General features: G+C 41.2%; 1 protein-coding gene across 1 annotated transcript; it reads right to left on the minus strand.

Moving 5' to 3' along the window:
* Window positions 1-15,615: 15,615 nt before the first annotated feature.
* Window positions 15,616-45,615, minus strand: Nuf2 (NUF2 component of NDC80 kinetochore complex). The gene is made up of 14 exons (XM_021654752.2): window positions 45,477-45,615; window positions 41,206-41,343; window positions 39,889-39,963; window positions 38,863-38,939; window positions 38,310-38,371; window positions 32,999-33,096; window positions 31,428-31,501; window positions 29,742-29,838; window positions 28,573-28,635; window positions 26,792-26,929; window positions 23,893-24,033; window positions 22,894-23,069; window positions 21,784-21,919; window positions 15,616-16,090 (listed from the first exon to the last, which is right to left on the minus strand). The coding sequence occupies exons 2-14, from the start codon at window positions 41,326-41,328 to the stop codon at window positions 15,956-15,958; spliced, it is 1,395 nt and encodes a 464-aa protein (XP_021510427.2). The 5' UTR covers window positions 41,329-41,343; window positions 45,477-45,615; the 3' UTR covers window positions 15,616-15,955.
* Between the last annotated feature and the right edge of the window lie 26,474 nt (window positions 45,616-72,089).

Consider the following 72,089-nt stretch of genomic DNA (forward strand, 5'->3'; position numbering starts at 1 on the left):
ATTTGTGAATGTGTGTGGTATGTTTATGCATGTGTGAGTATGTGCGTATATGTGTGTATGATTATGTGTGTATTTGTGATATACAAATGTGTGTATGGTGTATATATGTGAACATACGTGCATATGTGGAATGTGTGTATGTGTGTGTATGTATTATTTGTGAATACGTACATGTATTTGTGTGTGCATACATATGTGATGTATATACGTGCGTGTTTATGTGTGGTATGTGTGTTTATATATACAGATGTATATGTGCATGTACCTGTGCATATGTGGTGTATGTATGTGTACATGTTTGTATATGTGATTATACATATGTGTGTGTTGGGTATTGTGGATGCATGTGTGTTTATATATGATTATATGTGCATATGTGTGTGGTGCATGCATGTGTGTATAAATATGTGCATATATGTAGGGACACGTGTATGGATGCGAATGTGGTGTGTATGAATCTGTGTGTCTATGTTTATATATGCATGTATATTATGTGTGTGTGCGTGCGTGTGTGTGATGTGTATGTATGTGTGTCAGTAAATTCTGCTGTGAAGGTCCAAAGTCTGGCACTTCTGGATAGACTCTGAGCTGGGTATAAAATGACAGCACCCTTTGCCAGCAGGGTTCCCTGTTCTCTTCCTGATCTGGGGAGCCCAAACCCCCACACCCATCCTCTACCTGAGGAATGTCACATAGTCCTTAGGAAGAAAACAGGTTCAACTCCCTGTCTTCCAGTAGAAACTGTTCAGCAAGCACCTGGGGACATACAAGTAAGCTGTCCCTGGCCCTTCTAGCCCCATGAAATCAAACATTCACCTCCTGAAACCCCTCCCGGTGCCCTATAAATGTCCCTGATTCACGAAATAACAAGACCATTTATTCTAGGGAATAAATGGGCTCCTCCTCTCCCTGAAGACTTATTGCTGGACCTCCAGACCTGACTTCCGGACCTGACTTCCGGACCTGCGGACCTGACTTCCGGACCTCCGGACCTGACTTCCGGACCTCCGGACCTGACTTGTGGCCCAGTAGTTGCAGCAGACCCTCCGAGGTCAGGCAGCCACTTCCACCACTCATGGGTTCGAGTGTCAGTGAAGATAGCTGCCGCCTCGCTCCACCAGCCGCAGCGCCCATCTACGAAGGCCAGCGGTTGGATGCTCTTGAAGCAGCCATTCTGTCCACCAAACCGGGCTTTTGCCACAGCCTCTTGGTTTTGAAACAGCCACGGTTCGTCTGGGTAGGCGGGGGCCTTCACTGTTGCCTGACTCCGGGTTCAAAACCCCGAGCCCCTGGCTGCCATCTGGCCTGGTGCTGGCAGCCTAGTCTAAAAGAGCGTAACACTTATTTTCGGGAAATCTTTTTTCTCTTCCTCCACTCCTCCACCCCGCTCCTCGCTTCCCGGCTTATCCAGAGATCTTCTACAGCAGAATCTCCATTCAGGGTTTCATCCGTCCCTACCCTGAAGCCCATAGGCGATCAGGCCTTCCAGCCCTGAAGCATGCACTTCCGGCCCTGTGTGTCTGGGCCTTCCATCTTGGTGAAACACTGAACCGTGTGTGTGTACATGGGTATATGTGTGTATCCGTATACAGCTCAAACAACACGTGCAAAAGCCTTAAAGAAGCAAAAACATAATATGTTTCTGAAAATGTGCATAGCATAGAAGAGGCTTCAGCTGATTCACTTATACACTGGGGTGCCTGTTCCATGCCAGGAAAGCTCTCTTGAATTATGACACACATGGCGGTGGGGGTCATAGCGCTAGTGGAGAAAGATGAAGGAATAGAAGCAGTAAGGTAAGCTAAAGTGTGCACAGACATGTTGGAACAGAGACTGAGCGGTTTAAGATCAGCGACGCGCTCTTAAGGCGTCTAGTCAAGGAGCTTGATTCCAAGGTAACATTTGGGCTGAGGTCTCCAGACTGAGGAGCCGGAGCCATGTGAAGGTTTGGCAGAGCAAGGATATCGTAGTACAAGGATGTCGCCATGAGCTTTGAAAGTGCTTAGGAGTTCAGGCCACGGCCACAGTGGTGGGGGACAGTAGAGACTTCAGGGAGCTGGGTCCCTGTTTGTTTCGTTGTAAAGATGATGTTCCCATTTTGCTACAAGACACAGTGTACTGGGCGGGTCGGAGTGATAGGGAAGAGTTTGGTTCTGGAAGCACTTGGAAAGACATGCTGACATGCTTGTTGGTTGGAATATGACAGGGATAAGGAAGAGAGGGGACAGAGGGAAGGCTTGTTCTTTCCTCCCTTTCTAGAAAAAAAGCCACTGGCAGAAGACTGAATCTCAGGAGAGAGGTCTGGTTTGGGCATTTGGATTCGGAAATTCTCAGTACGGATAACTTAAGCCCAGGGAAGATGAGACTCATAAACAAGCTGTAGGGTAAGGCCCTAAGGGATGGCAGGCTGCAGTTACCTGGGGGAAGATGGTTCCCCATGCCCAATGTTGTGCCTACCAGGCATCCTCCAAACCAGTGGTTCTCCACCTTCTTAACGCTGCCACCCTTTAATACAGTTCTTCATGATGTGCTGACCCCCAACCATAAATTATTTTGTTGCTACTTCATAACTGTAATGTTGCTACTCTTGTGAATCATAATCTAAATATCTGATAGAAAGGATTTCAGATATGCCACCCCTACGTGGCCATGAACTTCATGTTGGCAACCGCTGCTCTAAACTCTCCTGTCACAAGGTGTGATGACTTTCATCCTGCTTAATTGACTGTAAGCGCACACATGTCCTCTGATAGACAGGGTAAAATGCATACACATACTTTTTGATGTGTGTTTTGTGTAAGAGCCAAAGGTGTGAAGGGTGTCAGAGAAGCCAAGGATGTTGTGTTTTCCTCACACAGCGGTTAAATAATAGAGTCTTTGTGGTAGGTACTGGCTAGGTGTTAAGGAGCAAATCGTGATTGAGCTTTCTTTCCTGAGTCTCAGAAGCTCACAGATGATGGTAATATCTGATAATTATCTATCAATATCTGATGGGAAATAATAATAAAATGTGGATACATGGCTAGGTATTTAAGGAGACTGTGGAGTTCTAAGACTGCATTAGACTTTTGTCCCTCAACAGGTACTTGGGAGAAATAACTAAAAAGGCAGACCATCTATTCTGGCTCCAGTTTCAGTATGTGATCAGTGGCTGGGTGGCTGTTTCTTTGGGGACGCAGCAAGCTGACCCCTGCTGAACCAGTGCCAGCCAAGACAGCCCCTCTACCTATTGTCCAACAGAACCTAAAGCCTTCCACTGACTTCTGTGAAGCCCGGAGCCATCTTTCCTTCCTAGGGAGTGTGTTCAGGGGGGGGGGGAGTATCTGTCTTCAGTGCTGGCTCATATCCTTTGATGAGAGATCCGAACTGAGCGATGCAAATCCCTTCAGTTCCTTCCCAGTCTTAGGCTAAATCTTTAAGCGGCCCTGTGAGGAAGCACAGGAACACACAAAACTGGTGTCATACAGTTCTTGTTCTAAGTGAGACCATAAGCAACAGCCCAACTGCACAATTTATCTGCTGCAAAAATGACTCTGAACATTTCGCTGTTTCCTTCATAAAACGGAGTGGGGGTGGGTTCCACCAGCCCCTCCGAGGGTCATACATTGTGTAAGTGCTGCAGCCATACTCCCTGGGGGCAGGATTTTCCCTGGGCCCAGGCCTTTTGAAAGCTGGCACGATCACTGTACAAATCCCTGTTACCAAGTAATGCCAATGAACTTCAAAACTCTGGAGCAAGCAAGTGTGGCTTAGTATTTTTTTTTTTTTTAAATTCAACTTCATTAACATAAAAACGAGCCTCCCCTCTGTCACCGCCTGCAATTCTCCCTGACACTCAACTGACGCATCAGCAGACCTGTGCTTTGTAGCGGGAGACGTTCGCATCCCTCTTTGATCTGATTTCCCCCTATTTAATAGACAATTATAGGCTCTTTAAATCCCAAAGGTTCAGAGACAGCAAATAATTACTAGTAGCAATTTTAGGATAAAGCCAATCTAAATGAGTTCAGTTAAATTATGCAACACCAAATAGTGGCTTTTTTTATTATTATTATTTTAAATAAGGACAGCTAACCAAAACCCCAAACAATCGTTAAGCTTCCTCAGATTTCTCATGACAGCTGCCTGTTAAACTTCTGACCTGTTTGTGAGAATCCACACAACCATCTACCAAAGGGGATGTTCACATGATTGCAAACTTCTGTTCAAAGGACACTAAATAAATTATTTCCTTAAGATCATATGGCAGATCTATAATTAATTAAACTCACCATGATATTATCACAAAATAATTTAGCTTTTTCTAAAAAAGGTAAATGTAATTTGCCAATCTGGTATTTAGAAGAATGCTTTGCCCAAAATCAATTCCTTTAGCTTCCAGAGAATAGAAACTAGAGGCAATCTCATTTTAATTATATCTCTTTATTGCTAACAAAGGAATGATTTATGCAATTAAATTAACTGGCTAGAAAATTATTCTCAGCTGGGCTGTCCTAATTCTTTGCTTTCTGAATTGCAGGCTCTTACACTTTCCTGTGTAGATTAATTTTTCCGATATGCAAACAATGCCTCTTGTGTTCATCTTTTCCATTTTTCTATTCAAAAAATCTCCTTTTCTTTTTGCCAACGACATGAGTAATATTTGTTGAACTGCTAGGCTTTTTGACTAGCTGCTGCTTTTTTTTTTCTTCCTCCTAATGTTAAAAAGATGGAAAAGATCTTTTCTTTTCCAATCTCATTATTCCAGAACAGAGCGAGATTTGAAGGTTTCTTATCTATGTGCTGGGACAGCAGCAGGAACATGAAAAAATTGCAGAAATGTCAGAGTGCAAAACTGGAAAGCCATTTCAGCAGCCCCAGAAGTTATAAATTAGCCAGCGAGCGGGGTCGTCTTATTACTTCCTCCTCTTCCTTTGCCTCCACCACAGTCCCTTCCCACACCTAGTCCCTCTCTATTTGCCCCAAATATTTCCTACCAAGTATCCGAAGCCCTAAGTCAAAGCTTACAAAGTGACTCACTGGGTCAGAAAGGTGGCTGGCGGGGGGGGGGGGGGGTCAGGCAGGAATTCAGAGACGGTCAAGTGCTTGAAGATCCAGGAGACTATCTTGAATAGGAAAATCTTATAAAATTAGTTCCATTTCTCTATTTGTGAATTAAAGAAAGAATGATGACAGTGTTTAGGGACTGGGCAGTATGTGTAGCCTAAATTAATTCAAGTTGTTTTTTTAATTGTCCTGCATATTTTGTGGCTTTTTTTTTTTCTCTTTAGATGGAATTAGGCAAGGGGCTGCAAAATGAATGGCAAAGGTTAAGAAAATGGCTAAAGAGAAATTAGGTGAATTTTTTCATATGTGCACATGGTGTGTATCTTGGTTAGGGTTTTTATTGCTGGGAAGAGACACAATGACCACAGCGAGTCTTATAAAGGAAAACATTTAATTGGACCTGGCTTACAGTTCAGAGGTTTAGTCCATTGTCATCATGGTGGGAAGCATGGCGGCACACAGGCAGACATGGCGCTGGCGAGGTAGCTGAGAGTTCTACATCTGGGTCCGAAGGCAGCAGGAAGTGAACGGTGAGCTACGAAGGCCCAGTTTGAGCTTCTGAAAGCTCAAGGCCCACTCCAGAGCGATGGACTTCCTCCACCAAAGCCACACCCATTCCAACAAGGCCACACCTAATAGTGCTACTCCCTCAGGACCTATGGGGTGGGCATTTTTATTCAAGCACACCACAGTGTGCTTCCTACTAGCCTTGCTTTATCTCCTAGGCCACAAATTAGAGCCTCCCTCTATAAAAATCACAGAAAATACTTCCCAAACTGTAGACCATGAGTTTCTGTCACACCTACTCAACATTGCCGTTGTGGTGCAATCACTGCCACAGATGAAAGCATAAGCAAATGAGTATGTGTCGGTGTGCAAATAAAACTTTATTTGTAAAGCAGCTACCAGATTGTTTGGCAGTGGGATGTAGTTTGTCTGCTTCTGTTCTTGCCTCTAGCAGCTGTCATGTTGCCTGAAGAGAGACTCGGAAGTAGAAGGTAAAAGTAGACAGAGGAGCTCAAAGGCCCAGGAAGTGCAGTACATGGCATGAGGCCCTCAGTGACAAATGAAAAATAGTTTGCCTGATGGAGTTCACAATCCAATGAACGTTTTAACAATGCATGTCTTCCCTCCCCTTTGTGTGTGTGTGTGTGTGTGTGTGTGTGTGTGTGTGTGTGTGTATGGCTGTGCACATGTGTTTGTTTGTATGTGTGTAGGCACAAGTGTGTCACATTGTGTGTGTGGACTGACGCTGAGTCTCCCTTCCACCATGTGGATCCTGGGAACTAAACCCAAGTCGTTAGGGTTTACCACAAGTGCTGTTGTCTGCTGAGCCATCGTGTTGGCTCCATGTTTTCTTTCATAAGTAAAGTAATCGCATGAGAATACATCACTATATTTGTAGTGGAAATTTGCATCTTTAAAAGAAAATAGAAAATATCTTAATTCAATCATCCTGTAAAGATTTTGATCACTATGTCAACCAAATTTAAGAAAATCAAACTAAAGAGTCTGTTTGACATTCTGAATATTTAGTTCCAGGAGAAATATTCAACTAGCCAACCTCAGGTTAAATATATCACACAGGTTTTTATTGCACTCAAGCTAGTACTGGTGACAGTAGTGTGCTCAAATACCAGTCCAAGGCCAGCTTATGGTTAGATTGCTGGGATTTCTGGACCAGAATGCTATGTCCCATGCTTAAAATTCTCTAGAAGGTTCGCCTTTAACCAGAAGGAATATGAAAAAGATGCTACCCACTAGAAAAATAGACAGTAAGGAGCTATGCTAGCTGGGTGAGCTTGGAAAAACCTCACAGTAAGTAGTTAGAAATCTGGGCTGTGATCATCAGCCCTCTTCCACTACAACCACAATACAACGAGGTCCAGCCTCACAGGACAATGAGTTGCTCTAAAGACTGAGGCTGTGAGTCTCCTGTGTTGATGAAAGCAGGACTCTTGCAGGGTCAACCTCTTTATGACTGCAGTCACTTCTGAGAGGAAAGTCAACAGTTTGGGTACAGTCCACAGATTTAAATCATTGGAACTACTGTTTATTAGTCTTGATTCCTTGAAGAAAAACTGCAGAGAGCCAAGATATATTGGGCAAGAAGATTGGTAGTAATTCCCAGAAAGCCACAATAGAAATGAGAGTGGGAAGGAACCACATTTGTTCTCCTGCAGGAACCAAAGTTCAGCAGTCAAACTGGACTTTCTAAAAATTTCAGATTTATATTTCTGGAACTGCACTGGGTTCAGTGTTCAGGCAATGGGCTCCTAAATTCTGGAAATGTGGTCAGCAAATGTTTGCTTTTTATTAAGAATCAAGGGAAAGATCCTGTTTGCAAGCAACTCAGAGGATCCTAAGAAATACTTGAACCAATGATAAAACTATCCTATCAAAGATGATAAGGTCCAGTTTTAAGAAGGCTTGAAGGCCAGCTAAGTAGTTCAGAGTGGGACTAACAAGGACACTGGCAGTTGTCTTAGTTTTCAGGCAAAGTAAATCAACTAGTTACCACTAAGAGACTCATGGAGCCAAAGTTTCCCATCTGTTCCACATGAGCTAATGAGTCTTCTACCACGCCCCACTGTGATTGCAGCACACAGGTATACATTGCAATCCAGAAGGAGGCAGGATGCAAGGGATACAGGGTGCCTTGAGATGAGCAGGATACACAGTGGCTTGGGGTGCTCATCAGTGTAAGTAGCCAATCAAAGGAGCAAAACTCCTGACTCACCATGGCCAAGCTGTGCTCATCTGAACCTCCAATACAAGGACTGGGATGGTGGCAGCCAATCCCACAGTCATCTTCCTAAGGGATTTAACCTCTTAATAACTGCCATGGTTAAGATATGGCTTGATTGTTTCCCTCCAAGGAATCAAGCTGGAACTGTGGTCCCCAGTATGGCAATGTTGACAGGTCATTAGGTCATTTGGGGTGCCACCTCTGGAAGGAATTAGTGCAGTTCTTAATTGAGGGACAGGTCTTAGTTTCCGAGTGTGCTGTTAAAAAGCAGCAACATGCAGAGGCAGGCAGATCACTGTGAGGTCAGCCTGGTCGACAAAGTGAGTCCAGGACAGCCAAGGCTACATAGAGGGACCCTATCTCAAAACAAAGAAACGAACAAACAAACAAACAAAAAAACCCAAACCAGAAAAATAAACAAATAAACAAATAGCAGCAATCTGTTTGACTGGTTCCCTCCACTATCAGGTTTCCTAACTTACCATGTGCTTTCTTATGCATGTGCTTCTGCCACTGTGATGTAATCTAGCATGAGGCCTTCAGCTAAAGCCAAGCAAATGATGGTGCTACGCTATTAGAACTTCCAGGACTGTGAGCAAAAGTAAACCTCTTTTCATTATAATTTACCTACCCTCAAATATTTTGTTATGGCAACGATAACAAAAATAGAGCAGTGCAGAAACACATGCCTTTTCATGGTTTCCTCCTACATTGCATGAGGGGTCGGTATGTACGTGATCAGCAAGGCACCACGGAAGGTGTATCACTTCTAAGTTCAGGTCACACAAGAGCTAGCTTCATTTTGCCACCCCTACCACTCTCAGTCCTGCCCTTCTGCTCTTTTGTATCTCTCTATCTCATCTATATCCAGTCATTTTCTCTAGCAGCAGACAGCTGCCATGTCCAACTCCCCTAGGAAGCCTGGATGATAGGAAGCAAGGCTTTCCAGTAATGCTCAGAAACAGAGACCTCTTGCCAAAAGCTGCTCGATTGAGTCATCTTGGAAGCAGAGCCCCCAGCCCTCAGCAAGCTGCCAGGGGCTTGTAGGCCTGGTAGACAGACTGGCTACCATCTCATGGAAGCCCCTACGCCAGCACTCACCCCACTAAACTGCCTCTGGATTCTTTTTCCCTTGAGAGCTCTGTGCAATAATAAATACACTTTTGTTGAAGCAGCTAAGAATTGGAATGGTTTGTTATACAGAAATGGATCACTAATACAGGGATTTGGACAGAAATGAAGATCAGTGATATTTAGATTCCTAGTCTTTGAAGTGTTAATAGTGTCATAGATACTGCTTGAAAGCAGGGATTACATCTATCTCTTCGATATCTATCTACTATCTATGTAGTTTGCAAGTTTATATCCTCATGGATACATGTATGCATGGTGTATGTTCGCATAGGCATATACGTGAGCTGAGACCAATGAGGGGCTACATGTATCTTCTTCTATCATGTCTCCCCTTATCTCTTTGTTGAAATGTCTCTCTCCAAATCTGGAGGATTTTTTTTTTTTTTAAATCTGGCAACCAGCAAACTCCAACAATCCTCCCATCTCTATCCTGCCCGGTGCTGGGGTTACAGGCCCATGTGGGATCTTGCACAGATAGTCACATGGTGATGAGATTCAAACTGCATTCTTAATGGTGGGCCCACCTCTCCAGTCCCAGCAATCGGCTTTGGCCTCAACTTCTAATGACATGGCCCCGTGGATACTAGAGTCTTAGTAAATGTTCCCTGAGTTGTTGAGTGAAGAACAGGTCTAGATCCGAGAGAGGAGTGAAGGAAGCCCAACTGTGGGCATGGGAAGATGAGGCAAAATGGAGCCAACCATAAGGTATAAAGAACTGTGGTTCTGGTTTGCACTGACTGAAGGGAAGGGTGCCCGAAAAGGGGAACATTCAGGGCCAACGTCTGGGCAGCGAGGAAAAGAAAAAAACAGAGAAAAGAACAGGAGAACCCAGAGAACTTTCTTCTCTTATTACCTGGCTTGTGTTTTGCCTCTTTACATGCTAAGTCCCACCACCATAAGAGTGGTGATATGAAGTTGCCTTGATGACACAAGGAAGAATCTGACCTCCTGATAAAACTCAACTGTTCTCTGAGAGCTTTTGTAAAGATACTGTCTCTGTAGCTTTCTCTACAGCAAAAGCTTTGAGATGACTGTGAGCATTGCTGTGTCTCCGGAGTCCTTCTTTGCCTGGTGATACCCCAGGCAGCAATAAATGAGCACTGGGGCCCCTATAGATAGGTCGTGATCACGAATGCCATGGGTTTTTGTTTGTTTGTTTGTTTTTGTTTCTAGTTAGATTCTATTTCTTGCAGGCTGCAAGAACTCAGGAAACAGCTTCCACAGCTGTTCTTGTCACCTGTTTCTTGGGTTTTACTAGCAATAGCAGCCTTGGAGAGTGCTGAGTAGTTACTTTATGTTCTGATTTAACCTCTGCCAGAGCCTTGCTATGGAAAGACTACCCACACTGCCGCTGAAGAAAGAAGCCCTGAGTATCGTTCTGTTTGGGCCTCAGTTCATGAAGCTGATCTGTTGGAGGTCTGGTCTTGTACATTATGTGTTCAGATGCTGATCTTTGTGCCCTGAGATCAGGTTGCAGTCTGGACATGGGCATGTTCATTGATTGTTGAAGAATTTTCTGTACCAGAGTTGTGTAAGGGATACTTTACAATCATATCTGATTGGTTAATAAAGAAGCTGAAGAGCCAATGACTGGGCAGAGCAAACAGTGGGAGGGGCTTCAGTTCTCAGTCTGGGGTCTCAGGTGGAGAGGGAGAGTGAGATGGACATGGAGAGGGAGAGGGTGATGGGGACAGAGAGGAGGAGAGAAAAAGAAGGAAAAGGGGGAGAGGAAGGTTGCAAGGAGTCACCATGAGGACAAAGTTGGAGCAGGAGCAGGAGCAGCGAAGGTGAGACTCGAGGACAGGTAACAGGGCACATGGTTGGGAAGTAGTCCAGGCTAGCATAGTCAGGCTAGAAGAGATGAGAATCTGCCCGCTATATTGCTTTAAAGCTTATTGTAAATGTAACAGGTCTCCATCTCATTTTGGGAGAGCTAGAGTGGGCAAAGGAAAAAAAAAAAACAAAACCTTTATTTCAATACTAATCAGCTGTAACGGAAATGCAAGAGTGCCTCTCAAAAGTCCACTCTCCACTGCTGTACTAAACATCTCATGATAATTGCTCTTGTTAAAGTTCAGAGGGCTGTGTGGCACATTTAACTATGGGCATCTTTCATCTCGTAGGGCAAAGACCAATGGAGGGGGATAATGAGGACCACTCCTTGCTACTGCAAGACCCAGCTGTCCTCTAGCAGCATCAGGAACGTTTTGGAAATGGGGGCTCCCATTGCCAGTTTCCAGGTTGGCAAGATCATCGGCTGAATTGGAGGTGCATCAGAGTGTGAGGAGTCCTGCCATAAATCTGTGAAGAAAGCTCCATCCCAGCCAGTGTGCCTCTCTAGCTTAGTGCTACTTTCATGTGGATCCCTGAGCCAGCCGCTACACCCGGGGAACAACTTAATTAAAATGCAAACTCTGGAGCCCGCCCAAACATACTGACTTCCAAAACCCTGGCTCCATCTTCAAGTGATTCTAATGAATCCTAAAGTTTGAAGGTTCTGATTGTAAGGGCCATGCATTCCTCACCTCGGCTCCCCTGGGAAGGAGACCGAAGTGACATCCTGTGGAGCCAAGCAAAGTTCACCCTCCCCTGAGCTTACCTGCCCTGGTGGAATAAAACCACCTGTCCTCTTTGTTTTTTGTAGTAAAAAGTCAAAGCTACTCCCCCTGCCTGCCCCAAGAATTGGCTGCTTTAGGGTCTTGTGTCTGTGTGGGTCATGAATACTAGATTCTTTAAGTCAGCACATATTTGTTCATTACCCTAGGGCCAGGTGTGAGAGGATCATGATGGAGGTAAGGAAATACATACAAAGATGAAACCGGCTCTCACAGATACCCAGTGTGATCCTAACGGAAGTGGCTGTTGGCTGGGTGTTATCGTGTGACAGCTGTGTCCCTAAAGCTACTCAATCCTTACATGCTTGAGTCAGGTCAGCTATTACTGTCTCATTAAAAAGGAGTGTGGAGACTATAGTTTATGCCCATAACCACATCGGAGTTTCCTCTTAAAAGCAATCACTGAGGATAACTATTAAAACCACTCTAGGGTTGGAGGTAATGCCTTAGTCAGGAAAGTGTTCCCAGGGGGAATCTGGGTTTGGATGGATTTTGTTATTGTTGTTTGTTTGTTTGTTTTTTATTTTTTAAAGGCAGGTACATGTTCTGGGGTGACGGAGTCATGGTCACCTCCTGAGGCATGAGGCTTGATGAACACCTCTGCACATATGTGAACACGCACCCGCACAAACATACAGATGTGCATGCACACAGACCTGCCTCAACATGAACACCCACCACAAACACACACACACTAAAGAAAAAAAGAATCACTTTGACTTAGCTGTGGGATAAACATGATTTTTCAAGGGGGAGCTAGACCCCACAGGACACAGAAACCCGCACCGGACAGTGTGGGGAGTTTAACAACTGCTTCAAACAGATTTTGCACACACTCAGTCTGGGGACTGTGGCAATACCATACTCTGCTGCCACCAACTACTGTTCCTTAAGTGATTATAGCTCAGGTCCTAAACGGCTTTGCATCAAAGATTTGTGGAGAGAGCTATACGGACAGGATCAGGTATTTTAGAGACTTTGTGTATATGTATGTGTGTTGGCAGAAAGAGTGGATTTGAAGAAAGCTCTTGGTGGCAGAGGTTGATAGTATTAGTAAAAAAAAAAAAAAAAAGAAAAAAAAAAGAAAAAAAGAAAGAAGAGAGAAAGATACCATGCTGAGCTATAGATGCCAGGTCTCTATTCAGTCTCCGAGTGACTTGCTCATCGCATGGATCTCAAGCACTCCTCTCAGGAAAATTCAGTTTTTTGAGTTGTGTGAAATCTGAACTAGAAATTCTGAACCACTTATGATCATTTAGGTAACTTTAGAGATAAATGCGGGGCCATAATTAACACCTCGCAGTAAGAGCAAAACCTTCAGACACTTCAGCTATTATTTGAAAACTATTTCGGACAGGCGGATTCTAAGTCCTCCCTGCTACTTTTAGCTTTCAAGTTGTCACTGTCACTTTAAGACTTTTGGCTTTTCCATTTCCAACCTGAAAATCCACAGCTATTTTTTTATTTTTTTTTTTTGCCTTGGTTATGCAAGCCGTGTTGTGCCCCCTGGTGGCAATCTGGATAGGAAGATGAAAAACATATTTCAATCAGGGGGAGAGTGCCGACTTAATTGAAAAAGGTGGCAGGCCTGAATTTGAAATGGAATTTCATATCAAACTTTTCTGTTCTTACTAAAAATAGGAAACATCCAGTTAAACTAAAATCCGATGTATTAACTTCAGCCTGCGAGGTGCATATTTCAACTCCCCTGGCTTTGTCACAAAATGGATTAGCTTCTTGAAATATGTCAGTTCCACGTGAAATTAAATATTTGCTCTCCATCTAGCTAAGAAGCTGAGCTCACAAAGGAGGACTGCAGCCTGGCAGTACAGCCTTTCCTCCGCCATCGGGGCACACACGCCATACACACGTGATGGTAGCTGCTTCTTCGGGGTATGCAATTTCCCGCATTACAAAACCAGTTGGGCACCAACAATGGCATTTCCAAGAAGGCTCCAGGAAAATCTCTAAATTTTAGAAGTTATTCTTCAATCAGAAGAGCCAAATGGATTTGAGTAGATTATGCCTGAGGGCCTTTGATTAAATTTTAACTGTTTGGAGGCAGAAGGGAATGATTGAAGACAGTCACCAGAAAATGTAGTTGGTAGGAGGAAATGTCAGAGTGCTTCCTGCTAGGCTGAGACGCCTGCTTCTGTGGCTGTATTTAGTCCCAAAAAAGAAAAATGGTTCTTCCTTAAGTACACACTCCAGTGATGAGCAAGTCTATAACTGGGGTGGTGGTAAAGGTGAAATGCTAAAACGGGAGTCACAAGCCTCCAGAACAGTGTAGCCAGGTTGAAAAATGTGTCTAAGAAATGACACAAAATAATACAAATGGCAGCAGGAAAAGAACTTAAAAGTTACAAAACCCAAAGTGAGCCCGTGAGATGCCTCAGCAGGCTTGCCACCAAGCCTGATAGCCTGAGTCTTTTCCCCTTGGTCTCACATGGCGGGAGGAAAGAACTCCAGAAAGTTGTCCTTCACATGTGCACTGTGGCACACGAACGACCCCACCCCCACCCCCACCCAAATAAACAAATGATATTAAAATTTTAGGGACTGGAGGGACGGCCCAGTGGATAAGAACCCTGCCTCCAGAGGACCTGAGGTTAGCTCCGAGCAGCCGTACTGGCAGCTCACAACCTCCTGTAACTCCGTCTCTGGGGGATCCCACACCTCCGACCTCTGCAGACACCTGCACTCGCATACACGTATCCACATATTAAAAATAATAAAACAAATCTAAACTATCATCTAGTCTTTAAAAAGTATTGTGTGTGGACTAAGGCTAAGAAGATGGATGTTTTGCAGCAGCACAAAGTAAAGCTGTAACAAACTAAGGGGTGAAGGATATGAGCCCATGAACGTGCAATGCACTCAGTGGGCTGGAGGGGTCCAGCATGCCTGCGGACAGTTCAAACAGGAATCAGGAAGCAAATGGTCTAAACTCACTCAAGTTTACTTCATGCTGTAAGTGAAAGGTTAAAAAAAGTTACTTAACTGTTCTGCTTAGGACACAACTTGATACCAAGACTTTAGCAGCCATTTGACAGGGAAAGGCCCTTCATTCTACTTCATGTATTATACGATTTTGCTACAATTAAAGTAACTTGTACAGCTTCTACATCCCTACTCTGTCTCTCTGTATGTCCTGGTTGGAATTCACAGTATTTCGATTATTGGCTCGCTTGCCTACTGGATACTGTACAATTTCTCAAAATTGCATCTCATAGATTACTACCTTCCGTTTTTGTTCTGTTATCTTCAGTATATAATTTTTGAGATAGGATTGTGCTGCATAGTCTGGTTTGTCCCCAAACCTGCGATTCTCCTGCCTCAGCTTCCTAAGTGATGGGATGATCGGCATGTGCCACCATGCCCAGGTGATATGTGGTGTCATCATAGCAATCACCAAGACCCAGTCTGGTAGGGACAGACCACTGGAAAGAAGGCAGAGCAACTGAGCAAAGTCCGAACTACTCTGAACTAGCAGTTTGCAGTGGTGTGTGCCAGCTAACAAGGGTCACAGTGTTCATTTCAAAAGTTTCAGGATTGGCTCCTGAGAGTTCTCGATGGCATTCTGCCAGGACAGCTGGAGAAGCCAAGACCTATTGCATAAGGTCATAGCATGTCTGAGCATCCATGTGCTATTGGAACAAAGTCCTCAAGATAATAAATTCATAAAAGAAGGAAGAATTATTTTGGTTCAGGTTAAATTTTCTGTCCATATCTGCCTTATTTCTACAGAAAAAAAAAATGCCAGCTGTGTCAAGGAAGAGATGAAAGCCTACCAACTTACTCTCTTCAAATAATTACATTTGAAAGTGTAGCATATCAGGGACTATTCCAATTTTGGTGCCAGTTCAAATTTTTGTTATATAAGTCTTCAGAGATCTTCACAATTCTTTACCTACAGAATAGCAATGAAATATCTAGCGTGAGCTGGATGAGTGAGAATCAAATGAGCAGGCAATCAAGATGACATCAGGAGCACAATCAGGATCAACAATGCCGTAATCCAATGTCAACAAAGTAACAACGTCCACAATAACAGCAGGAAAACCCAGAGACTTCAATAACTATTTCTGTTTATTCCAACCAGTACATACAAAAAGAGACAGAGTAGGGACACAAAAGCTGTACAAGTTATTTTAATTGTAGCAAAATCCTATAATACAGGGCATGTTGGAGCCTGGGGAAGCAGCTCATTGTAGCCTGCAAGGCCCTGAGCTCAATCCCAGCACCAAGGAAAAAAACACATGAAGCACATCATCATATAAAAAGACAGCAAAGACAAATGGGAACCGCTGTTACCCGCGTTAGTTAGATGATACTGCTGGCATTTCTACTAGTTCCAACATAACTATGCTCAATAGACACCGACAGGCGGCGGGCCTGGAGGGCTGGCTGATCAGGGCGGCACTCTGAACATTCTCTTCTTCAGCTCAGCAGTCTTCTCTTCTATTCTAGCGCAGCACTCCTCCGTTGCCTTCTCAATGCCCTCATGGTACTTCTCCAGGGCGCTTTTCAAGTTCTCAAAGATTTCCTACGGGCAAATGGCAAAGAATGACTGCACGTGACTGCCAGGGCCTAACACCGAGCTGAAAATACTCCAATGGCCATTCATGTTAGTTCTAATACAAGGCTGGGAGAGCTGAGATTTCCAAACAGGATCAACGACTACAGCTGTGACAGACTATGACCCATCAAGGAAACAAAAGTTTCTGAAAACTTCATTTCTTTAATTGCATAAGAAAAATCAGGTGTGTTATTGCCTGGCTTATGTGAATGCTATTTAAGCAATCAGCACATCCAACAGTTATAGATCAATTTAAGTTCCTCGTTCCACGAGCCGATGTGTTTATTTCCACAACAGGAAAGCTAAATAAGTCAGGTAGAAAGATATAACCTTCGAGAAACCATCAAAACTAGGTGTGGCTAAAAAGAAACAATCTGCAGATACACAGCAAGCACTTCAGCACACCAAAGCAATGTTCTTCTCCTTAGAATAAACATGCTTCCAAGAAAGAACCAGTCACACAGACAGAGGCACCAAGAGTAGAACAGGAAACCCAAATCCAGCAGCACAGTACCAGAAAGAAACACAAAGCCAAAGCCCTGGGCACACACCTAGGTGCTAACGGGGATGTGATGTGGCTTTCTCAGTGCTACATATTTTAGAATATGCAAATGAACGTCTGCACACAGTAGAAGCTTACACCAGTCGACGACACCTCACATATTAAAAGTCTTGCCGTGAAATCACATCCTTCTAAAGTCAAAGCAAAGGGCTGCGGATGTAAAGAAAATCCAAGTCTAGTCCAGTGCTGTTCAATATAGGAGCTCTCGCCACATGGTGCTATTTAAATGTATAAGAATTAGAACTGAAAATTCCATTAGCCCTTCAGTTGCACTGGACACATGTCAACGGCCCAAGGCCACAGTGCCTACCCACCCAGTAGCTACAGGATGGAAAGGCACAGAGCATGACTCTCGTGATGCTTTGTGTGAGTGCTGGTCTGATCATCTCATTTTGAAATTTAAATTTTTACAATATTTATGGTCTTTTACACCCAGCATCATCCACTGATCCCACATGTAATTTAATCTATGAATTGAAATACATTGATGGAAGCCAGGCACAATGGTGCACACCTTTAGCCCCAGGTGAGTACATCTCTGGGAGTTTGAAGCCAGCCTGGTCTGCAGAGTGAGTTCTAGAACAGACAGGGCTACACAGGGAAACCTGTCTCAAAAAAACCCAATACTAACTAACACAAATACTATAATTATCATTATTGTGGTTATTTTCCACAAACAGGACAATGGCAGATGAAACACACTCTCTGAAACACAGGCACACACAGACTACACTCAGCACTGAGCACTGAAAACAAGGCGCGCGTGCAGGCGCGGCGCCTCACGTCTAACCCAGTGTGGTGAGCGCATGTACCACACGCAACCACGCAGAAACACAGAGCCAGGATGTCTGGAAAAAAACTTGAAAGTCTGTAGTAAATGAGAAGCTAGAATCCAGACACATGGACGGACTCAGAGGAAGTTACGGCGAAGATACAACTTATTCTTCATATTTAGTTAGCTTACACAAACACATTTCTGTTGACCGTGATTCCCTCTCCCCCGTGCCCTAGCCACCTCATCCCTGCTGAAGCCCACCACTGCTGCTATTTCCTGCTCCACTCTGACAGTACTTGTGCTCTGCTACCCAACCTAGCTGTCTCCCTTAAAGCCTCCTTTTCCCCTTTCATGAGCCCTTCTTTACTTCCAGGTATATATACACACTCACTCCACATAAATACACACCTATAAAACTTAGAACATATGGTTTTTATCTTTCTGGGCCTGTGTTGCCTCACATGATATGGTATTTTCCACTAACATCTATATTCCTACAGATTTCATTTTATTTATGGACAAACAAATCCACTGTGCACATGTGCCACATTTTTGATATCCACCACTACTGTGTGGGTCAGTATCTGGGATGATCAAGGCACCCCCACACTGGTTTCACCATTTTACAGTCCCACGAACAGCGAATAGGAGTCCTTCAGACCACTAAAGCAGCAAAGTACTTAGTCGCACAAGCCTGCTGACCTGAGTTTTGATCTCCAAAACCACGTCATAATTGAAGAGTGAACCAACTCTACAATGTCATCCTCTGATCTTCAAGGATGAGCTATGGTATATGCTCACACATATAATAATAAAATAACTTTTTCAAACTATCACATCAATCTTTTAATTGAATGTTATACGTTAAAAAGAAAAAAATTTAAAGGGTTTCTTCCTCCCACACTCTTGCCAGTATTTGATGTCAATTATTTTCTTAAAGATGGTCATTCTGACTGGGATCAGACAGAATCTCAGTTCTAATTTGCATTTCCCTCATGGCTAAGGACACTGAGGACTTTTAGAAACATTTATTGGTGACTGGCATTTCCTCTTCTGAGAACTGTTTAGGTCTTGGCCTGTGGATGTGAGTTTCTTGTTAGTGTTTCAAATCCCTCTATGCTCCAGGTGTTAGTCTTCTGTTGGCTCATGGTTAGCATGCCCTTGCTACAGGCTGTTTCATCTGGTGGGCAGCTCCCGCTGCTCTGGGGAAGGTTTCTGACCTCACAAGGTGGTATTTATGGACGCCAGTCTTATTCCCTAGCAAGCAGAATTTTAAGCAGAAGACCTTATCAATGCCTGTATCTTCAAGTACTTCCCTAATTCTTAGCAGTATCAGAATGACCTGGCTCATGTTACGGTCCTTGGAGTTTGTTTCTGGTGCAGAGTGAGAGGTGAGGGTGAGTTCACTCTTCCACACATGCCTGCCTTTTTCTTCAGTGACTATGTGTGGCGTCTTTGTAAATAAGCTGCTGGCTGTAGCCTGGTCTGTGTCTAGACCTTCTACTTCATCTACTGATCTGAGTGTCTGTGGCAGTACCACACTGGTTTTGCTACTGACTGTAGCATAACATGAAGTTAGGTATAATTTCTATTGGACCTTAAATGATGGATATGATCTGCTCACCTAACAAAATCTCAGAGGCAGGGATCACAACTTTCTTGTCTTCAACTTGACTCCTTAGCCAACTGGGACCCTACCACCTAGTAGGTGTATATGCTATTTGTTAAAATATACTTGTTAAAGTATACTTGTTAAAATACTGACTAGAAATTTTAGGCAATCCATTCATTATGAATGAATCCATAAACTGAAAGAAAATAGGGAGATCCTGATTTAATAATAAAGTACACTATTAAAAAATTGCTTGAGAAAGATAAAATTGGCACTATTTAGTATTCAATGAAGAGCTTTAAAATAGCAAAATTATAGCAAAGGAAGAAACAGCATTGCAACAGTTTAGAATTACAAATTATGTTATGAATGTGTAGATAAACTGGCTGGTCATGAATAGTAACACTGTGAAAAAAGTGTCATAAAATTAACTGCGTGAATCTGAAGGACAGGGTTATCTCCAGCAAGTCCAAGATGTCAATTCCTTGTGATATAAAATGTTAGGAAATATAAAAACTTATGTCATCTTAGAAATACATCAAATATGCTAAAAGAAATTTATGAAGACATTGAATGAAACAGATAAAGTGGGGGGGAGGGATGAAGACAGATAAAGAAGATTGTGAACCTTATGTTATTTTTGTTTTGACTGGCTAGAACGAAAACAGATCTTTAAAGCTATCCAAATAAAGAGGGACCTGAAGCCAGAGGCAGGACGAATTAGCCGCAGAGGGAACGTGCAAGGCAGGGCAGCCGTGTGTGAAGACGACTCTGACATCCGTGCACCTTGCCTCTTCATGACGGTGGCTATGAAACAAACTAGAGAGAACTCTTGGACCAAACGTCCTTGGGTTCACGCACGTATTTGCAGTTGTTCTCAGGCTGCTGAGGAATGAGTGAACATCAGCAGACTGGGCAAAGGGATGACAACATAGCAAGCTGCACTACTGGCCTAGAGCTCTGATGATGATGCTGTGTGCTCTGGGGAAGTGCTACAATGCAGCCAGGTTCTGATTCCACTCAATGCTTTCTTTCATCCTGGAGAAAAAGGCATGCTGCTCAATTTGCCTTTGAAACCACACAATGGGAAATAATTAGTGTGGACAAGATTTAAACTGATCTTGGCATTTTGAGAATCTAGGTTGAAAGCAATATAATTAAGCCTCCAAGATATAACCCTAAGATCTTGAATTGAGAGCAATCATTTCATCACAGTATGGCACGGGGGGAAAAAAAATGGCAGAGTGGCATGAGAAGAAGGTGTAGTATTTAATTGATCATAATTTGAACATAATTTGAACATGAACAGAAGACGAGACGCTGCCACTGACAACCCAGACCCCAAAACAAAGCTCTGTGAAGAGAAGCGCTGGTCTCCTGGGCCACAGAACTACTCGGGAAGACTGCGGTTACTACTGGGTTATACAAAGAAAATAATGACAGGTAAGAAATTGTCACTACAAACAGGATGACAGTGAACCTGAAAATTAAGCATGTAAAGAATGGCTGGACAGCTGAGGCTTCTAAACCCAAATGAGAGACCAAAGGGACACAGAACCATGGTCTTCTAGGTGATTCAACAGAAGAGATTAGTCCAGAGGGAAGATCTGAGTCCACCAGAGTAGAGACATTGAATATTTTAAATTCCGAATGAGAAATAACGTTTTAACAACTGCAGCTGTGGTAGAACAGCTTGCATGGCTATGAGCTCCATCCACAGAAACAATTACCATTACACAGAGCCCATCGGTGGCTCTCAAATGCCATCCTATTCTAGAGATAAATAGACAACTCAATTAAGGGTTTGGGCCTGTTGAGATTTTAATTCAATGTATTTGGGAGGGGGCTTGTTTAATTCAAAATCCCTCACTTAATTCTAACACACAGCTAGTTTTAAGACACAGAGCTCAGTGCCCTGTCAACTTTATAAATATGTATGGAAAGCAGACTATACCCAAGGCCATTCTAGGAATGGTTTCCCGTGTCATGCTGTTTTCAAGCGTGACTGGTGTTGATGGAAATGTCTAATATTGCTGGTGAGATACATGTGCACAGGGCTAACAGGAATATAAGGTAGACCGGGCATCTTTAGGATTAACAAAGATAGCTCAAATTCAAGCTAGCTACAAGTTTTAATCTGCTAATAACCAGTTCGGTAACTACACTTAGAGCACCGAAAACACAGTCTGACCAATTTAAGAAAATAGGATGAAGTATCTCATGTCTCTTTTGTGTTAGGATCTTCACAGACTGTGTGTGGACAGTGACAGACAGTGGCAGCGAGAGTTCAGCTATCACAAACCAGGCTGTTTCAGAAACAGGATGCTGGAGGTGAGTGGGAAAAAAAAAAAGAAGCCCGAGGATTCTGAATAAAGAGTTATGGCTATTTTTAGTAAAATGTTTTTATTTAAAGACAGTACTTAAATATCAAGAGTAAAGTGCATCTACCTAGTGACTTCAGAACCTTTATTAAGCAAGTATTTTTACCCCAAAGAATGCTATTCTGTGATGTGCTAAGAGGCAAGTAAGGAAAAGAGCACGGAATACTCATGTCTGCAGATTACCAAAGGGTACCCAGGGTGGTAATACAAATAAAAATAAAAGCGAAGGGCCTGTAGGGTCAAATTTTACCCCAGAGAACCCAAAACCCTGTCGTGGGTGACATCATTTACATTTTAAACTCATAGATTCTATCTCTTAGAAGCACGCACCTGAGACTTGAGTTTCTCCCTTTTCGCAGCATCTTTTAGTTGCTGAATCCCAGATTTAATCTTCTGGATCTCCAGATTAATGGTGGTCACTTGCTCATAGACAGCACCTCTTTTTTCTTGAACTTTATTGCAATCTCTAAAGGAGAACAGAGACACCTGACATAACTATTATTAAGCATTAAAAAACAAACAAACAAAAGACTGTACTAGTAAACCAGGAGCCACTGTGTGTCAGTACTTGCTCAACAAACCCAGAACCTTCCCAGATATAAAAGCAAGCAGACAAACCCACAAAACCTCACAGTGTGCTGCACTGTAGTTACATTGTGGCTCACGGCGTATGAACTACTTCATTCAGGTGGCATTCTTTGCGTTTACTTTATTTTGCAGAGCTGAAGCTCACAGCCAGAGGCTGACACATCTAGGCAAGTGCTCCACCACCAAGCTACACTGCAGCCCTCAAAGCCTAGTCTTCCAAATAGAGGCTCAGCTACGGTGCCCCGGTGTGTGTATCTGTGCATTATTAGTGGCAATGTGGACTACCACAACTTTTCTGCACACCTGGCAACAGCGACACAATCCCCAGGTTCTGTCTTTTCCTTTCATTTGCATGAAAATATGCAGACGGTCCCAATGCTACACTTAAGGACTAAAGGAATGACATCCTAGATATATCTGTGGCACATATTCTAAAGGCACACTCTTAGGCTTGACAAGGGGACTCTAGAGGTTTAAGAAATCCTCACTATACTACAAAAGAACTTAGCAAAGTGATAATTTTTACCTAAATAGTATTAAGTTTTCCTAATGCACCTTTTTCTAGGTCACTATGTCTTAAGTACACTGAAATAAACACTAGACCTCTAACTCCTTTAAAGATTAACACAAAGGAATGGGAACTATGTGTCTCAAAAGACAATAAACAAGGAGAAAAACACCAAATAAATAAATAAATGAAACCAGCTGTAGTCCTCTTTGTACAGATAGACTGAATTGTACCTATCTTAGTCACTAGAGGCAGAATTCTATTTTGAAAATGCAGTAGCTTTGAAAGCCCATGAGCTTTTCCTAATTGCGTCCTAATCCACTTTACTGAAATCACATCCATACTCAATCACGGTCCGCTTGTACTGTTTTACATCCTCCTGCTTCTTGTTTATTTTGAGTCGTGTGGTGGCAAGCTTTTCCTTCTTGACAGTCATCAGTCTTTTGAGTGAATTTTCTTCAGTCTTGAGTTTCTTTAGTTCTGATGAGTCACTTTCAATTTGGTCCTCTAAGTTCAGGCTCTGTGTTTTATGAAGAACATTTAAAGTCAACCCAACCAAACTGGATTCATAAGCAAAATGAAAGAGTTTTCTAGGGTGAGCTAGAATAAAACAGTTATAAAATGGTAGAGAAACACAACTATGCAAGGCCCAGGTGCCCGGCGAGCAGGGAGGAGCTGCCGCTGCTGGTCTACAGGAAGGCCTGATGAAGAACAGTTGCACAGCAGCAAGACCCGGGGCTGAGTGCTGCTGTGGGAGCTACGGCAGCAGAAGGGAGAAGGGCAGACCTCAGAACCAAAAGCAGATCTGCCCTGTGACCCCAGATGATGGATAAGACTATACGCTAGGAAAAGAAAACCTCCTAGCCCCTGTACTTCTCTCTCTCAAAAACAACAAACTTCTACTGTAATGTTAGTGATCCTGGGAGTGGCCTGGATTAACATGTGACAAATCATTTCAAGCATCTGAGAAACCAAAATGGCAATGCTCCCTCTCATTACTCAGGGGAGACTGCCTTAAGCCTGGCATCTCTATTAACCCTAGGCGCAGTGCTGGGAACTGAGTGGGGAATGTATGCCACCAATGATAAGTGATCATCTCTGTTAGAACAAGCTAAAACGCTCATTACTACATTCTAAACTGTACGCTATCACGTGCCATGTTAATTCATTACTCATTTCATCTGAAGGTTACAATACATCTTGACATCCTGAGGGTTAGGGGGAGGTGCCTTACTCCTCAGCACATACAACTGGAGAACAACCTAGCTTCTGTTTAGGAAGATGGTAACAGAAGATGAAAGTGGATCCAAAGCTCTGTAACAGAGCTGCTGCATGATACAAACCTCCTTTAAGATACTGCTGAGCTTCTCCCTGTTCTCCGCAATGTCCTGTATTTTCTTCTGATATAGCTGCACCTCCAGCTGGCAGGAAGGCAGGCATTCCACAGAATCCCTATAGACTTCATACTTCTCCATCACTTCTTGCTTTGGGAGGGGGAAAAAAAAACAAACAACAGTTTGATATTCTCTTTTATGAAACTACAAGATCAATTTGTTTGTTCTTCAATAATTTCTACATTTGCTACTGAAAGCTTAAGAATGTACAGTGAAATTTCTAGGTCAGTGGCAAGGCATTACTACTGACACATGTCAAACACATAATGATGTCCTTTTAAAAATATTACTGATTTATTTTATGTGCATGTTTGCTCTGCCTGCATGTATGACTGTACAGAGTGCATCCCCAGTGCCCAGAAGACCAGACAAGGGCATTGGATCCTCTAGAAGTGGAGTTGCAGGCAGTTGTAAGCCTCCATGCAAGCGTTGGGCATCAAACCCATCTCCTCTGGCAGAGCAGCTTTTAACTGCTAAGCCATCTCTCCAGGCCCCTAATTATGCTTCTGAAACGCCAAATATCCTTAAAAAAAAAAAACTGCCACTACTTTACCACCTGGCAATTCCCTGCTAACTGCTTAAAGATCTTCATGGGGAGGGAAGGAGCACACTCTGGCTGGGCAGAGCTTGGCTGGCACATGCTTGTCCTGTGCCTATGAAGCCCTATGGCTTGATTCTCAGCACCAAAACAATCACAGGCTTGTTCCCAAACTAATTCTCAAACTACTTCAGAATACTACAGGGAATAATCTTTGTTTAAATATAACCATTATTAACATCTGATTCCTAAAAAGATAAACTACTCTTTTAAAATTATTAAAAAAACAAAAAACAAAAAACATATTTACTGCAACCACACACCAATGCAGACATTATTCCTTCTCCACACTAGGTTGCTCCCTGCCTTACCTTACTAACCAGTGAAACTTCTCCTCAATGAAGACCTAACCATATGGCTCATTTTCTCTCTCTCTCTCTCTCCTCTCACCTCTGCTGTCGCTTTCTCTCGCTAATGAATTTGTAAATACTCTTTGTATATAATGGATCGAATCCCTTTGCCTTCAAGTTGTAGTTTGCTTCCTGTTGCTGAGATAAAGCCTGCGACCAAAAGCAACCTGGGTTTTCTGGAAAGATAGCTCAGTGGTTAAGAGCACTGGTTCTCCCAGGACCTGGGGTTCAATTCCCAGCATCCATCAATAACTTCAATCCCAAAAGATCTGATGTCCTCTTTTGGCTTCCAAACACACCAGCCCCACATAGTACACATGCAGGGAAAACACCCATACATATAAAATAGTAATTAATTAAGCAATCAATCAATTATTTAATAGCAGTGCAGAGAGAAAAGGGTTTATTTTAGCTTACAACTTACAATCCATCAAGAAGGGACATAAAGACAAGAACTCAAGGCAGGAACCTGGAGGCAAGAACTGGAGCGGAGCCATAGAACACTGCTTACTGGCTTGCTCAGCCTGCTTTTTCAAGAAGACCCAGGACCCACCGGCCCAGGGGCGGCGAAGTGCTCAGTGAGTCAGGCTCTCCCACAGCCACCATTAACCAAGGGATGTCTCATGGACTTGCCTACCAGTCAAGCTGATGGAAGCAATTCTCAGTTGAGAGGTTCTCTCCCCAGATATGTCTAGGTTTGTGTCAAGTTGACACAAACTAACCAGAATACTTCATAGGCACAGAAAATGTGTTTTAGGAGATCTTTTCATATTAATCTCAAGACATTTAGACTGTACTATAAGCTTCAGGAGGCTGAGACAGGAGGCTCAGGAGGTCCTGGTAGGTCCAGGCTAAAAAGCCATTCTGTGGGGGCAGGTGTGTATTCCACTTGGTAAAAGATTATATAAATGTTCTAAATCTGTTAAGATTTTAAATTTCTAATCCTTATAAAGATTTATCTTCATAAATGGCTCGGCTTTTATAAATTTCCCCTAGAGGAACAGCTAACTAAATAGAACCCTTTTTGACGCGGGTGGGTTAGATTCGGGGCTTCCACAAGCTGAGCAAGCACCCCCACCTATCACTTAGTTAAACCCCCAGATCCACCAGAACTGTTTTTAAATAAGCCAGCCATTCCCCATAAATTCTCAACTCTATTTCTGGGCTCCGATTCTGTTCTGGTGATTTTTCTCTCCTTATTTGTGACTATTTTTATTATAGAGAATTACTTGGATAATAAGGATAGAATTTCTTTTTACCGATATGTATAAATCCTTACTTCAAAAAATAAAAATAAAAATAAAAACAAAAGACATTTAGCAAACGAACAAACAGCTTGTTTGACCACCTCTAATTTTGTCCTGCCCCACCGCAGTCCACCTCGCAAAGTAGCACCTGGCCTTGAACATATTTCCTTTGCCTTGAATGATTAGGTACCAAGACAGATTTCTACTCCCCTCTCCTACCTGATTCCTCCAAATAGTTTATAAACTGAGTTCTCTCATTCTGGTGTTTCAAAGCATCCTCTATTTTTTAATGCTGATTTTAAAAACTGATTTAACTATTTTATCACAGTTTTATATTTGAAGCAAAAAACGATCAGGGGAAACAAAGATTTGTCATATATTCCCTGTGCTCACCAACACACACACTCTATGAATTCAGAGTTCACACTGTAATTTTTAATTTTTTTGTAAAATTGTTTGATCCCTTTCTCCTCTAAAGTTAAGTGAGTGATTCTCTCAAGGACACAGCATTCAACTAGATCCACCAGAACAAAGCCTTAGATTTGTAGTGTGACTCAACAGCTGTCCTGCAGTTGAATTTCTTTCCCCTTCACCCACACGAGTCAGAGACAAGTAACTAAATTCAGAGAGTAACACATGACAAAGGGCCTCACCCTGGAGTTCCGGAGCTTCTGGACAGTGTCTTTCATCTTCTCTTTATAGTTCTTCACCTTCTCTGGAGAGTCCACAATTTTGCTTTTCAAGCTGTCTTGAACTTCTTTCAAAGAAACCACTGACAACTTTAGTTCATTCTGTTGAGAAGCATTTTCCCCAATCAGGTAGGACAATAAAACTGTTACTCACCCTCCCTTTCAATCATAGAACATCTTTGGCTCATGTCCGTTGTAACAGGGTAAACTGACTTTTGCCCACCCTGGCCTGCTTCATGGCTCCAGCTACAGATCAAGTTCCTCAGTGTGACACTTACTGCCTTTGCTGGCATTTGTGAGATCAGTATGGCCCTCCTAAGATGCTGCAGCATCCTATTCTTAAGAGCATCCATGGATACATGAAAACTCTCCTACATCCTTTCTGTAAGCAACACAAGTACACACAACATTAACATTATTCATTTGATATGTTTTCATATTAACTGCATGACCTGGCTGGAGTTCTAAAAAGTTACTTTGTTCCTCTAGTACCCAACGTAATAGCACATATGGTGTGTGCAAGGTAAGAGATCACGAGGAAGGTGCGGCCAGCCAATGTGGGCTGGAAAAAGGAAGCCTTTCTCCTTTCTCTATATTTGAAATCTTTTGTATTTTTTTTTTTTTTTTTTTTTTTTAGTATTTTATGACAAATGTGTAAGGCTTGTATAATTCTTCTCAAATTTTTAACTTAAAAAATATTCCTGAGCTGTTAAAGTAGCTCAGAAGGTAAGGGTGTTTGCTGCCAAGTCTGCTGACCTACCTACACGGTGGAGGGAGAGAGAACTAACTCCAGAGAGTTCTTCCCAACACATCTTCCCTGCCTCCTTGAATAAACAACAGTGCCAAGAGAGCAGTAACATTAAAACTGCAACCAAACATTTTAAAAACAATTACACATATAAAAACAGTAAGCCTTGACACAAACAGCTTAATGCACAGAATAAGAATTGTGAAGCTGGTCTAAGACCACTAGAATAAAAGAAGCCAAACTAAAATGAGATTTTCCCATAAGAGAGTAAGAACAACTTCTAAAAGAACAAACATTGAAAACATTTATTTTTAGCAAGTGTAGGGAAACAGACATACCTATATTTTGTTGCTAAAAATAAAAATCAGAATCTTTCTAAATGTGAGTTTGACAACATGAGCCAATTTTAATTATCCTGAATTAGTATTTTAGGAGAGACTGATGAACAAATGTACATATTTACACACACATAAAATTAACAAAAATAGAAGCAGTTTGGAAATCTATCAAAAGAGAGTGAAAATATGCATAGTATAATGTATATGCATCCATGGAACCATATTACATAGCCACTGACATGAGAGGCATTTGGAAGCTCTTGATAACTGTCTACACTCTACTCTTAAGGGTGTGTGTGAGGCTGAGGCACGTTGGGGATAATATCATTTGTGGAAGATCACATGGATATATGTATATTAGAAAAATAGTCTATTATATGCTGTGTTTATGTTATAGATAACACGCACATACACACAAACACATATATATATATACCAAATCATATATAGTTAACTTTGGGTCCTTTTTACTTTCTTTATACATTTCTGCATCTCAATGTTGTTTTCTTCTTTTATAATAGTTTCTATATTTAAGTTGAAAAAAGTTAAAAATTGTTTTCATTTTCAGGGGGAAATATGACGGAGAAATACTGACAATCACACAGCAAAACACTGCAGTATACTCAAACGCTAAATGCTAGGTTAGAGAAGATGCTTACCAAACGCTTGTTTTTCTCTGAAATATCTGATTTCTTTTGGGCATTTCCCTCCTGTAGCAGTGTCTATGAAAAAAAAAACTGTTATAATGATTCAAAACATTAAAATTAAATCACTTTTTTATATTCCTCATATAATAAAGGTTAAAAAGAAGAAAAAGTGATGGTCTCCTTTTTCTTTTTCAGTACAGGAGTCTAAGAGTCCCTTTCCTAGTCCTGGTGAGTCTCATGAGCGTAAGTGGATTAAGAAACACTCTGGACTGGTGAAGGCACCAATCAGTATGCCTGTGAAGGGCATTCTGGAGGCAACTAGCTCACAAGGACTCTGACCAAACCGATGGTCCAACCTACTGATGGATCAAATCTGAACAGGTTCTTAAGGTAACTGAGCATCCTGCCTGAGGAAGCAGGGCCCCTGGAGGGTGTGCGCTGCCTTGACATGTTGGGAGCGCTCCTTTCAGCTTCCTGTCCCCGCTATATAAGCTGCTCTAGTGTGCTTCCCACCCGTGATGACTGACCCCTCTGTGACCGTGAGCCAACATCAGCCTTCCCCTTGTTTATCTCAATACTTCAGTAATAATGAAAAAGCAAAACATAATACAATAAATAACTGCATAATCTGTCCTAATGCCACAGCAGCATTTCAAAAATGAATGTGCAAATAAATAGTTTCTTCCTAAGCAATAACTACTAACTCATTAGGTGTGTGTGGTAGCTAGTGAGCAGCACAAAACTTCAGACAATGTTCAGTCAGCTGAGACCCCAAAGTTATCATTTCCTCTTATACTGATATGTACTTTTTTTTTCTCCCCCAAATCATGACGAATCCCCAAACCCTAGCTTCACGGATATACAGGAAAGTACCATGAGCTAACATGGAAGGTGGGAACTAAGTTTCTTGAGCTAGTGTAGGCTAATGCTGAACACTACCATATTTCTCATAAATACACAATAAACTGACCCAACACCCCTTGAGGGTTTGCTCCAGTACCCATGGTGCCACAGCCCCAATAGAAACACAAGAGAATACTCAAGAATTCTACGCACCCAGAATGCATACAACATTGGCAATACAAACAGGTGCAGGAGCACATTGTTTCTTTAGCAAATGAAAGCCCGTTTTCCTCAGCTGCTTGCACCCACACAGCACGTGTTAAAGGTCCTACAGATACCGTTTTCTGCCGAAACTCCTGGTTCAGCAAGTGCTGCAGCTCCTGAATGTCATCCATAAGCTGCTTGAACTCTTCTTGCTCTTCAACTGGAACTGAACTAAACAAGCAAGACAGATGCTAAGAGGGTTTGTTGGGGCTAGGGAGAGGGCTCAGCAGTTAAGAGCACTTGCTACCTTTGCAGAGTTCCGGGGTTCAATTCTTAGCACCTATGTGATCACTCACAATCAGCCACACTCTCAGCTCTAGAGTCAACAGGCACACACGTGATGCACATACATGAATGCTGGCAAAACATTTATACTCACAGAATAAAAACAAGTAAAGGGTTTGGGAATTCCTAATTATGAAAGGTACAAATAAAACATGTGCCTTTGATAACTAAAGGGTCTGATTCCTTGTTTCTTTTTAAGATTTATTTATTTGATTATATATAGTGTTCTACCTGCATGTATACCTCAATGCCAGAAGAGGGCACCAGATTTCATTATAGATGGTTGTGAGCCACCATGCAGTTGCTGGGAATTGAATTCAGGACCTCTGGAAGAGCAGCCAATGCTCTTAACCTCTGTGCCATCTCTCCAGCCCCTGATTCCTTGTTTCTGAATTACATACTTTCAAGACAACTATTTACTAGATGGCCTTTATCTTCTACCGAAAGGAAAACAATGAGATGAAAGCCTTCAACTTTCTACCTCCTCACCAGGCCCACATCCACATACCCCATCCACTGTCACCCCTACTAGAACGACCAGAGCATTCCTCTCTTGTCTGGAGCTAGTTTCCCTAACTTGGCCCTGGCTCCCAGCACTACAGTTTCCAGTCCAGGGACAGCTGCTCTTCACGCTACCATCCTTTCCGTCAGTCTGCATAGCCAGGTCGCTTTCACACAAAGGTTGAAGTTTTACTTTAAACTACCTAACATGTTATCAGTTTTGATTCTGCCTTTGTGTATGTTTCTATGAAGCTGACTTTCCCCTCAGTCTGTAAGAATTCTTCATATACTAATGAGTTCCATCACCAGGGTAGCAATGCTTTGCATCACTTGCTCCCAGCTGTCATTTTCTTGTGATTTTGTTTGTAATTTTTTTTTTGCTAAGTTATAGTATGTGTCTCTCATTCTCAGTCTCTTAGCTTACTGTTGCCTACAAAAGCAATTTTACCAGAGACCTTAAACAGACAACCTCAAAGACATCAACAGATTAGAATCAAACAAATAAAACCTGACTGCTCAAAATCGGCGCAGACAGTCCTCAATCTATAATGGCTCCATAGAGCAATTTAATTACAGTAGCACAAAACAGCACACACTTTGAAGTAGGAACTGTACTTCAAATTTTGATCTGTTTAAAAAGCGCGTGACGGAGGGGGCGGGGGTTGCCGGGACCTGGGCTGTAGCTCCTGGTGGGAAAGTGATCAGTCTCTCCCCATGGGACGAAGCTCTGCTGTGCTGTCATGTTCAGTGGGGCAGGTGCACAACACAGTAACGAGAAAGAACAACGAGAACATAACTCAGGGGTAGGGAGGGAAAACCTAGTTGTGTTTTTAGAAACAGGGACTGAAATACCCTGCCGTTTATCTGGAAAGACAGCCAGACTTGGTGAGGACAGCGGCATTGAAATCAGCCTCTTACTACCTGGTTTGCAAACTGGCAACTATATTCATCTTATCTGCAACGCTTTCACTTACTTGAGTTTTTCCAGTTTCATCAATGCTTCCTGGTGTGCACTGTTTAACTGCTGCATTTTGTCCATAGAGGATTTCTATGAATGCAAGGTAACCTCATATTAGCATGTTTTAACAGATAAGAATTTTTTAAAAAACTACAAACACAGACTACAAAATACTTATTCACCATCAAAAAATATTAAGTTTCGGACCAGGCCTCTAAGAACATCTGGTCTGCAACCATGACACCTCAAGTGTGAATTCCCAGCACCCACATAAAAAGCTGGGCGTGTTGCACATGCCTTCACCCCAACAGTGGTGGGCGTACACAGGTGGATCCAGAAAGCCCTCTTTGGTCAGACAGACTAGCCAAATGAGCAAGCTTCTGGCCCAAGGAGAGACCTTGTGCCAAAACAATGTGGTAGGGAGGACAGCAGTAAGATTGAGAGAGCCAGCTGGCGCCCTGCTCCTGCCTGCACCCTCACACTCTAGTGAGTGCAAGTGCCACACATGTACAGCCCACACAATAATAACGACGGGCTACAGTGGCTGGCACTTATGACAAAGGAGTCGAGAGTAGGTTTTCTCCATTTTAAAATGCTGGAGAGGTCTTGTGCATCTTAGGTACAAATGCTGAGCATTGTTCCCAAGACTTTCTTTACCTGACACAGACGGCCAGACACTGTGTTCGAGATGGACAATTCTCAAGAAAAAGTCTTGCTGGTCCTGGGCATAGTTCTATCTCCTCGAGCCACCCGTGAGAAGCTACGAAACAACTTCCTAAAGCACTATACGTCATGGGAACAGAGACACCCGTCCCCACATAGGCAGTGGCCAGATGAACAGTCACGTGGGTTCTTAGAAAGGAAGTATCTGTGCTGTGTCTTTTAAAAAAGGAGAATAGCCAAACAAACATGTGGGGGGGGGGCGGGGGTCTGAGTATTTGTGAGTTATGGAGAATCTGTCAGGTTCAGGAGTGTAAGCTTAGCCTGATTTGTACTGAGAAGATTTTATCCAGTTCCATGTAGCTGAGTCTCCAACAGTCTGACACAACCCGGTATTTTCTAGGAGTACAGCACTTACACGGTAAGAGCAATGGGAACGAAGCCCTTAATAACCGTGCATGATCGTCACATCTGTAAGCTGCACAACGAAAACAATCTATGTGCTAATGTGATGGCACTGGGCTGCATCTTATGCAGTGAAGCCAGGCGGCATAGTGACACAGACAACCCAATTTGGCTCTGATTAAAAGGGCAAACAAATTTCAAATATCTCAGTTATTTGAAGAACACTATGCATCTTTGTAGTCTTCTGGAAAAAAACAAAACAAACCCCAAAAAACTATTTCCTAGAGCAGGGAATAGTGTCTCAACTAAACATTAAAACAAAATTCTGTGTTCTGTGTTACCAAGAATATACCATTTCAACATATCATCCCCAAACTAAAGTCTTTCTTGTATAAATATAAAACCAAATTAAATTCTAACAATTACTCAACAATTGAATCTGACAAAATTTTAAAGCAGATTATTAATTCATATATGAGATTGACTATCTGATATGTGTCTTAAAATATACTTAAATCTTACATTTTGCAAAAGAAATTCTGTATACATCTCCCGGCATGCTTCTCGGAAGTGAATAAAGTTGATAATGCCACTTAAAAATCGACTTGTCCGTTTTGCTTCTAAAATAGAAAACAATGCTCTAAACTGTTAAAACAACAGAATATATAAATATATCATTTCTTCCTATAAGACTTGGCTCACAGCATATAAAACCATATGCTTTTAACAAGGTGCAGGACATCTCTTAACTTAGACTAGAATCACCTTTGTATATAGAAAGAAGGGGAGAGGTGAAGGGAGGGAGGGAGGGAGAAAAATAAACTAGTTTGGGTTATACACAAGAGAACAGAGACCATGATCCTATAATCTTAAAACAGAAAAAAAAACAAAAACAAATAATAAATAAAGCAAAAACTTCAGCAGCAGGGCACATGCAGTGTGGGACAGAAACCATCTTTCAAGAGGAAGCCTTGTGAATGCACCTGCCCTCAACAGAGAACACCAACAGAATTTGTAGTCTTCTGCAGCCAAGAAAATAAAATTTTGTAGTTGGAGCAGTTAGAATTAACAAAACTAAGAATTTCCAGGGTAGAAGCTGTGGAAAGTTAAAGAGATATGGAGGTCTCAAAGAAACAGGTTCTAACCAGCATACGGACACGAAGAGAGGCTAAGAGAATGTGGACATAAGGCTAAGAGAATAACAAGAAATATTTAAAATGATAAACAAAAGCATCCAAAATTAAATAGCACCAATGACAAATATAGTAAATTGGTTCATGAAAATGTCCCATCTGGTCAAGAACATGGAGCCTTATGAAGGTAAGAGACAGTCCAAACAATACCAAACCCAACTCTAGGAGCTGAAACGGAAGGTATCTGAAATAAAAATTATGCCATGGGGATAGCACCAGCGCAGCAGACCTAGAGATGAAAGGGTTAGTGAAGGAGAAGAGATGGCAAGGGAAGCTCCGGGATGAAGGCCAGCAAGGAGAGCAGCTGCCACCACCTCTGAGCAGAGGCAGGGTCAGCAGCATCCGAAGTCTGTGATGGACTCCCACAAAAAGGAGGAACAAAAACTACATTCAGGTAGCTAAGAAGTAGTGATAAAACTTAAAAGCAAAGACAAGAAAATAAAACAGACACACTAAATGGAATAAAGATAAGAATGGGTTTCTTGTCAGAAACAAGGGGAACCAGAATATAATGAAGTAATAAATCTTTCCCTGTAGCAAGGTTTTATTTATTTATTTATTTTTATTGGTCTTCCTTGTAGCATTGTTTTACAATGCTAGCAGGCCTTTCAAGCACTGGGAAAGCTGTCAACTTAGAATTTGATAATATGAAAATTAGCTTTTAACACTGAGGGTAAAGCATGTATGTCAGGACACAGCAGGATCCAATACTCACGATACTGTGGCCAGATCATTTCAAATTTTAGGCCAGCCTGGTCTATACAGTAAGGCCATGTCTATAAACACACCAAAAAGGAGCCAGAGAGACAGCTCAGGGGCTAAGAGCACCTGAGTGTGGTTCTAGGAACCCATGTGGTACTCACAAACATGGGTAACTCCAGCTCCACGGATCCAACAACTTCCTCTGGCCTACATGGACACTAGGCATGCACATGGTATATATCATACGTGACAGAAACAAAAATAAATCTTTTTAAAGCTATTTTTCTTAAAAAATCCAATAGCCAAAATAAAGCAAGAAATAAAGAAAATGGAAATAGGTAAATATTATAGGAAAGAAACAAAAAGATTAAATATAAATTCAAGCACGATTCTATCGGTAACATTTAACACAAATAAGCTAAACACTCCAGTTAAAAGGCAGTGAGGTCCTGAGGGGACCTGATAGACTAACATCAGAAGGAAGAAGAGGAGGGCCTCCCCTATCAGTGGACTTGGGGAGGGGCATGCCTGAGGAAGGGGGAGGGAGGGTGGGATTGGGAGGGGAGGAGGGAGGGGCTTAGGGGGGATACAAAGTGAATAAAGTATAATTAATAGTAAAAAAATGAAAAAAATTTAAAAAAAAGGCAGTGAGGAAGAAAAGAACAAATTCACAAAATATTTTAATATCTCAATCCAGCAACTGAGAGAAAGTCTGGGGGACACTACTAACCAACTGGTGCAAACACATGGAATGCCCTACTGGGTGACAAAACCCAGATGCATGCTTTGCAGCAGAACACTGTAGGCCACGGGGATGCACACTCAGGTCCCAATACTTGGAACCCACATGCTCTATTAAAGTAATACATCACAAGATCTCACTGTAGAGTGGCAGAGTATGACGCTGTGTCCTCTGCGGAGAATAGAAGAGTCAGGCTAACAAAGACTAGATCTATTCTACAGAGAGAGAAGAGCATCAAAAACCACAAAAGAAGTGACCGAAGGGCTACTCAACACATAAGTAAACAGCGCCAGGCTCCATCTAAGATAAAGCAGCAGCCTACTGCCCATCAACAGTGGAGCCAGTGAAGAAAACAGGCCGCACGAGCTCGGGCCATGCGCCTGACTTCAAGTCTCACCAGAAGGCAGGGTACTTGGTGTGAAGACAGACATCTACAAGAGGGGGGCATGGAAACTGGGTACCCAGACAGAATTAAGCCAGAGCCTAGAGAATAGCAAGCTCTGAAATGTGGCCAATACATGTCAAAAGTTTTCCACGCACAGCAAAACCCCAGCAGGGATTGGGTAGTTCTCAATATCCCATTAGACCCTGTCTCCCAACATCTGCACGAGTGGCATTTTCCTTGGGAATGAGGCATCGCACCAACACAGCATTCTCTCTGCACATCTGCAGAGTTGCTGCTGCCTCGCCTGTGGAATGTGACGACTACAAAATGGCATGCAAACACCGTCGCTGCAGTGCACGGCGGCTTCACTGTCTTAAAACGCCTTTGTGTTCTAGTTAATTGTTCCTCTTTCTTCACTAAGCCTCACAATTACTAGGTTTTTTTCTCTTGGGTACATAGTTTTGTCTTTTACATGTCATATAGCTATGTAGCCTTTTCAGTTTAGTTTCTTTTACTTTATAATATACACTTGTGGTTTGTCTGTGTTTTCTCAATAGATTGATAGCTGACTTCCATTTAGCACCAAATAACATTCCGCTGCCTTGAGGTAGTCTATTTACTGACCCACTGAAAGCCATGGTGGTGTCTGAGATTTAGAAACTGTGAACAAAGCTGCTACTGGCATCTCTCGTTTGGCTTTATGTGAACACAGTTTGAATCCTTTTCAGTAGATACCAAGGAGTCTACCTCCTGGATCATACAACAGGAACAAGTTTCGTTTTGTTAGAAACTGCCAAAGTGGCCGCACCCTTGCCTACTGCCACAGGAAAGAACTAGGGTGCCTGCTGCCCTGAGTCCTTCTCAGCGCTCCAGACCGCCATGTTTTGGAGTTTGTTGTCAGTTTTAATAGGTGTGCAGTAGTATGGCAACTGACTTTTTTTCTTTTTAAGTATCAAAAGTATCAAAGTAATTTAATGGGGAAAGGGTAATGTTTCAACATGGAGTGCCAGATTAACAACACTCACATGCAAAAGGAAAAATATGAAGAGTGACTCAACCATATACAATAATCAAAACACTAAGTATCACAGCAAGACAATACTTTCCTTCCCCCAAGTACATGGAAGCAAATCTCAGCAACTTAGATTAAGCTAAGATTTCTTAGCTTAACATAATTTTTTAAAAAAGTCAATTATTGAAAGCTGAAATTTATTCTGCTCTTAAGAGATAACTAAAAAATTGAAAAGGCAAATAACAAAGTAGAGGAAAATACCTCCATTATCAACAGATTAACTTATTTGAAAAATAACTGAAGCATGACTAAGATAAACAAGGTGCTGGAGAGATAGCTCAGTGGTTAAGAGCACTGGTCTCCCAAAGGACTCGTGTTTGATTCCCAGCACCCACATGGCAGCTCACAACCCTACGTAACTCCAGTTTCAAGGAATCTGACACCCTCTTCTGAAGTCTGTGAACAACACATACACACAGTATGCAGATATACATGCAGGCAAAATACCAAAACCACAAGTCTTAAGTTAAAAAACAAACAAACAAAACCAAAAATAAATGACTCGAAAAGAACTCTATCAAAGAAGATATATCATAATAAATAAGCATATGAATATATGCTCAGTTTTATTAGTCATCGCGGAAACAAAAACTAAAACCACTACAAACCCTATAGAATGGCAAAAGTTAAAAACATAATACTCCAACCAAGGTGGCATAGCCACTTTGGAAAAGTTTAGGAACTTCTTAAAAAGCTAAGCATGCACTTATCACATGAATCAGAACCTCCACTCCTCAGTCTTTATACAGAGAAATGAAGTCATATCCACACAGCTCTAGAAATAACAATATTCATAGCTGCCTTGCTAATAATGGCCAAACAGTAGAAACAACTCAAAAAAGAAAAAGAAACAAAGGACCAATAATGAGTGAATATGAATAAATTTCAAAAGCGTTGTTTAAAGAAGTCAGACAGACAAGACTGTACTATATGACTCTGCTGTATGGAAGAGGATGAGTGGCCAAGGTGATAACACACACATCAGTGCTATCAGAGAGTGGCGCCCACAGGGGACTCACAGCAAAGGAACATAAGAAACTTCTATGGGTCCTAGAAATGTTACGCACAATTACAGTGTGTACTACAGCAGGGTAGCATCAGAGGTTCAAAATAGGCTTTTCATGGTAAAGAGTAATTGCTAATTTGATAACTTTGGCCAGATTACCACACTATCTAACAGCATATCTGCACATCATTTGAATCTTGACTCCCTATGTTTAAATGTAACCTTGTGATTGTATTGCTTAATAACAAAATAGGCTCAGAACTGGATCACCTTGATCTTACGCTTATCTCTGCTCACATCTGTTAAAAGGCAGCATTCTCTTAGACCTGCATCTAGGCCTGGCTACGCAAGCCCCAGTGTAGTCTTAGCGTTCTGTGGAAAAGAGGCTTAGTCTGCTTGCTACCAGCACTGTTTCTCATCAGAACCTCATGCTCCAGACAGACAGAGAATCTCTGCCCATTTTGTACTGTGTCACTTAGTTGGGCTGGTGCTTGTCACATTTCTTAGACAGAGTCCAGGGAGCTTTAGGAGCACCCATCATGTTTGTCAAGGCAATATCAACACAGAAAGAAAGCTATCTTCCAGAATTTTAGAAACATTTAAAAATCATGAAGCTTTAAGAGAAATCAATTTAAGAAATTAACGTTCTAAAAGATTTTCCTCATATAATTTTCTTTTACATTTACTGGCAGAAAAAGAAGATGGAAAACTAAATGATTAGAAATATACTTACTTGGATAAAGAATATCAGCAATCTCAAAGTCATTCACGCGGCAAATCGGCATAAATGAATCCCTTGAAGATTCAGAACAGTGAAGAGCAGGGACATTAGATAGTAAAGCCCACAATCCCAAGCATCTTATCCTCAAACCTATTTCTGGATGTATTTCTCAGTGTTCAAGGGCCAGGAAAGGGCAGAAGCCTACTTCAACGCACAGCCCTGCAGCACTGACATCTGCTTGTATAATGCACTAGTAGTCATGCGACCCCTATTTTTTCCTGCACGTTACACCAATATTCATGCAGTATCAAGGTAGTTGTAGACTTAATAAACAGCATATATTCTTGGTGATGCTGAGACTCTTCAGGAACACAAAGCTAACAAATAATTCCAGACTTAAAGCATCTTAGAATGTCAGGTGAAAGCACCCTGAGGAGTCTGAAAGGGGAAGATTGAATTCTAAACGCATCTGAGATAAAATAGAGGGAGCTGTTCTTTCACAAAGATCACACCCTTCTATGAGTTTAATGTAACATAGATGGAAAACAAACCACCCTTTACTCACAGATGAAAGTATAAATTGCTGACTGGTAAAAAGCCCTCCATTATATGTGGGTACATGACTTCAATGTTCACCGGCATCTGAATGAAATAAATCGGAAGATCTAAGTCACAAGTCAATTCAACGAAATGAGAAGCATCTTGAGGTATAAGAAACTTTGATCTCAGGATATGATGAAATGATATTAATTCATTACCACCAAATCTGAAAACAACACAACTTCTAGGGCACAGCTGGGGTTGACAGTAATACATGACGTTCAGTTCCCAGTGGGCACTTAATGAAGATTTTTAAATGAATGGAAGTGACATCCTGTACTTCATTGTTCTGTTAACATTTATAACCCTGCGTCAGAGGGATACCTCCTTTTGTCAAAACTAAACGTTTGCAAAATTACACAGTAAGAAGAGGGCAGTCTTTGATCTTTAAAAGCTCCACTCACAAGCTAAGAGTGGTAGTATGTGGTTATAATTCAAGCACACAGAAAGATCATGAGTTCAAGGACAGCACGGGCAACCAAAACAAACCCTGATGAAACCCACAGGCATGACACTGTCATGGGTCCTCAGATGATGCCCTGATAACTTTATCAGAAACATAAGTAAGAAAAATGCCTCATTTTTCTTTGCCTCATTTCAGTTGCATCTATCTTACTACCTATCCTCTATCTTTGATTTTAATCTTAGAGTCCTTCCTACAGAAAACTTTTTTTTTTTTTAATTTCCTGAAGACCTGACAGTTGTATACTAAGGTCTCTGAAGCCAAACCTACATATCTGTGAATAAACTGTAAAGAATCAGTAATTCCCATATGTCATTTGATCTTTCATTATAGTCTTCATCTTATTGAAGATTCTCATGTAAACTATTATGCCTAAAGGTGTTTGTAAGTGAGAACAATTTTCTGTAAGCCTTTATTTTACCTTTGTTGGAAATAGCCAAGCAATCCTCATCCTTTGCAGCAGCATGCACTATGATCAGAACTGCTGTAAAAATGAAAGCAAATCACTTTTACCTCCTCTTAACTCACCATGTAGAAGTGCTCCAGCCGGATCCCATATACTATTTGTAAGGCTCTCATGTAGATCATGTACAAGACCTCAGGCTACAACAGAGAAACAACAGTCAGTGTCCTAGGCAGAGTGCTGTCATTACCCTCATCACCGGCCAATGCGCGGTCAATGGATTCAAAGAAGAAAAGGTGAGAAAATCACCTGTTTCCCCTCAAAATGCTTTATAGTTTAGGCAAAATTTAAGACACCTTATGGTACTTATCAGTTTGTTCATATGTAGTAAATAATTAAGGAAGCTGGTTACTTTTAAATGAGAGGTAGCCTATCCAAACCCAACCCAGGCAGGGAGGAAGGTGAGCCTGCAAGAACTCTGTCAGGAATGTGGAAATGCTGGGACACTCAGGATTTTGTTTTTATTTTTTAAAGACAGACCACAGGGCCTAGCCTGTAGCTATGGATAGAAGATGACCCCAGATTTCAGTTTAACTGCAACACTTGGAATAATGACTTTAAAATTAATGGAGAAATAACAGGATTTAAAAACCTTATCCTCTAAGTCAGTAGATCCCAAATGCTGGCCTGAGGATTTTTTTACTGTGTACTCAACCTTACTGTGGGAACAGAAAAGCCTAAAATACAATAAAATTGTAGTAATGTTTTCCTAAAGCTACATGATTCACTTTAAAGGCCTATCATTTAAAGAACTGAAGTGCTCTGAGATAAACAAGCTTGCAATCTGTATTAGAAAAGGAGTCTTCCTATCCTATATTATAACATCAAGGCCAACACACAGAACTGGAGAGAGACTTTGGGATTTTGTTGTGACACATAAATAGCTCATTTTTTGCATTTAATAACCAAACATATAAAGAATAACACCTGTCAAAATAAGTCAATTCCCACCCGGGGCATAATGTAAGAAAATTAATCTGCACACTTCCAAAGAAGACTGTTTGTAAGCATGAATGTGCAGAAAACCACTTGGAATAAATCCTGTCAAGCTCCCCAATAAATGATACCTCATACCACCACTCCAGTGATAATAAAAAATTTAATATACTTTAATATAGCAATGGTTTAAAGCCTTTTTTTTTTTCTTTAAGGAAAACAACCATATTAAAGAATCGAGTTCCCAATGGGAATGGAGAAGTTGCCCCACATATAAACTTAATGTTATTTTTAAATTACACCAGGTAAGAGATTTTTGTCTAGATTAAAAATGACTGGTCTACAACAAACATGAGGGCAAATGCCTTTCTTCCCACACCACAAACCTGGCAGCTTATTTTATTCTTCAATATCAGTAACTACAATCAAAGACAAGCACATTTTACCTTTGGATTTGGATGAAGATCGTTCTTAGAGAGATTTTTGCCATCTGCTCCTGTTAATAATTTATTGCGAATATGAACCACAATCTCAGCTACGTTGTATCTGGGGAACGACAGAGTTTCCATTATGGGAGTTTCTTCCTAGTTTGAAAGAAGAAAAAACAAAGATCAGAAACATATACAATGAATAATTCTAATTGTTTGGAAACAGATACTTAGTGGAAAAAAGGAACAAGTTGTGGTTGAGCTGTTTATAGTAGTGTTATCTTCAAATATCTGAGCGAGGTGGAGAATTTTAAGCCAGGCATGGAAATGCACACCAGTGATCCCAAAACTTAAGAGGTGGAGGTAAAAGGACCAGAAATTCACGCTAATAGTTATAATAGTTTTAATATCTAATTCAAGGCCAGCTTGGGCTACACAAGACTTTGTCCTCTGTACATATACAAACATAAAATGAACGAAAGCTTGTGTTTTATCCTAAAATAACTTTTATTGCAAAGTAACAGCCATTTTCTATTAATTTCCCTAATGTTCTCTTCCATAAGGATACAGGCTTTGAGATGACATACAATAGGACAATTATATTGCTCTCTTTTTACATGAGGGCCAGGGCATTTAACAAGATGCTGAGAACCATTTCTCAAAGCTCAAGACAGGCAGTATCGGCAGCAGAAGCTACATACAAGCAATGCTGCACAAAGTGGAAAATAAAACTGGGTTTTATTTGATTGTATTGATATCCTACTCAATACACACATAGTAAGATGACTAATACGATTTAAGATGCAAGAAGGAGAGAGAGCTGGAGCAGGAGAGGAAGAGGTAGGGAGAGAGGGTGAGAGACCAACTTTAAGGCAGAAATCCCTTTCAGCAGAGCAAAACTTAAGACACATAAGACAGCAAAAACCCATGTGTTCCTATGTGTCCAGATAACAGATTATTCCTCCTGGTGTCTTCTTAAATTCTGTCTCCCTTACACATCCCAGGGTACAACTTGGCAGTGTTTGGAGCTATTTCAGTTGTAGGACAAAAATCCAATGGCTAGAGGCCAGGCATTCTGCCAAATTCCCCACAATGCTTCTATGGTCTCTCATTGCAGAGTTGTCTGTCCGAAAGATCATTATTTCCCAGTGTGAGCTGAGACTCAGCATGGACATACTCAATTCTGCAAACAAACTGATTTGATTCATCTGCTACAGCAGCTCCTCAGGAATATGAAAATACCTACTGGCTCAATACAGAAGATATCATGACGGATGATACTAGAAGAAGAGACAGCCAGGGCCAAGTATGAGAGAAGGATTTGCAAACGCCAGGAACTACAAGGTGACTGGCTATCCCAGAGTTCCTCAAAAATCAGCCCTTTGGGATTTTTACAAAAAGTTTTATCATGTAGGTATGATTGATTTTATCAATGCCAACAACTTCCGGTCTCTCCCTTCCCCAGGATCAGGGGACAGGAGCGGAATGTCTAACCCCATCAACTGCCTTAGTCTTGCGGTAACCAGTCCTTCCCCTAAAGCAGCCAGAGGCTGCCAGGCAACAGCTAACCATTAACATACAAAAGTTCACTCATCACTGCGAGGATTCCAAGGATTTCTGGATCTGTACAGCAAGAACTGGACAATGACAAAATGTGCACTTCACAATATCACACTGCCCTGCTTACATTATGACTCATTGTTAATATATTCCTTTGTGTTAGTCTATGCTTGTGTGCAGGTACATGTGGAGACAAAAGGCAGTCTCCAATTTTGTTTCTCACTCAGGTGTATTCACCTTTATCTATCTATTTATTTAGGTATAGCATTTAATTATTTATTTGATCATTAATTTATTTATTCAAGTATTCAATGTTTCCTTTATTTATTTAAAGATATGGTCTCACAGGCTTAGGAGTCACCAACTAGGCTAGGCCGACGGACAGACCACCAGGGGTTTCTTCCTGTTCCCATCTCCACAATGGTAAGATTATAAGTAAATACCACCATGCCTAGAACTTTAGGGAAAAGTGGGTCCCAGGAGTTGGTTCCAGGTCTTGCCTTTCCAAACTAAGCTATTTCCCCAACCAGTCAATATCTTCTTAAAAATATAATATCAAATGAATTCAACACCGCAGACACGGTCAGTCAAGGAACTGCCTCTACTGACTGGGTAACTGCTGTACTCATGTAGAAATATATTTACAATCCAGTGAAAGAAACCCTAAGAGTTCAACATGGCCTACTTACAAAAGCCTAGATTTCCCCCACACTCTTCTTACATAATTATTTGAACGTCCAGCTATGATTCTTATTTTCTACTACTGAATTTCATAACTGCAAACTTTTACTTCAGAACTAGAATCACCTCAGATCTAGATTAGGACCCTTCACACATTAGCCATCCATTTCAGCAAAAGTGTATGGGAAAGTAAAATTACCCTAAGTACAGTTGTTTGATGTGTTTCAAGAAGCTATAGACCTCTGCAGACATAGGAAAGGCCCAGCAAGGCCCTTCTGTAGAAAGAAATATATAGATATTTACATTAAAAAAAAAAAAAAGAGTATAAGCAAGCAGAGGCTTCTCTATGGGATAGTTTCCTCTCTGCACAAGAAAAGACTGTTTCTGATCCCTGCCCACGTACGGGTCACCATAGGTGCAATGACATGAGAGACTTCATCAGTAAACAAGACAGCCTTCATTTGCTGTGTGCCTCCTCCACAATTCCAAACCCCAGTCACTTCTTTCCCTAAGAAGCCACACTCCTGTCCCGTATCTCTTTATAAGCTCTGGCCTGTCTATGACTCCTTTGTGTTTAGGCACATATTAGATTCTGAGCATTTTCTTTCAATATTCCGAGGTCAATTTATTTCTCAGATTAAAATGATCAAGCTTTCCAGATGGGGGAAAAAGTAAATAACCATTCAGTATTTTTCATGTATGTCTCAGTTTCGAAGTGGCTTGTCAGGACATTACAAAGAGGTTACTAGCATAAACAAGCTACACCTAGATTAGAGGATTTAACAGCAGGAAAAGTGGGCATAAAATTATAATCACATGAGCCAGGCACCGTGGTGCATGCCTTTAATCACAGCACTCAGGAGGCAGGGGCAGGTAGATTGCTGTGAGACTAGCCTGGTCTACAAAGCGAGTCCAGGACAGCCAGGGCTATACACACAGAAGGCCTGTCTTGAAAAACCAAATAATAAAAAATTATGTATATATATATATTATTTATATATATAATCACACACCCTTCTCTTCTGTCAGACTAATCCTTATAAAACATCAAACTCAAACGCTTTCAAACATTCAATCCACTCACCTACCACAAAAATTCCAACCTATTGAGCTTAAGTTTCTAAAGCCTTTAATGTTCTAATGCTCTTTCTGGTCCAAGTTGATCTCTTCCAAGTCTTCTCCTAAACTCCCAATGTTTCATTACACCTGTCTGGGGATTTCTGAGAACCAGTGTCCCAACCTAAAGCTACCAAGAGGTTTACACCTGCACTTGGTAGTAATAATGACCTCTTCTCATATGCAAAATCTGCCTTTTTTGTTGTTGTTGTTGTTTCTTACAGTGCAATTTCAGTTCCAACTCATTCGAGTGCGTGCGTGTGCGTGTGTACAGACAGAGGAAAAGCTCCTGGCTCAGACTAAAGTATTTTACATACAGTAAAATGACTTTGTGACACGTTAGCTCAAATAAAACACATCAGCGCTCGTGACTCCCGTTTCTCCTTTATTTGTAACACTACAAATGAAGCACAGCGTGTACTGGAGTAACTGTTAAATTTTATACATCTGGTTTTACAATACGAAATTAAGCAAGCAGCTCCCAATTTTAATGAATTAAATTAACAAGTTCCTTGAAATCAGGCGGAGGGCCTTGTGTTACACACGTGGAGAGCCGTATACACTAAGCTCCCTGACTTTTGGATTAAGTATAACATTCTTGCTTTTTGATTCATGTTGTGTGTGTGGGGGGGAGGGTGTAATCAAGAGACGGTGGAGCAATGGAGATGGTGGAGCAATGGAGATACGTAGAAAACTGACAAACACTCCCAACCAAACAAGTCTCACTGACGTCACTCTCGTGGCTCACACCTGTAACTTCATCCCTTGGAAGACGGAAGCGGTGGTCAAGAGTAGCCTAGGGTACCTACAGGATTCGAGGCCAACCTGGGATACAGGATGCTGTCTCAAATCTACACCCAGCTTAGGTTAGCGAGCCCGGGTACCCTGAGCCCTGGCCTCCTCCCCGTCCTCCCGCGCCCGCTCGCACTCACCTGCGGCCCCAGCAGCTCCCGGAAGAGCAGTCACAAACCGAGCTACTAATCCAAAAGCACCGACCGTTGTCACTTTTCAAAACAGCCGCCTTCGCAGATGAAGCCCGCCCCTTTCCGCAGAGCGCTCTTCCTTCCCGACGGGTGCCCGGAGGGCTCAGAAAACCCACGGTAGGTGGGGCTTGAAGTGAGTCTCCGCGCTCCCGGACGGCGGAACCATCGTTCAGGGCGTTGGCTTCTAGTCGGAGCTGCTCCTCCGCCGGACAGGAAGACGCGCTGCTGGGGGCGGAGTTCCGGGAGGTGTTTACCGGATGGTCGGAGAGTTTATGTGGTGTCCCGGTTACGGAGCGGACAGTTTCTGTCCTGTTAGGCTCAGAGAGTGAGAAAGGTCAAAAGATGCGTTGTTCTCAAGTGAATCAAAGGCCTTATAGAGAATCCTGAAGTAGTGGTAACAGTGTCACTGTTTGATAAGCATTGATGGGGTCAGGTTCTGCATTGGATATTTGTACACCTCACTTCACTTAAAGTTCATGAAAGCATAGGGGCGGGAACGCGAATGGCTGGAGAGACTTTTTTTCTTTTTCCTTAAAAGTACTTTCTACATTAAAGAGATTGCGTAAGTGACCCAAAGCCGCCTACAGTAGTTCAAAAGCAAGAATTTGGGCACAGATGATCGGAGTCCTCGGTAAGCAATGGGAGATGGGAGGCGCCAGATAGTTTATCGGGTTTTCTCTCTTTCACATTCAAGAAGTCGGCTCTGAGAACTTGGAATGATCTGGAGTAAATCTAAGACTCTGGATCTTATTTTCTTCCTGTCTCCTATAATTTCTCCTCTGGAGCCAGACACCGCAAGTGCTTTCTACAGATTAAGGAAATAGTCCTAGCTGCTTCGTGTGAAGTATATAGTATAAATTTAACAGATGGAAGTTATGTTGGAATTTAAATTATTTACAAAATAAACTAATGGTTTATTCAAATTTCTTAATTACAACAATAAGACAGATTTTTCCCTCCCAAAATCAGTTAACTAAAACTGGCCCTTTTTAAAATTGTGTTTGTGTTAATGACTGTGTAAGCACATGTGTATATGTGCATACGGAGGGCAGAAGACTGCCTCAGGTGTTGGGTGGGTTTCATCCTGGAGACACAAAGTATTCTTTGTACTAGCGTCTTTCGTTGGCCCGAGTTTACCAACCAGGCTAGGTTGAGCAACTAGTGAGCTCTAGGGATAGCTGTCTCCACCTCCTCAGTGCTCAGATTACAAGTTCATACCACCATGACTGCGTTTTGGAGAACTAATGCAGGCCTAGTGCTTGTGAAGCAATCTATTTCACCTTACTGGCTGGACTGTCTCAGCAGACCAATACTTACCATTTTTGAGGTGAAAGATGGAACAGCAGAATTCTCACAATACACTTTCTAGGGTTTGTTTGTCACCGTAAAGGCACTAACTTTAGTGGAAAATTACATTCCAGCACAGAGATGCCCCTCAGCAAATGATGATATTAGATCTCAATAAACACATTATAAATAAAAAATGTTCTGTGTAAATTTGTCTTATACTCTTAACATACCAAGCAGCAAAATCTAGGAACACACTATCTCCACAGTATGAGATGCAGTAGTCTTGATCATATGGCTGCCACAACCCAGCCTATAGAGAAAGTACTGTCACTCTTGGTGTCCTTTGAAATTTGAAGCCATTTCTATCAAATGTGTATTTTTGTTATTATTGAAAAGTCATAAGTGGAAGCTTCATAATTGAGAACAGTTGTATGCTCCCTGACTGTCTTTTTTTCCCTTCCTCTATGCTGGTACACATAGGCTGTCTATTCTTTGACTTTCCTCCTGAGCCTCTCTTCCTGGCATTACCTTTCAGCACAACACCCTACTCACCTCCAACATAAAGCCCAGCTCTATAGCCTGCTATGATAGGACCTTCAGGGTCTTGGCACTATTTACTTCTTTTCTCCCATTCTACCTACCTATTCATGACAATGTTTTCGATATACTCTGAGACATTTCCTCATTTTTATTGACTGTCAAACTCCTCTATATCCTTAGCTATTTTTCATAGAGCTTCAAGAAGCTTCTTCTTATATTTTATTTGGAATTAGTTGACTTCTCCCCATGTTTTCATGAATTTCATTATTGAAATATACTTATTGAGTTCCAGTTCGTGCTGAAGAGCAAACTAAATTCTGAAGTGTATTGATAAACAAGCAAATATGGTAATACCCAATAACTTCTCTGATAGAAATTATATTCTCATGGGGGGGAAGGAGAAGCACAATTTTACAACGAGAAGCAATTCAATGTGATGGGCTATGTGTTTGAGAATAGCAGAGGATTCTTAGGGCTAAAGGATGAAAAACAAGGGTTCTTTATGGAGGTGACATCAGTGAAGGCTTGATATTGCAAAACAGACTCTAGACAGAACCAGAGGGAATAAGGATCAGGTCAGGAATTGCTCTGGTACTGTTAGGGAATTTGAGCACCTTCCTAAGGGTAATCCAAGTCCAGGGAGATTTAGCATCTTGAGATTTGGTTGGATCAGGCCTCTCTACCAAAAAGTGGAAGAGTGGCAGGAATAGGGGGAAGGAAACCAGTTAGAGGATGAGTATAATGAACCAGGAAAATGAAAATGGCAGCCTGTATAACAGGTCAGGGCCTACATGGCTAGAAGCAGATCCAGAAAAATTTAGGCAATGGATATGGATGAATTTGATGATTAAATTATAAACACCAATGCAAAGTGGGAGAAAAATCAAGGATGGATCCCATTGCTCAGATTGCTACCAGCTATCCACAGCTTGGCACAATTCCCTGTATATTACAGATTTTCAATAAATACCCACAAGTGAGTGAGTTTTCTTTGCTTTAGCACCTTGGCAACTGCAGTGCCATTTTCTGATTTGGGTAATGCAGAGACTTGGAGGTGACTGGTAGTTTCAGTTTTAAAAATATATCTACCTCTGGATGCCTGTGAAACAAACCTGACACTATCCAGATAATGTTAATCAGTTAAATGATGTGAACTCAAGGAATATCAGAGGTGGAATTTTTCTATTTAAGAAAGAAACAGAACTATTTCATATCATTCTGATCCATTTTGTGCCTGTCTCCACTCCTCTGTCAAGCTTATTCTTAGTACTCAAGGCTCCCCAACACCTGACACTGTATCTTCTACACACTGGTACTCAGGTGTTTGTTATTGAACTGACATTTATTTGCTTTTAAAATACAACAAACCTTTTCCCATTCATTCATTTATTCATTCATTATTTGTGTGTGTGTGTGTGTGTGTGTGTGTGTGTCAGAGGACAACTTTCAAGAACTGGCCCTCTTTCCACTGTGTGGGTTCCAGGGATGAACTTAAAGTCACCGGGCTTAGTGATAACCATCTTTAGCCACTACGCCATCTTGTCAGCCCAAGAGCCACTTTTTAAAAATGGTGCCTCTGACAGGGGAAAGAAATACTAAATAGCCTCAAGAACAGATTTTAAAAAATAATGTGTACTTTGGTTCTTTTTGTGGTCCTCATATGTTCATATTTTCTATGAGAAATAAAGGATGACAAAAAAAAAAACACTCAGTTTTTACAATTTGAAAACAATATCCCACTGTTTGATATGAAGTAGGATATTCTAATGCTATCTGGTCAGTTAGCATTTGACCACATCAGTGGTTGGTATACTCATGCTGTTGTGGTATCATTGATAACGTCATTCAGCTCACTCCTGAATCACAAATAATATTTACTAATGTCTCAAGAAGGATGACCAGCCATGAATAAAAGTCTGAAGTAAAGTTACAAAAACCCATTTTATAGTAAGGACATCCAATTTAAATCTTTACCATTTTTGAGAAAGCAGTGAATATGAGGAAATACATAAACATACAATAATACAATTCTACACTTGCCAAACGTCTCAAATGAGCGAAATCACTAGTTCATCTCACCAGTGAGCCATTACAGGCTTGCTCTCATTACAGGTAACACAGCATACAGAACTCTTTATTCATGGGTGTTATAATATCCTTTGAATATCTTTCCCTGTTGATCTTCAATAAATAGGTAAAGGCGTGATTATTATATTCTTGAACTAATGTTGTAGAGCAAGGTTTCATATAAATAGCTGAAGCATAGTTACACTGAAAATACAGCATAGTAACATGGAAAATTACAGTTGGCACAAGTGTGTGTCCAGTATGTCCACTGGGTGGCGCTGCTGCATTGATTTTTAACCTTATGAGCCTTTCGTTCCAGTTCCTTTTATGTAAGTCATCAGAACTACAGTGATAAACATCGGACACAATGTTCTGGATTAATAAAAAATAGATTCTAAATTTATATGCTTTAAAGTACATGGTAAGAGTCCTGGCTCCAGAAGAAAAATAGTATTCAATTCAAAATAGTTGTCTGCATTTTATTTCTCTTTAATCATTCCAGACTTGTCAATCTGCTTGCCTCCTCAGCCATGTTCATCTTTATGAGAGGTTTTGGAAATTGAGCTGTACATTTGAAATACTTTAGGCAGTATTTGTTTCAAGGACCACATAGTCTGAAGCTGTAAAATACTTAACCCTTGCTGTTTGTGATGACCTCTAAATAAATGAAAAGAACAGATCTGACATTGTGCTCTAACGCCTTAGAATACTTTCCTCAATTTCACATGAAGAAATATTATTTTAATGTAGTTAATGTAGTCACCCTTCTTGATCATCAGTCAGATAGATTTGATATAATGAAAATATTTGCTCAATACGATTATTAGTTAAAATTTTATATTCTGGTAAATTTTCAATCTTGACTTTATTGATAGTCTGTGATGTTTATAGTATTTCAAGGGAGCTGACAAGGATTCTGAGTAAAACGTTAAAATTAATGTATTCTGCCAGCTGGGGTGGTGCTTGCCTTTCATTTCAGTACTCCACAGAAAGAGGAGAGCAGGTTTCTGTGAGACTGAGGGCAGCCTGGTCTACACAGTTCCAAACCAGCCAGCGCTATACACTGAGTCTCTCTCTCTCTCTCTCTCTCTCTCTCTCTCTCAAAAAAAAAAAAAAGGGGGGGGCTGGGGACTCTGAAAGACTACCCTGCAGGGTATCAAAGCTGAGGCTGAGACAGCTAAACTTTGGGCAGAGTGCAGGGAATATTATTAAAGAAGGGGGAGGTAGAAAGATCTGGAAGGGTAAGGAGCTCCATAAGGAGAGAAAAACATCTGGGCCCAGGGGTCTTTTCTGAGACTGATTCTCCAACCAAGGACCATTCATGGAGATAACCTAGAACCCCTGCATAGATGTAGCCCATGGCAGCTCAGTGTCCAAGTAGGTTCCCTAGTAATGGGAACAGGTACTCTCTCTGACATGAACTCAGTGGCCTGCTCTTTGATCACCTCCCCCTGAGGGGAGTGTGCAGCCTTACGAGGCCATAGAGGAAGACAAAGAAGCCAGTCCTGATGAGAACTGATGGACTAGGATCAGATGAAAGGGGAGGAGGTATTCCCCTATAAGTGGACTGGGAGAGGGGAATGGGAGGAGACAAGGGAGAGGGGGTGGGATTGGGAGGGGATGAGGGAGGGGGCTACAGCTGGGATACAAAGTGAATAAACTGTAATTAATAAAAAAAACAATAATTTTTTAAAAAATTCAAATTTTAAAAAAGAATAAAAACTAATATATTCCAATTTTAAAGCTAATTATGTCAGAAGTAGTTGCACATGCCCATAGCCATAAAGGTTTTATACACACAGAATAAGAGAAAGTCATAAATCAAAGTATTTTCCATGTTTATTGGTGGGAACATCAGATAGGCAGATTACAGCAGAGCGAGAGAAGTCTGCTATGTGTCTCCATGTCATGACATTCTTAGCATTGGGGTTGGTGGAAGATAATGTTGTGCTACGTTAGTATATTCTAAAAGGTTTTGTCTGATAATATTAAAGATCTCAGGGCATGCACTGAAGTAGGGGATTTAAGATAAACCAGGATAATATGGCGCCGAATCTAAAATATTCCAGCTCTGCACAAACATGAAGTTCTAAGCTGGGTGTGGAACTCACACATTCAGAATGAATTCTGTCATTCTAGCGCTTGGGAAGGTGAAGCAAGGAGCAGTGATAGTTTAAGGACAACCTCTGGTACCCAGCAAGTTGGAGGCCATTCTAAGCTGCATGAGATTATGTCTTAAAAATAAATTAAAAGATGAAGAAGTTTCCAATCAGTTAAGCAACCTTATAGAGTCTTCAATTTGGTTGTGCTTTATTCTGGAAACTTTACAGGCTGGGAGTGGGGGTGGTGACTGAATCCTTTGATCTAATCACCTTAGTCTCCTGTGTTGTTCAGGTGACCCAATCTTCTTCTGCTGGCTCTTGGGTGCATAGTTATCTCACAATGATATTCTGTGCCTTCTGAGGTGTTCTGTGTATGACTTTCTGCATTAGTTATTACTAACTTTCATTCTCTCTTTTTCCTGGGTAGGCCTCAAACTTGCTATGCACCCGAGGATGACCTCTAGCTGCTGACAGACATGACCTTCACCCAGCTCAGGATGTCTTGGTTGTGCAGGGCTGGAATATTTTATATTCAGAGCCAGATTTTTTTGGTTTATCTTAAATACCTTCAGTAGCCATTCATTGCCCACCTCAGTTCATGACATAAATTATGACATCCCCGTGACTGTCAGATAAAGCATTCCCTGTTGTAGACCACACTTTCACTCTAAGGAGAAAGAATGAAGTTATGGGCTCTCTCACTTTCTTCTTTTGTCTTAAACACGTAACAGCTTTAGTCGTTTGTGGTTTGTATTTTCTTTCAGTTCAATTTGTTGGCAAGAATCCCTCCAAAGATGTTTTTTCTGCAAGTATGTAAAACAAAGACATATAATAAATATTTCTTCCACCCTAAAGGTTAATTTCCTTATGAAAGCCACTTTTTCTTTGGCTGAGGAATTCTTGACTTTTTTTTTTTTTTTTTTGGCTTTAGAAAATTGTCTCTATTTTTGTTTGTTTCATGTCATTTTTATTTATGTGTCTCTGTGTCTCTGTATATACTAATGCCCATGGAAGCCAGGAGAGTATGCCAGCTCTGCTGGGGATGTAGTGAAAGGCAGCTGTGAGCTGCCTGACTGTGCTGGGAGCTGAGCTGTGATCAACTTCAAGAGCAGCACATGCTCTTAATGGCCAAACATCCTTCCAATCCCTGCCCGAAGGATCTTAGTCACAGTAACTTTGATCCAGCTTCACAGCAATAAGCCTGCTATTCTACAAATGTCCCTACCCTGACAACAAGTTACTTGTTGAAAATTCTCTTCTCTGACCTAGCCACAGCAGGCATAGGCACAGTCGTTTGAGACATGAGGATAGTTCACCCTTCTTACACTGTCATTTTAGTTTTGGCAGAAATCATAGTAACAAACCACACAGATGGAAGGCTAAGCTGAGAGCTTCAAACTGACACTAACCAATCAGAAATGGCAAACATCACAAAGCGTTTGGGCAGCAAATATAGAGACTGGCCGGATTAGTCTGGACAGCCAGCAAGCGTCAAGCATCTGTGTGTCATCCCCTCCCCAGCACTGGAATTACAAGCATGCATGCGCCACCACACCTGGCTTTTTATGTGGAAGCTGCAGGGGGAACTCACATCCTCATGTTTTTGTGGTGAGTGTTTTAGCCATGAGCTGTTTCCATAGCCCCATATAAAGAACTAAGGAACCTGTGCTCACCACAGCTGTTGGCCGAATCCCCCGCTTACTTTTGAAGCCCAGGTCATCTCACCGTCCATTAACTTCTAGTAATTTCTTAAGGCCTTTGTTTCTCTCATTCTTCCCTGCAAGGAACCAAATGGAAAAAAAAAGTCATTGAGCTGAGAAACAGGCAGGACCAAGCATGGTCATGTGCACCTGTCATACCAACACGTGAGAAATGGAGGGAGGCGTGTGGCAAGTTCAAGGCTGTCCCATGGTGCATCTGCTTTCTAGGTTGCCATGACATCTACTACAATCTACGTGGCCTAAATAACTAACGTTAGGCCACATCGTCTCACAACCAGAAGCCCCAACCCACAGTATCAGCTGATCTGACTCCTGAAAACTCTATGGATGAATCTTTTCAGGTTTTTAAAATCTTCTCATGAGTTTCTGGCAATCTTTGACCTTTTTTATAGATAAAACACCTCAATTTCTGCCCTCATCTTCTCATAGTGCAATGTGTCTGTGTCTAAATCTCCACTTTTATAAAGACATCAATCGTATTAGATATGGACCATCCTATTGATGTCATTTTACCTTGTATAGGAAGACTAGTTCCAAATATTATCACACGTTGTAGTTTAAAGTTTAGGACTCCAACGTGTCTCTTGGAGGCAGACACAGTTCAACCCATAACCAGGATTCACAAGCCAAGTCTTCTCGGGCTGAATCTCTAAATAGCCTGGTGGTTCAAGCCAGGACAGATGTACCGGCCTCCCGCAGAGCAAAATCACTAGATTTATCTCTCCCTCTTTAATTGAGTCCTAATTACTTATTGACATGCTGGGCACATGTGAATCATTTTATGTTTCTTAGAAATAGCTTCTTAAAAACACTGTCTGGATATGTTCAAAGAGAACAAACAGAAATTAATTGAATTAGTGGCACTTCAACCCTTGCACAACAGAAATGGAGGCCCTTGCTAACTTACTTAATCAGCAGTGCCTGTGAATTATGAAGCTGTAAGCTGCACAGAGCACAGAAAGATACAAAGTTGGAACCAGCCTAACAGCTGAGAAACAATTTAAAAATATGTGCCTAAGTCTCAAAATGCTGATAACATAAGAGTTACCTTATGGTTGCACATGTTTAAGAAGCCTGCTCTTAATCACTTTGGTTACAGAGTTACTTGTGTGGCAGCATTAGGCTATTCTCACATGCTTCAGTTTTGTAGCACCGTGCATTCATTGATGGAGGACCAGTATCTGCAGTTATGAACAGGTGGTTAAAAGCAAGGTCAAGGAGTGTCCTCCAGAGAATCTTAATAAGTAGAGACGCCAACAAAAAGTGTCTCTATCATCTTCCTTTGTACTCATCTTCCAGATCTCCAGGCTTTTGCAGAAGTCCTGCTGGAGCACATGAAGGTTTCTGCGGAGGGCTTCCCAAAGAATCTGGGAGACGAGTACGTTTGTAAGCATGGAGGAGTGCCGCACTCCTGTTTAGATACTCTCAAGGCAGGAACTTACTAGTATGACTTACCCTTAGGACCTCAAATAATCAAAATAAGAATAGCTGGACATGATGTTGTCTGCCTTTAAAATATTCAATGAAATTTATTAGGAAAAAAAAGAGAATACTTCAAAGAGAACTAATCATCCTAAGGCTCCCTCTGAATGCATGCAGTATTTAGAGGAGGGTGCAAAATCCCCAGAGCAGTTCATGAAGCTGCAGGACCAAGAGACACACACCCAGAAAAGCACTGCAGCAGGACTCTGGGAAAGGCAGGGCTGGAATGAGACTCCTTTGAAAAGTAAACATCTCTCCAAGAAACTGAGCATTCTGATCTAATGGAGACCAACGTCAAGGAACCATCACACCTGAATAGAGCCACTGAAAACTAAAATGTCATAATATTAACATCTTAAACCAACATAGAGTTAGAAACCTCAGGCCATCAGTGTTGTCTTTAACATATACCTCCAGAGATGTATTAAGTGGAAAGGAAATTTGATGAAGGAAACCATCTTAGATGTAAAAATAACCCGAGTTCAAATAACATACCACGCCCTCTCATTATGTCATTTCATTGCCTGTCTCTGAAATGCAATTGACCTCATATGTAAAAGAGACTTACAATGCTCTTGTTATGACTGGAAATTATGAGTAATCTTTGACACACAGTGGAGGCTCACTGCACTACTGGTTGAGTTATCATTTTATGTATTCCTCAGTCTCTTTTAGCCACTAGGGAATCTTACTTTATGTAACAAATGTACTCCTAATAGGTAGAAATTTGATTTCAAAATAGTCACTTTCCTCTTTTAGAGAGATGATGTTTAGGAGGTGGCTATAGCTCAGTAGTAGGCATGTGTTCAGCTTGTCTCAGGCCTGGGTTAAATCCCAGTGCCATGATGACAAAAACAGATGGAAACAAGGCTGGACAGAGGAGGAGAAAGGAGATTTTGAATGAAGTATAGCATACCTATTTGGACTAAAAACAACAACAACAACAAAAAAAAAAAAACCTAGAAAACCACAAGTAAATATTTAGAATGTTTGATCTAGATAATTTCCTTAAATTGATTTGCTCAATACCAAAGACCCTTAGATTTCCTTCCTGACTGGAAATCTTCACAGTCAGACGTGAGTTTCCAAGAGGAACTTGTGCCTTTACTTTATTGTGAAGGGAACCTCAGAATTGCAGCTTGACTCTATGTGGTCTGACTAAACCCTCTGAAAGCTGTAGCCAGTGGGTGAATCAGAGTCTTACTCCCACTGAGCATCTGATGAGCTTAGCAGAACACTTGGGCTCAGGACCTGGGAAAGCCAGAATGATGATAAGCACATAGGCACAGGATGGATTATTTGTAAAGACTCATTCTGGGGTCTGGAGGGTTGGCTCCATGGTGAAGAGCACTTGTTGCTTTTCCGGAACAGTCAGGTTTGGTCCCCAGCCTCCATGTGGTGACTCAGTCATCTATAACTTAATTCACAGGGGAATCTGATGCCCTCTTCTGGCCTCTGCAGGCACTGAGCACACACATGGCACACATACCATGCATGCAGACAAAACACTCCTATACATTTAATCAATCAATCAATCATTCAATCACAAACTATTGAAGATTCATTCTGGATAACTGCAAACATTCCTGCTTTTACTCCTGCCCCCAACTCAACCCCAGTCACCCCTGTTTATATAAAATAGACTACAACAACTAAAAATGCTGTCCAGTTATCCAGAATGTTCTGTGCCCAGTCAAAGTCTGAAATAACCATGCTTTAAATTGTGTGGTTGTAGACAGTACCTCCCTTCTTTGGCATTTTTAAATAAAAAAATAAATAGCCAGTACCTGCTTTTTCTGTCATTTCTCCTCAGCGTGTCTTGCTGAGTACACACAAGCAGTTGGCAGTTAAGGAAAAAGTACCCTTTGCCTTGTATTTTCCACCAGGCTTGCAGTTTGGTTATTCCAATGCACAACAACTTGAGCTGTGTCTTTGCTTTATCCTCACATGTTGGGTTTAGGGTCAGTAGACTGGGTTGGAGAACAGCCGTGACCCAGTAGGGTTCTTACTGCTACAAAGCTCATGTATAATTCTATCCATCCCAGAAGACAGGATCTTCAGTCATTTGCTTGGGTATCATTTTTACACTGCTTCTTTCTTTGTTTTATTAATTCAGGATTCGTGTCTGTATGGCTCCTAAATTGATTACCAGTAAGATAAAGATAGCGGCCCCCTCTACCGGTATGAATCTCCTTGAGCCTCATGAGTCCTGTTGAGGCCTATGAAAGGTCTCATTTGGTAATGGGTAGCACATCTTCAGCCTTAAAATACCTGCAGAAGAAAAAGACTGTAACGCTGAGGAGGGAGGGATGGTTCACGCCCATTGCTCAGCATTTTAATCCAGTGATTTGCTTCAGGACTTTTACTCTAAGACCCGGCTGGGGTTTTCACACCAAGAGACATTTTGAATGTTAAGTACATTTTGAAGGTTAAGAACAGCTGAAGGATGCAAACTCTCAGAGCCTGGAGTTCTGCTCGGTGATATTTGAGACAGAAACACCTCATGCTCCATGTCTGGAATCCGTGAAAAGCTGACTGCATCAGAACTGGGCCCTCATTGGTGAGTGGCCTCTATGGCAAGGGGACTTTGTCTTAGCCAGAAGAGAATGACAAGGCCATGGCCTCCGATGAGTCTCCATGGAACAGAAAACCTGAGTCACACTGTGGGAGGAAGTGGCCAGTCAATGGCCCTCTCCCTTCTGTGTACCATTCTGCACTTTTAGAAGAGGGAGAATTTCGCTGGCTTCTTTATGAAACAAGGTAATGGAAGACAAAGCTAGCATTGAAAGCTGCGAACTTGGAGGTAGAACCTAATATTCTCAAGTAATGTGTGATATTAACAACAACAACAAAAAAAAACCACAATTCAGTTTTAGAAAGGTCAATTTCTACCATTTCTGAAAATAGTAGTAGTAATCTTTCCCTTAAAACACTGAAGATACCATTAATGGAAAGGAACTGTGTTTTCCTATTTTCATCTAAGAAAGAGTTACTTCTACTTAATCAAAATGATAGCATGGTTATTTTTATTCAGGATCCATAGAACCAGCTACTAGGAGACAAAGAACAAGAATTTTTATTTCTCAGAACATTTCATTCCTTTAATAGCTTTTCTCTGTGAGAAGCTGCCCAGTGCTTGTTTTCAGGTGCCTGCAGCCTAGGGAGATACCTCACACCCAGTGATGAGCTTCCAGCTTCCTCACGATGCGCTGTCACAAAGGCCCCTCTATTTTTTATTGTATTAATAATCCTGTTTGAATGTTGTCTTTATTTCACGAGTGAGGCAAACTGGGACACACAGAAATTGGGGAATCCTGATAATAATAAACTTAATTTGAAAGTACGGAAGTGAAAAGAGCTATCACCAGTTAGTCCGACTAGAGACCTAACCCACTCATTGCCAAAGACCTCTCTGAGGTCCTCATCCCTCCTTTGAGGTATTTTGGGAATTTACAAAAGATGTGCAAGATGGGGGGGGCACTTTGGTTGCTGTTTCTCAGCTGGCTTCTCCATAGTCTTAGCAGTTAAGGAAAGAAGGTTGGCATTTTAGACACCAGGTTGGCACTCAAAGATCTCACCCTTCCCCTGTAAATGTCTAACCAATGGTTTCTGAGATTGTACAATTGAACTTTCTACTGAGATGTTTGGTTCAAAAGTCCATACCATATGATTTATTTTTGCATCCTTCCAGTGCTTAGCACAAGATACAAAAGAGAAATCACTATTTGTTGGCTTATTTTTTAAATTTTTTATTAATACACTTTATTCACTTTGTATCCCCCCTGTACTCCCTCCCTCTTCCCCTCCAAACCCCTCCTTTCCTCCCCCTTCTCCACGCATGCCCCTCCCCAAGTCCACTGATAGGGGAGGTCTTCTTTTCCTTCCTTCTGATCCTAGTCTATTAGGTCTCATCAGGAGTGGTTGCATCTGCTCCCCCCTCAGGGGCAGGTGATCAAAGAGCAGGCCAATCAGTTCATGTCAGAGACAGTCCTTGTTCCCATTACTATGGAACCCACTTGGACACTGAACTGCCATAGGCTACCTCTGTGCAGGGGTTCTAGGTTATCTCCATGCATGATACTTGGAGTATCAGTCTCAGGAAAGACCCCTGTGCTCAGATTTTTTTGGTTCTGTTGCTCTCCTTGTGGAGCTCCTGTCCTCTCCAGATCTTACTATTTCCCACTTTTTTCATAAGAGTCCCTGCACTCTGCCCAAAGTTTGGCCATAAGTCTCAGCATCTGCATTGAAAGTCTGCAGGGCAGAGCCTTTCAGAGGCCCTCTGTGTCAGGCTCCTGACTTGTTCCCTGTTTTCTCCTTCTTCTGATGTCCATCTTTGTTGCCTTTCTGAATGGGAATTGAGCATTTTAGCAAGAGTCCTCCCTCTTGATTAATTTCTTTAGGTGTACAGCTTTTAGTAGGTTTATCCTATGTTATATGTCTATATGAGTGAGTATATACCACGTGTCTTATTAATTCTAGAATTTCAGAGGTAGGATATTAAAGGGAATAACTGGCCATCTTCCTGACTGTATATCTCTGTCATGCATAATTTTTTTTTTCTGTAAGCAGCCAAGCAAGTAATTACCAACCTAAGCAGGTATTGTAATAATTTGGAATTTAATCATTGTTTTGTATAGTTAGGTGTCTTTGTAGCTATGTTCAAGCATGTCTTATCACTCTGTCACTCCAAATGAAGTGATAGACACTACAACCTTAAGGCAAAACAATCCCAGTAGGCAAGGCTTGGCCACTAGTACCAAGTTTATCAATAAGAGTGAAAATCAGAGAAAGAAGATTTAATATGGTTATATTGGGAAAAACATTGTATTGGCTTTAAACAGAGGAAAACTTGGGGCAGAGGTCAACACATTTGCATAATTATTTAGTACTAGTCAAGGTATGACCAGTACCTTGAGGGGACAGTCTGGCTCCCACAAGATAATTTCTTCTCCAGCATGTAGGCATTCTTTCATGAGTAATGACCCTTGTTTGCTTTTCTAGAGCTCCAAGATGACTGAAGAGGAAAGATTAAAACTTGCAGAGGGGCATGCGTGAAGGAGGGATGAGTGGAGGTGGGACCAGGAGGGGAGGAGGGAGGGGCTTATGAGGGGATACAAAGTGAAGAGTGTAATTAATAAAAATTTTATCTCTGTACATTCAGGGAAAATATAGCAGAGACATCAAGTTAAGACTGTTTTCAGTTACCCTGTGGGCGGGTCTACATGAGGAGTCAATACCTTTTTTTTTGCTTTTTAAAATTAGTTCTCTGTACAATGTTTTTTGATCATATTTGCTCCCCTCTTCTGACTCACTCAAGATGCACCAAAATTTTAAAACCTGCCCAACTTTGTGTCCTCCTTTTCTCCCCATCAAGTCCAATTTGAGTTGACCATATATTTTTGGATGTGTGACCTTCCAGGGTAGTGTCATTGATTTACCAGGAACCATATTCTTAAAGAAAACTGACTCTCTTGTATGGCCTCAGTCCCCTGTTGTGTCTGGAAAATACTGTTTCTTTGTAGTCATCTACCACCCCTGGCTCTTGATAATATTTCCATCCCCTCATCCATGCTTTAAAAAGTTTTTTTTTTCAATCAAAATAGCTTCTAGGTGTCTGTAAATTTTTTTTCACTCAAAATAGCTTCTATGTGTCTGTTTCAAAATAAGTGATATACTTCATACTCAATCCTGTTTTTTCTCCAGTCCTTGTACTGTGCCTCGCATAGTTACTCTCATCAAAAAACAATTGTCAACTAATTACAAAAAATAATTAAAACTACAAACCTGTCCTAGTTAACAGTACTGGAAGTGTGGACATATTTCTCTTCCAGACAAACAGATCAAGTCTCCAAGAAAAGACAATGTTGGTGATGTTATTGGAAAAGGATAATCTCAGTGTCCCACAACGAATCACAGAAACAAGGCTAAAGTAACCGAGTAAGGTAATTCCTTTTTAGAAAAAGGATACATCAGAGCCCAAATCAGGTTAATGAACATACATATTTCCCCTACAAAGGGGGCAACTTTTAGAGATACTCCTATATGTCTAAAATTTCTTGAAACAACTAATTTTTCATCAGAGTTTATTAACCATCGAAAGCAGTATAAAGCTTGTTAAGTAGGACTTTTTTTTATTTTGAGACACCTGTTTACCTTTGTAGTAGGTTATGTTAGTAATTAAGTATTTTACCTAAACAGTTTTATCTTTCTTTAAAACTGAAAACACAGCTATGAATAATTGTGCCCCAAAAGGTCAAGCAAGATGGCTCACCAGAAACGCTTGCCATGCACACCCGAATACCCATGTTCAATCCTGGGTGCTGACCCTTTTAGGGGACAATTATTTCTCTTTGTGTTTTTAGTTTTAGAGAAAGATAAAATAATAGGTAAAAATACTTCAGTGACTAACATTCCTATCTCAAAGATAAGCAGGTAGCTTAAAAGAAAAAAGAAATGGAACCAGGGTAGAAGAGAGAAAAAAATTGACTCCTAAATGTTGTCCTCTGACCTCCAAACAAGCGCTATGGTGTGGACACACACACTCACACACACACACACATATATACACACTCTCAAACACATACACACAATACATACACAATCACACAAACACACATATGCACAAACACATACAGACACATATATACACAGAGACAGACACATACACGCACATATATATATACAAACATACATACACACATGCACATACACAAACACATACACACATGCACATTCATACACACACAGACACACATTCACATGTGTGCACACACTTACACAGGCATACATACTCACACAGACACACATACTCATGCAGACATATACCCTCTCACACAATACACTCAACAAACACACATGTACACATATGTACACAAACACATAGACACACATATACTTTCACACACACACTCACACACATATACACACATACACCGTCACACACAAAAACAAATATTCTACAAAATTAACCAAAATATAATGACTACATCAAGTAGACATATTTTAAGATAGTGTCTTCTTGCATTCTGTGGCCGATATTTTGGCTGTATGTCCTGAGGCAACCTTATTCTCCTCTCTGAAACTTGGCAAAGATCTCCAGAGCTCAGAAACTGGATTATTACATTCTTCTACACCTCACTGAAAAGGATTACTGTGGAAAACCATGGCTTAAATTGGAGCAAATTCTAAACCTAGTTGTGGAAATTTCTTAATGTTGGGCTCTAGGGAATGTTGCTGTTTGAGTATTGCTCTATATGTCTGTAGTGTGTTCATATCTGAGCTGCTGTGATTTCTCTGAAGTGTTTACCAAGTAGTCCAGATTTTGCTTACAGACTTTGGGAAAGGCACAGTGTTTATTCTCAGTGGCCAGAAATAGGAAGAAAAGTTAAAGGTTTGATGGATCTTAGACAGATATCAGAAAATGTATCATCTAGTCCAGTTTACAGACACATAACAAAAACTCAAAGACAAAGAAAGATAAAGAAAATTTAATAAGTATACTGTAGTTTTCAACTATAACAGTACTTTCCTCTCTGCTATCACCTCCATTTCTACCAGACAATTAGTTTACAGAATGAGTATTCAATAGTCTTATCCATAGGGAGTGTGTTTCAAGACCTTCTGGTGAGTTCCTAAAATTGCAAATAATTCCAAATCTTTATATGCTGTTTTTTCCTATCTGTGCCTAAATGCAATTTGTAAATTTGGAATAGTAAGAGTTTAATATCAGTAACTAATAATAAAATGCAACATTTTTTTTTTTTACATATTCTTAAATTAAAGCCTCCTGAAGTTAGAAAGCCAGGCCAAGAACTTGCTGTCAGCTCTTATGGTGGGGTGACATTTTCCTTTTCTTTTACTACTTTAAGTCTATTCTACCTATTTATTTGCAAAGGAGAATTTAGTAATTTTTTAAAAAGTGGTGGATGGGGCTGGAGAGATAGCTCAACAGTTAAGAGTACTTGCTGAATTTCTGGAGGACCTGGATTCAATTTCCAGCACCCACATCATGGCTTACAACCATTCATAAGTCCAGTGTTAAGGGATCTAAAGCCTTCCAGCCTCTGTGGACACTGCGTACATGTGACATACAGACATATATGAAGTAAAAACACCAATATACAGAAAATAAGCAGGTAAATGCGCTTGCTTGATACTAGCAACCTGAGTTTGGGCTCCAGAATTCACATGGTAGGAGAGAATCAGCTCCTATAAACTGTCTTCTGACCTCTACACACACACACACACACACACACACACACATTCTGAAATATAATAAGGCAGTTGATATCAGCCAAAGATTCTTGTCTCTGGATGTAGAGTCAGAGTAGAGCACTGTATAATGAAATTCTTAAAAATAACAAGGCAGTATGTGGGCTAAAATGGTTTTAAGTTTTAAATTACGGTGCTTAAGAGATCTATGAAACAAAAATGCCTTTAACCTGTAAGCCCCACCTGCCTGAGGACAGATAACTTCCTGGAATGCTGGGAGCTGTTGTTCATGAAAGATAACAAGCCACGTGTTTTCACTTCTGTAAATAAGGTTGGTTGCCCCAAGTGCACAGAACGTGCCTGATCACAGGCAGGGAGGTACACAGGCAGGAATTACATCAGGATGTATGGTTGCCCCCCGTTTGGACAAGGGCAGGAAGTGCATAGCCTTGTGGGCTTTGCCTCTATAAGCATTTGACTAACATAATTTAAGGCTTTTCTCTGGGAATTGTGAATAAGGACCTGGTCAGTGTCTATAATACTGTCCTAGGCAGTATTATATAGAGCTTGCTTCATATCTGGCTCAAAAATTATTGACCTATTCTCACCTGGTGGGATTAACAGCAGTCAATGTCAGCAAAAGATGTTTGTCACTGTACAATCACCTTCAAAAGAGACAGGGAGAGACATCTTCCATCTAGCCACCTGGGAAGCTCATGTGGTTGTTAGTGTTCAAGCCTATGGGGACCAATGGCCCAGTGTGCATCCGACACCCGATAAAATGAGGAAGACAATAGTTCTGACTTGTAAGAATATTTTAAGAGGTAAACAAATTGTATCATGTATTTGCTTAAAGCAAGGCCTCAAGGCAGTAATCATTTTTATAAATCATAGCTGTTATTTTGTGAGTCAGTCTGTTAAACTTGCTCATTGATGGGATAGGTCATGTACACATTACATCTCCCACCCCTTATGGACACATGAGTATATGGATCAACCAACAAAAGCTTCAGATAGTATGGTCATAAATAAAGCGGCAGTTCATTTCTTTGGCCTTCCAAACCTGTAGTTAGCCCAGGAATGCATCTGGCTTTCACTCTGTTGGAGACCACTGATTTCTCCACCACTGCTATGGCTCTTTAAAAGCTCCCCTTTCCACCTTTCCCTTAAAATCTATTTCTTTCTTTCTCTATCTAGGTTCACTAAGAGAACCACTATTTTCTGCTTTCATCTTTAAATATGAGGTTCCTTTCCTGAGGCAGGGCTACTCAAGCAAATGCTCACATACGCAAACACACACACAAAATAAAAACAACAAACCAGCTGATAGAGTTAGTTGCCTCCAGCAATAAGCTAGTAGCCAACTTTTTGGTACACTTTTATGCTTTTGTTTATTTCTTACAATACTTTACTTGCTTAGGGTACTTTAATAATCAAAATATTGTTGAAAATGTTTGTTTTCCCCAAAGTATTATTTGAAAAGACAAATTATGCCAGTTAATTTTAAATGGAAAACGTAAATTAAAAGCAAGTGTCTGTTTTCCTTCTGACACTCTTCCCAGATTACAAATGCCAGTTTTAAATGCCAAAATTAAATGGTAAAAGTAGATGGTAACAGTATGTATAAAGGTCCTTTCTCCAAATAACCTGTCTAAGGAAGCTTGAACACAGGCCTTCTCCCTGATCCTAACATAGTTCCATCTGCTCTGTTAAGAATCTGTGTGTATTTTTACTGCCAGTGCTCTGTTGTATGATGCTGATTTAAAGACACTTGATACTCTGATAAAATTTGACTTATGAGCAATAAATTATCTGAGGCAAATATTTGAAAAAAAAAAAATCTGTGTGTCAGTCTTACCAGTAAGATGGTTGTCCTGTATTGAACTAAATGGTAATTCCCATTTATTTAGAATAACAGTGAATGCATTCTGAAATTAGCCCAGCCCTCTTTGTTTCAGTGGCAAAGCCTTGTTTGAGTGTGAGAAATATGTAAAACATCTACATTAGCACATCTACGTTTTTGACCTTTGGACTTGACATAAGTTAAAGAAAAATAATGAAGATATGCTAGATATTCATAATAAGATAGTGTATACTTTTATGATCCTACCCCCTCACTCATAAAGGGTTGGTTTCCCTTTCTCAGAATAGACACTTGGAAACCTTCTGTGGCACCACAGACCTAGCTGGTATAGACAATGGTGGCTAAACAAGAAAGTCCACAGACCGTGAGAACAGCAAATGACTTGCTCTCTGCTGTTACCTCATTAAACTCTTCTGAATACTATTTTCTACCTAACCCTAAACTCAAATAATTTCACCTGAGTGACATTTCTTATCATCATAGCCATTTTAGGACCACCTTTGGTTATAAGTGGAAGTTAGATCAGAATAACAGATCTAACCTTTGCTCTGTGAAAATATAAGAGAGAAATCAGGAAAATCAGCTTTTGTGGCCCTTGAAATCCTATTGTGGTTTCTCTAAATATGAAACCCTAAATCTCCACATTGCTGAGAAATTCCTTTATGTGCATATGAACAACAGGTTTTTGAGACTGATTGTCAGGTGAGAGAATATAAAATTAATATAAGATTTGTTGTAGGAGAATAAACTTCTACCAGCAACAAAGGAAGGCATAATTCAATCATTCTAAAGGAACATCTCTGTAAATACATTGTGTGCTTGGGTTTGTGAACAATTAATTTTATGCAGTTCCTGGCAAGCATCGTACAGTGTTTTAGTGAGACAGCTTAGAGATGCACTGAGCCAGAAGATAATGGAATTACGTAGTTAGAATTTTATATCAGGAAGAAGACAAAAAAAAAAAAAAAGATCAATTAGCCCAACCATAGAAACTCAGACTTTGAAAAATCAGATTCAGAAAGATAAACCTTTTAAAGATCGTATTACTTCACGTCACAGTTGTTAAAGAAAACAATGGTATTTGTTAAAGGAAATGTTTTTTAGGACCACGAGAATAGATGTAAGAATGGTTGAGTCGGTGGGTACTTGCAGTTGGGGATAGTGGGCTTAACTCTGAATACAGGATAGAGAAGCAGGGATTTATAGTAAGGAGTAGGGTGGAGGAGGGGTGGAAAATCAAGGATTACGGGATATTCCGAGTAAAACAAAGAAAATGGAATCTCGACAAACAGTCCAGGGTGATTGGATGGTACTCTGGGGACGGTGAAGGATGAAAACCTAGTCCGATTTCAAAGAAGGGATTTCTGGCTGAAATGGCTTAGCAGGGGTCTTCTGGGAAAAGTGGATTTTACAGGAAGCACATGGATAAACCTGGTGGAAGATGTTAGGAATGACTGAAGTTTGGCTGAGCAAAGACTCTGACATTGTCAAAACTGCCTTTGACTTCAAAGCAACAATGACGATATATTAAACACATGGCGTTTAAGGGACGCAGGAGCTTGAGAGCAGAGATGGTATGAGGCAAGGCCTACTTTTTTTATTTTACCATCTAACTAGAGAGTCTTACATTCCGTGTATTTCATAGCTTTAAATTTTTAGTAAAGAAAACACGAGGTAGAAATTAAGTAGAATAAAATTTGAGTACATTATTTTAAGTACTGAGTTACATAAACGCCCCTACCTAGAGACTCGAAAGAGTCTTTATAGAGGAAGTTGCTACAAGAATTGACCACACTAAGAAATGCATGAAGAGCATGATGGGACAAAGGCACAGGGGACTTCGTGTATGGGAACAAACAGGGAAAAGGCGAGAAGCAGCAAGCATCTTGTTAGACAGCGGCAGGATCCTGTAGGCGCATTAGCAGGCACTTGCCCTTTAACCTATAGAAACAATGAAGTGGGGAGCGCAAAGGATTTTTGAATCTGAAAATACTTTGTGAATTTACTTGATATTCTGGTTCCAAAGTGCAAGAAAAGTGAATAAAAGAGTCCAGGTGAGCGGCACTTCAGCGTCTTGAGCAGAAGTCAGGCTGGAAGCTATCAACATCTGAGTGACAGTGAGGGGCAGATTTTAAAAGGACATATTTCTATCAGGGATGAGGAGAGTATGACTCACTTTTCTCCTTTTGATAACCAAATACCCAACAGGAAACAACTTAAGGAGACAGAGTAATTCCCCCCCCCCCCTTTGGCTTATATAGTCTGAGGTTATACAGCTTATTTAGGAAATGAAGACATGGAGGCCTGCGGTTCCATGGTGCTAAGATTGTGGCAGCTGAGAAAGGCCTGGTGTCAGGTGTCCTCGTAGTAGCCTGAGTGAACAGAAAGGTCTATCTCTCATCTCGGAGAAACAGGCACCAGAGAGCAGAAAGGAAGTAGGAACCAAGAGTGAAACCTAAACACACATCTCTAACCTACTTCCTCTAGCAAGGTTCCGCTCTCGCTCTCTCCTTTTTAATGAGTTTTTTGTTATTTATTTATTTATTTATTTATTTATTTATTTATTTGTTACGCTTTATTCACTTTGTATTCCAGCTGTAGCCCCCTCCCTTGTCTCCTCCCAGTCCCACCCTCCCTCCCGCTTCTCCTCCTATGCCCCTCCCATAGTCCACTGATAGGGTGATCCTCCAAGGACCATGCATGGAGATAACCTAGACGCTCTGTTTCCAAATTGGTTCCCTAGTAAGGGGAGCAGGGGCTTTCTCTGACATGAACTCAGTGGCCTGCTCTTTGATCACCTCTCCTTGGAGGGGGCAGCCTTACCAGTCTACAGAGGAAGACAATGCAGCCAGTCCTGATGAGACCTGATAGGCTAGGGTCACATAGAAGGCTCCAGTCTCTTAAGGCACCCCAGCCTTCTAAAATAGCACCAGCAACTGGGGTCTGAATCTTCAGATGGCCTGTTAAAAAATTACATGTGAGCCTAAAGTTTATGACAGAGTAAGGCACAGATGTTATATATGGAAGTCTCTAAGCCTTTAAAATAATGTGTGAAGCCAGGTGTGGTGGCACACACCTGTAATCCCAGCACTTGGCAAGGCAGAGACAATTGGATCTATGAGTTTGAGGTCTGGTCTACAAAGCGAGTCCAGAACAGCCAACGTTACACAGAGAAACCCTGTCTCAAAAACCAAAACAAGACAAAACAAAACAAACAAACAAACAAAAGAAACAGAAAGTAGTCGGTGAGTTAAAGAAAATAAAATATATATATAATGATGAATATATAATAATGAATATTGACCCTACTAAAAAGCCCACAAAACCCAGATTTAGCCGTTATCAGAGGGGGATAAGCAATAGTGTTCCTAATTATGCTGACTCAGAGTTTAATTCCATGAGCCAGTCACCAGCAACGCGAACTGCTGCAGAGAGATGTGGCTGGTGAAATGTGGGAAGCACCTGTGGAGTTACTGACAGAATCATGTTGTCATTTTTCCCAGAACCAGACCCGTGATGTTGCATGTAGCTTGTGAAAGGGAGTGACAAATGAGTAACACCAGGGCTCTTCTCTATCATTCTGACAAAATGTGAGCTAGCCTGAGTATCCCTATTCTCTCCATAGCACTAAAAATATATGTACAAGTTCGTTTGTCCTACCGATGTTTGTTTAAAAACAGAGAACTCTTGACGATAACCTCTGTGCACAGGGCCAGTTCTGTCTTGGATCTAAAATTGTGAGTTCTACGGTATCTGTTACTAGGAAAGAAAATGAGCTGAAAGGAGGATTTAGAGACACCGTGTGCCTTTAAATTCATCTGATTTCTATAGAAAACCTTAATACATTTTCTAGATTTATACTAAATAAATGATATTCAGTTATGAGAGTAATCAGAAAACACAAAAGGTCACTTTGAGGAATTCAAGTTACAGTGACAAACTAAAGCCTTCCCTTCAGGAAATACACGGACAATGATAACCAAAAAATTTTAGAAGAAAACCCTACGTTTAATGAACTGAAATCCAAGGAAGCCACGCAAAAGTATTCCAGTCAGTTCTGTAAAGTGACGGGAAACCTCTGTGCAGTGTCAAACAGTGCATGCAGAATGGCGTCCACAGACACCACTGGGAAGTTACAAATAGATGTAAACAGAGAATGAATATTCTGTCAATTCATATAATATTAGAGGAGTCGTGTGGGCTGGAATACACAATGTCTCTCCCATCTAAAAAGCAAGAGGAAGAAATAAGTGTGTGGATCTGTGCCCCAAAAGACTTAGAGGGGATTCTCAGCAGCCTCCCATTTGTAGCCCTCAACTGTAACGTGTGATCCAGGGACCTGGACCACACAAGTCCCTTCCAAAGGCCAGAGTGTACAATAACCATTATATTTGACACTTCCCATTGTATAAATTTATTTACAAAGTAAAAAAGCACGGTCCTGCATCATCCTGGGATTCCTTAACTCCATGACCCAAGAGGGCTGACGAGATGCCAGAAAGCATTAGGGAGATGGAACAGGCCAGGGATGGGGAGTGTTTCTACCCAGACCAAGTCCCAAATAAGGAAGAGGTGGCGAATAAGGTCATACGTAGAGACTGTTGTTAGATGTTCATCGACCTGGCCCTCTTCATAGAGGAACTGCCTGAAGGTAAGGCAGAGGGGATCCTGAGACAGTCAGTTTCAGTATGAAACATAACAGTTTTTCACTCATCACAGAGCAAAGAAAGAAAAGTGATAATGTTAGAAGAACAAAGAAACTACAAAGAAGAGCTCTGAGTCAACAGCTCCATTGACCTGAGATAATGCTTCCATTTGGTCCTTCCTCTCCCTCTTAGGGGCCTCATCCCCTACACTTTATTTCTACAAATAACAGATTTCCTCCTCAAAAAAAGTTATAAAAAGCAAAGAGAATATGCATAATTACTATAGAGATAAAAATTAGAGGGATAATGGGTACTCTCTCCTCAAGAAAGCAGAGTCCATAAAAATTCAATTTGCATGTGGTGCTGCAGATGTGAGCTAAAAATAAGAATAAAGACAATGAAAACTGGGCTTGCAGAGATTCAAGGAAAGAAAAATGAAAGGGAAAATAAGACCTCATTCCTCAAGAAGTTGAAAAAAATCTCCACAATGAATATGAGTCACTTAAAAATATGATTATTGGTAGGAAGAGCATGCCAGATACAATACTGACTCACAGAACAAGAAAGAATAAAAGGAATGGTAATTGGGAAGATTATTTTGAAGATTACATTATGACATCCAATATGAGCAATAACAAGAAGAAAAGAGCAATAGAAAATAAGATAAAATAGACTGGGTGAATTAATTTACATATATGATAAATTTGAATATGTACATATATGCATTTGTGTGTATAGATGCTTGACTGTATGTGCAAATTCCTTAATGATAATTGTTCTCAAAATTTTTCCAAAGAAAACAAAATACAAGATAGCAACGGTGAAGTGACTAAGCTTGAAAAGAAGGAAAGACAAAGCTGGAGACATTCGGACTTAACAGTGAAATCCGGAACAAGAGCTGTATGTAGGGCCATTGATAAAATTATCCATATCCTGGACTGATTGGAGGAGCCCATGAATAGCAAAGAGTGACACAGCCCAACCCAATCACATGTCACATAATGGACAGAACTAGTGCAGACACACAGAAGAATGTGGTTTGACACTCTGGAAAGCAATCTGGCACTTTCTCAGACAACTAGGAATAGTGCTTCCTATTCCTAGATCCAGCTAAACCACTCCTAGGCATATATCCAAAAGAGTCTCAAGTACACAGTAAGGACATTTGCTCAACCATGTTTGTAGCAGCTTTATTTGTAATAGCCAGAAGCTGGAAACAGCCCAGATGCCCCTCAGTGGAGGAATGGATGCACAAATTGTGGTATATCTGCACAATGGAATATTACTCAGCAATAAAAAACAAGGAAATCATTAAATTTTCAGGTAAATGGTGGGATCTGGAAAAGATCATCCTGAGTGAGCTATCCCAGAAGCAGAAAGATGCATACGGTATATACTCACTCATATAGACATATAATACAGGATAAACCTACTTAAATCTGTACACCTAAAGAAACTAATCAAGAGGGAGGACTCTTGCTAAAATGCTCAGTTCCTATCCAGAAAGGCAAAGAGGATGGACATTAGAAGAAGGAGAAAAGAGGGAACAAGGCAGGAACCTGACACCGATGACCTCTGAAAGGCTCTGCCCTGCAGACTATCAATGCAGATGCTGAGACTTATAGGCAACCTTTGGGCAGAGTGCAGGGAATCTTATGAAAGAAGTGGGAAACAGTAAGATCTGGAGAGGACAAGAACTCCACAAGGAGAGCAACAGAACCAAAAAAATCTGAGCACAGGGGTCTTTCCTGAGACTGATACTCCAACCAAGGACTATGTATGGAGATAACCTAAGACACCTGCACAGATGTAGCCCATGGCAGTTCAGTATCCAAGTGGGTTCCATTGTAATAGGAACAGTGACTCTGAAATGAAATGATTGGCCTGCTCTTTAATTACCTCCCCCTGAGGGGGAAGCAGCATTAGCAGGCTACAGAAGAAGACAATGCAGCCACTCCTGATGAGACCTAATTGACTAGGATCAGAAGGAAGGAAAAGAAGACCTCCCCTATCAGTAGACTTGGGGATGGGCATGCATGCAGAGGGTGAAGGAAGGGAGGGATTGGGACCGGAGGAGGGAGGGAACCACAGGGGGGATACAAAGTGAATAAAGTGTAATTAATAAAGAATTAAAAAAAAAAAGAATGTGGTTTGACTGTCAGTCAAAGTGAGGCAAGACCTGAAAACAACCCGCAAGTGGAGCACTTTCCCCAACTCTGAGGTACGATTTCTGACATGACCCAGTTCTCCAATAAACTAGATATGCAGCAGTTGAACTCGATTCTGCCAATATCAAGAAAACCCCAGCATCAATCCTTACAAGTTAAAGGGTCTAGACATGTAAAACTATCTTTACTTCAAATTCCATTTGTACATTCTAGACCACCAGTTCTTCTGATCAACCAGCTATAAATTAGGAGTTCCCAAAGCTCTGTCTTCATGCTCAACAATCTGTTAAGATGGCCTCCAGAACTAGATTTACCTTACCAGTTTGCTACAAAGGGATCCAAGCACAAAAACATTTGTACACAAGGAATTGGGATGTATCCCCTTCTGACATATGGGCACATTTGCCAAGCCAGATCTCTGGACTGCATTTTCAGCAAGGTTTATAAACCTAAGCTAAGGCCTCTTGTCCC

The sequence above is a fragment of the Meriones unguiculatus genome, chromosome 11, assembly GCF_030254825.1.
Source record: "Meriones unguiculatus strain TT.TT164.6M chromosome 11, Bangor_MerUng_6.1, whole genome shotgun sequence".
In the NCBI taxonomy this organism is placed as follows: Eukaryota; Metazoa; Chordata; class Mammalia; order Rodentia; family Muridae; genus Meriones; species Meriones unguiculatus.

Excerpts from the sequence above, each read along its gene's own strand:
- Nuf2 (XM_021654752.2), bottom strand. The coding sequence starts at position 41,328 with ATGGAAACTCTGTCGTTCCCCAGATACAACGTAGCTGAGATTGTGGTT. Across the intron at positions 33,097-38,309 it reads TGCTGATATTCTTTATCCAA|AAGCAAAACGGACAAGTCGA; the intron begins GTAAGTATATTT and ends TTTCTATTTTAG. Across the intron at positions 16,091-21,783 it reads GGGAGAAACTCAAGTCTCAG|GAAATCTTTGAGAACTTGAA; the intron begins GTGCGTGCTTCT and ends ATTTGCCCGTAG.